At 48.6% G+C, this 62,926-nt stretch overlaps 1 protein-coding gene across 1 annotated transcript; it reads right to left on the bottom strand.

The window, feature by feature from the left end:
- On the bottom strand, nt 52,993-57,883 carry SOST (sclerostin). Its single transcript, XM_018065180.1, has 2 exons — nt 57,636-57,883; nt 52,993-54,990 (listed from the first exon to the last, which is right to left on the bottom strand). Exons 1-2 carry the CDS (start codon nt 57,850-57,852, stop codon nt 54,569-54,571), a joined length of 639 nt encoding a protein of 212 aa, XP_017920669.1. The 5' UTR covers nt 57,853-57,883; the 3' UTR covers nt 52,993-54,568.

Below are 62,926 nucleotides of genomic sequence, written 5' to 3' on the forward strand. Positions count from 1 at the left end.
GGGACTGCAATCATTCCCATTTCACAGATGAGGAAAGAATTGGCTCAGGTGGACAAGGAGCCTCGCAGTGAGATGTATGGACAGTTTGCAAAGTGCTGTCTCAGTCCTCAGTGTCCATTCTTCCCTTGGCCGCACACCAGAATCCCCTGGTGACCTGAAGTATATTGTCAGCTGGCTCCCACCTACAGAGAGTCTGGGTGCACAGTGGGACTTGGAAGTGTTTAAAGGGCCCACCCGTGATGCTATTGCACCATGAGGACTGAGAAGACCAGCCTCAGGGCCAAGTTCTGGTGTTAAAGGCAGAAAGGACTGCCATAGAATTTCATTGCTGTCCCTCTACCGTCCATTTTCTCACCTGTAAGATGCAAGATGTGGGTTTAAATATTTGGTTCCAGGACTTCCCTGGCAGTCCAGTGGTTAAGACACCACACTTCCATTGCATGGGGCATGTGTTTGATCAGGTCAGGGAACTAGGATACCGCATGCTTCGGGGTGCAGCCTAAAAAGAAAAACATTACCTTCATGCCCTGAGGATGGCATGAGAGTGGCATGTGGCCACAGTGCTCCAGTCCCCTTGGCCCTTCCTTCATGTCAGGCTTCCATTCAAGCTGGCCCTCCTGACCCCAGAGTGATGCTGTTATTTTGCTCCAGGAGCCAGAAAGCAGACCCGCGGTCACTCTGTAGTGCTGACCAGTGAGCGCCTTTAGCGGTCACAGTAGCCTGCAGTGATTTCTGCTGATGCCCCCCAGCATGTAAGGTGGCAGGAGGGGGACTCTGTCAGTCACCCCCATTTTGTTCATAAATTCACAGTGGGTTCCAGCATGGATGGTGGCACTCTCTTATCTACCCACCCCCTCTTGTGGCAGAAGGGATGAACAGAAATATCTCAAAAAGTTTAAGGTGCTGGGCAGAAAGGGGAAAATGGTGGGTGTATGTGTGAGGTATGTGTAGGGAAGGCAGCGAGAGTCTGTGACTGTACTGCTGGACAGTGGATATTCAACCAAGCCTGGGGAGGCTTCCTGGAGGAGGAGGTACTGGTAGAGGCTGAAGAAGTGAGGCCAGCTGTGGGGGTTTAGAGGGTGTTGTGAAGGGGACCCACTGCCAGCATCCCCACCCCGAAGAGGACTCCTTCTACTCCTCCCCTCGTTCTTTTCCCTCCAGGGGTTGCTCGCTCTGCAGGGGAACAGCTCGAATACCAGCAGGGAGGCGGGGAGGGTGAGTTAGAGCCAGCTGGGAAGAGCCAGGAGATACAGGTGGAAAGAGAAGATGGTTCCAGGCTGGGTGGGCCTGGATACCAGGCCTATGTGCACTTGAACTTGCTGGGGAGCCAGAGAAGCTTCCTGAATGGGGAAAGGGCAGGATGACAGTCCCGACTAGGGGGCGAGGGGGGAACTGAGTGGCAGCAGGTCACATGAGGACCCTACACAGATGCTCCTGTCAACGCGCTTTGTGGCTTGAGATATCATAACCGCCCAAGCCTCAGACTCAGGCTTATTTGTTTAAAGGGAGGTTATGGTGATTGGGAAGAACTGATTAGGTAAATAACATGAAAAGTGCTTTGGAAAGCATAAAGCACAGTGTGAGTTCTGTTGCTAGTGTTTGAGGGACTCATTGAGCTAGTCTCTGCTGGCTGAGAACCACTGCAGTCAAAAAGAAAGAAAAGAAAGATGTTTGTATCTTCTGCTCCTGGACTAAAATTCGTTGACATTGATCTAAAATAACCAATTCCATATGAACATTTTCTTTATTAGCTGCCATTTTATATATATAATATATATGTATGTATAACATACATATACATATTTGACTGCTCCAGGTTTCTTAGCTGGGGCATGTGGGACCTAGTTCCCTGACCAGGGATCAAACCCAGGCCCCCTGCATTGGGAGTGTAGAGTCTTACTCACTGGGCCAATAGGCAGTGCCTATTAGCTGCCATTTTATTTCCTAATCATGGACTCAATGGACGTAAGTTTGAGCAAACTCCGGGCTACAGGGAAGGACAGGGAAGCCTGGCGTGCTGCAGTCCATGAGGTCCCAAAGAGTCAGACATGACTTAGCAACTGAACAACAACAACAAATCAAATTTAAGGTGCAGGTAGATTTACTTTTGTAAATAGGACCCAATGGATTTAGTTTTGCCAGCAGCCTAAAAAGTTCCATCGGCTCAGACAGGAGTGAGACACCAGTTGGAGGTGCTGCAATGGACAAGGTCTTCTGACCAGCCCTCTGGCACCTGTTTCTCAGCTAGACTGCTGTAGAATTCCCTGAGCCTAAAAACCAAATTCCCCCTTCTCTCACCTTGAGGTTCTGTTTCTCTAAGTCTGGTATGAGACCCTGAAGCCTGTGTTTTAAAAACTTTACAATACAAGCAACTTATGCAGCTCAATTCCAGAAAAATAAACGACCCAATCAAAAAATGGGCCAAAGAACTAAATAGACATTTCTCCAAAGAAGACATACGAATGGCTAACAAACACATGAAAAGATGCTCGACATCACTCATTATTAGAGAAATGCAAATCAAAACCACAATGAGGTACCACTTCACACCAGTCAGAATGTCTGCGATCCAAAAATCTGCAAGCAATAAATGCTGGAGAGGGTGTGGAGAAAAGGGAACCCTCCTACACTGTTGGTGGGAATGCAAACTAGTACAGCCACTATGGAGAAGAGTGTGGAGATTCCTTAAAAAATTGCAAATAGAACTACCTTATGACCCAACAATCCCACTGCTGGGCATACACACCGAGGAAACTAGAATTGAAAGAGACACATGTACCCCAATGTTCATCGCAGCACTGTTTATAATAGCCAGGACATGGAAACAACCTAGATGTCCATCAGCAGATGAATGGATAAGAAAGCTGTGGTAAATATACACAATGGAGTATTACTCAGCCGTTAAAAAGAATTCATTTGAATCAGTTCTGATGAGATGGATGAAACTGGAGCCGATTATACAGAGTGAAGTAAGCCAGAAAGAAAAACACCAATACAGTATACTAACATATATATATGGAATTTAGGAAGATGGCAATGACGACCCTGTATGCAAGACAGGAAAAAAGACACAGATGTGTATAACGGACTTTTGGACTCAGAGGGAGAGGGAGAGGGTGGGATGATTTGGGAGAATGGCATTCTAACACATATACTATCATGTAAGAATTGAATCGCCAGTCTATGTCTGACGCAGGATACAGCATGCTTGGGGCTGGTGCATGGGGATGACCCAGAGAGATGTTATGGGGAGGGAGGTGGGAGGGGCGTTCATGTTTGGGAACGCATGTAAGAATTAAAGATTTTAAAATTTAAAAAATAAAAAATTAAATTGAGTAATAAAAAAACAAAACAAAACAAAATAAAAACTTTACAAAGATCTTAGATGACCATCCAAGTCTAATATTTATAATATTTCCCCTCATTCTTCATTGTCCTTTTAAACCACGCTGGAAATTGTCCTGCTGGCGTGCAGTTCTAAAACTGGCCACAAGATGTCGCTTTTCAGCTACAATTCCCCACCGTGTGACCCGGCAGGGAGGCAGGTGCCTTCTGCGGAGAAATGGTGGCCCTCCCCGAAGGACCAAGGCCTCGATGTCCTGGTTCCTTCTCAAAGTACAGCCTCTCCATGGATGTGAACTGTCCTCGCTGCCAGCCTGCCCTGCCTCAAACAAAGACTCTCAGCAGACAAGAGCTGGGAGCAACCAACCAAGCTATTACTAGTTTCTGTTGTGTTTGTTTGGGCTGGAGAAAGGAACGGCAACCCACTCAAGTATTCTTGCCTGGAGAATTCCATGAACAGAGAAGCCTGGCGGGCTGCAGTCCATGGGGTGGCAAAGAGTCGATCACGACCGAGTGACTAACACTTCACTTCACTTCATCGTGTTTGAGGCTTCCCTGGTGGTTCGCTGGTAAATAATCCACCTACCTGTGCAAGACTCTTGGGTTCGATCCCTGGGTCAGGACGGTTCCTCTGGAGAAGGGCATGGCAACCCATTCCAGTGTTCTTGCTTGGGAAATCCCAGGGACAGAGGAGCCTGGTAGGCTACAGTGCATGGAGTCGCAAAAGAGTCGGACACAATGACTAAACAAGAACAAAACTGTGTCGGAGCCACCAAAGACAGAAATGTTAGAGCTAAAAGGGACCTCAGAGCAGTGCAGTGGGTTTTGAACTTAGAAGATGTGGTCTTGACTAATATGCTTGGTTGTATATTGTTGTCCCTCTGCCTCAATTTCCTCTGTAAAATGGGATAAGAATGCACACTGTGTGTATAGTGGGTATGAGGACGAAAAGAACGGTGCACGTAAAGCTCATGGTCATGGCCTCCATCAGTGGACGCTTTGGTTGTCACTGTAGTTTTACATACGGGTTCCCTGAAGCTCCATGGAGGGAGGTGACTTGCCCAAGGTGACATAGCCAGGGCGCGCTGGGTCTGGGGGCTCCAGCTCAGAATTCCTGGTTCTCTTTCTACCACGACTCTCAGTCCTCTGATCCTTCCTTTAGGGAAAAGTCAAAACCCCAGGAGATCGTGATTCTTTGCACTCCATGGACTGTAGCCCTCCAGGTTCCTCTGTCCATGGGATTCTCCAGGCAAAAATACTGGAGCATGTAGCCATTCCCTCCTCCAGGGGATCTTCCTGACCCAGGGATCGAACCTGCGTCTCTTGCATCTCCTGCATTGGCAGGCGGGTTCTTTACCACTGAGCCACAGGGAAGCCCAGAGGGCGGCACGAAGGCTAATAAAAGACGGCTTTTGAGGGAGTTGAGTTCTACCTGAAGAGGGGGAACGCCTTGATCATGGCTTGAGGACAGAGTGGTGAGTTCCCCTCTGGCCTTTCTTTGGTTTGCGGATGAGAATGAATCTCCATCCCTGGGACCATGAGAAGCATAGTGGCTGCGCCATCCAGGAGTGCAGTGAGGATCAAACCAGAACATCAGAAAGACTTGTCAACATTCAGTGTGATCAGGGAGCCCCCAACCCTTCCCCTGCACCCCTCCCCCATCCTTAAGAGAGGTGGACCCTCTCAGGAGGCCATGAACCCAAGACGTGGCACCAAACTGGGATCCCAGAGACCTCAGCCTAAATCTGGTTCTACTGCAATTTGCTTTTTGTCAGATCACTTCCTTGTTTGTCAGCTGGGGGAGTTGAATGAAATTATTTGGGGGGTTTCCTTCTGGCTCTCATAATCTTTATGTGCTCACCATGCCCTCTTCAATTTAGTCCAAGAAAAGGTTAAGCCATGGCAGTCCCCTCCCAGTGGTGGCAGCCCCTCTCCCTCTTTGGGCAGGAAGGTCAGGGGTGAGGCCAATACAAGAGGCAGCCACTGTTGCCGGAAATGATAACACGGACTCCCTAGACTCACACTTGTCCCCTCTGTCCGAAACCTTGCCTGTGGCACCCTCATGAAGTCGTTGGCCAGGCGCAGGAGAGCGTCTCAGCCCTTCTCTGAAATGGATACACTGGTCGCACCCGCCCCAGGCTGGTCTCATTTGCCTTCTTCATTTTTAGACACATTCCAAACTTTTCAGCAAATTACAGTGTTTGCCAACTGGCCGTCTGGAGCCCAGGAGAGATGCTATTTATAGGGCACTGGGACGCCATCCCAGAGCAGCCTGTAAGAAATTGGGCCAGAGTGGCTGGGGGTGGCATCCTGCACCCTGGGGACAGGCTGGAGCTCTTGGAGCAGACTGGCAAAGCTGAGAAGCCTATGGTAAGACCCACCGGCACAAGTCCATACCAGGGCCCGGGGTCTGCCCACTGTGCCCTGCACATCCAAGGCTCTTTGGAGAGTCCTGAGAGCCTTGGAGAGACAGAGGTACTGCCATGAGTGCTGAGCAAAGTCAAGGTTAAATCTCGTTATGGATCCACTCTTGTTTGCGCTGATCGCTACCCCATTTCACTCCATTCACTCCCTCTCTCCTCCATCTCTCAGGGCCTGGGCATCAGCTCCATCTCCACCTGGGAGCGTCAGGTCACCTTGGTGAGCCTTGATTTTCCCCATCGGTGCAGAAGGTGGATCTGAGCTCCAAGGGTCATTCTAGCTATCCGTGTGAGACTCCAGCAGGTGTCTAGTACACAGCAGGTGCATAATAAATGTGTTGGTGTTCCCACCCTCTCCAGTACTGGGCATGAGGGCACACAGAGAAGAAATATGAATAAATGTGGTTGTTGTCCTTGAGAGGTGGGGCACAGTTCAGCTGGACATGCACAGGACAGAGCAGCCCTCATGTTTGTCCTGGACATTGCAATTCACAGAGGGATTTGTGGCACGTGCCACTCCCTGTGAAGTGTGGCCATGCCCTTTCTTGCTTTCCTTCTTTGGCTGCATCGGGTCTTAGTTGTGGCACGCGAGATCTTTGTTGCAGCGTACAGACTCCTTAGCTGCAGCACGTGGGGGCCATGCCCAGTCTCACGGGAAGCACTGCATGTCAGAGAGGGTGAGGCTTGGCAAGTGGGGAGGTAAGTGGGGAAGGGGCCGAGACCTCCTGGTGCCTTTTCAGGGCTCTGCTGTCCATTTTAACATGCTCTCTTGGAACTTCTGGATGCTGGATCTCCCCTCTGTGAGGCTCCCTGCTTTCCAATAAGAACTCAATTTTCTTACACTCTTTCTTCTCTCTTCTCACCCTTGGAAAACTCTTCCTGCTCCCAGAAAAGGATTTGGTTTGGTTGTTTGCACCATAGCTCATGCCCAAATTACTGTGGGGTCCCACGTGCTCAAGAAACTTGGTGTGGTGCTGGAGAAGACCCTTGAGAGTCCCTTGGGCAGCAGAGAGTTCAAACCTAAAGGAGATCCTAAAGGAGATCAACCCTGAATATTCACTGGAAGGACTGATGCTGAAGCTGAAGCTCCAGTACTTTGGTCACCTGATGCGGAGAGCCAACTAATCGGAAAGACCCTGATGCTGGGAAAGATTGAGGGCAGGAGGAGAAGGGAGTGACAGAGGATGAGTTGGTTGGATGGCATCACCGACTCAATGGAAATGAGTCTGAGCACACTCTGGGAGATGGTGAGGGACAGGGAAGCCTGGCGTGCTGCAGTCCATGGAGTCACAGAGTCAGATACGACTGAGCGACTGAACAACAACCCAGGCTCCATTTCCCACCGGGGAAATCGAGGCTGCCCTTCTCTGTTAGGAAGGGGTGTGGAAGGCAACTGTTAAAGACTTCTTTTTTGTTCCAGATAATCTGATATATTTTTTTTAACCACACCATGTGGCATGTGGAATCTTAGTTCCCTGACCAAAGATCAAACCCGTGCACCCTGCATTAGGAGCCTGGATCTTAACCACCAGAATGCCAGGGAAGTCAATGTCTGTTTTAAAGGGAAGCTTTAACTATTCTAACATAATAAGACTTTTTTCTTCTATCTTTTCTGTGTTTTCCATTTTTCCACGATGAGTATGCATTATTTACTTATTTTGCCAACAAACTTGACAACTTAATTAAGCTGAATGATATCAAAGACAAATTATAAAAATTAACTCAGAGAATAACATCTGAATAGCCTAATATCAATTAAGGAAATTGAATCAGTAACTAAAAACTTTGAAACAAAGTAAAAACATGCATTACTTTTACAATTAAAAAGGAAATTTTCATCTAAAGGAACAATCAGACTCAAGGCAAGATATGCTTAAGTGCCAAGCAGCCAAGTGGCAGGAGAAGCCACTTGGTCACCGAGGCTCTGAGTGGCCCCACCTGGAGGGAGGGGTGGGAAGGAAAAGATCAGGGAGGGTGGTGGGGGCCCCCTGGGGGGCTCCAGGGGCTGTAGGCTCCAAGAAGAAGGAGGTGGATTATGCTGGGTACCCCTCTGCTCCTCAGCACCCTGGACAGTGCCTTGCACGCAGTAGGCCCTCAGTAAATGCCTGTTGCGCTCAAGGCAAGGTGAAAACAGAGGTGAAAATGTGCTGGAGGTCAAGGCGGAGGAGAGGGTCCCATTAGGCTGGAGTGGAGGGTCTACCCAGGGAACGAAGATGACCTGAGACCCAACTGGAGAGCCTATTCAGTGCTGGTCCCAGCAGGGTTTCTCCATCTCCGGAGAGAGCAGCCACCCAAGGTGGGGGCTAAGGAGTGACATTTAGAAATTGGCATTTTATCAAAATGGAACTGGGGTGCTGAGCTGTGAACTTGAATGGACTCTGAGAGTGAGGAGGGGATCTACGGATCTCCTAGGTTTCAGACAGTCTCTGAGAGCCTCTCCCCTGGGGACGGCCTCAGTTTAGACCAAGTCTGGAGTGTGAGGCTGCCTTGGGGGACACAGCTAAGTAGGGAGCTCATGACAGAATGCCCAGGGTCCCAGAGAGAAGATGAGGCTGGAGAGCTGGGAGTCATTCCCACCTTGAGAGCTGACTGAGGGGAGCAGGAAGTGGAGGGGTGGGTGTCTGGAAGGCCCAGTGAAAGGCTGGGGGAGCGGAGAAGGCACTGGAGGTGTAAGAGGGGAGTAAACATAGGGAAGGGTCAGTGAGGCAAAGGGTAGGGAGAGCCTCACAGAAAATCGGGAAGATGAAGCTGGGAAAAGGCCCCCGGACACTGGCTGGATTGTGGCCTACAACGGTCCTTTCCTTGCAGGTCTCAAAGCAGGGGGCTCAGCCAGTGACTTTCAAAACCCCTCTGCCTTTGCACGTGTTCTCGAGCTCTTTCATCAGACAGCTTACTAGTTATACTAGATGATGAGAATAAAAGTCCACATCCTTCCCACAGGGTCTGGCCCCGGCACCCTTCCTGAGCTGTCTTGCGTCACCCCCACTCTGCCCTTCCGTTGCCTCCTGCTCCTCCAGCCTCAGACTTGCTCCTCCAGGAAGCTCATTCCTGCCTTGGGACCTACGCACTTGCCATTTCCTATGACTGAAATCCCCTCCCCTAGATAAAGCCACATGACTCATCCCCACTTCCTTCCCCGAGTCCCCTTATCAAAGAGCCTTCCCTGGCTGCCCTAGCTCCGCGGCATCCGCTGCCCTTTTCCTCTTCTTCAGCTTTCCTTTTCTTCCTGTCTCTATCATCCTCTGACATGGCGCATTTACATGTTGGCTGGTTTCTGTTGTTGCTGCCCATCTTAGTCAGCTATTACTGAAGCAATGCTGTGTAACAAACCACCCCAGTACTCAGGGGCTTAAAACAACAGCATTTCTTCTTCTTATTTGTGAGTTTGTGGGGCCGCTAGGCAGCGCAGCTCCAGGTTGTAGCTCCTGTGCAGATTCAAGTAATTCTTCATTGTCCTTGGACCAGTGGGACTTAGCATTTCCATGGCGGCAAATGGCAGGAACTTAAAAGCCAAGTTAAATGTCACAGGATATTAAAGGATGCTCACAGTGCTGTTGTTGTCCAGTTGCTTAGTCATGTCTGACTCTGCAACTCCATGGACTGCAGCACACCAGGCTTCTCTGTCCTTCACTATCTCCTGGAGCTTGCTCAAACTCACGTCCATTGTTTTGATGATGCCATCCAACCATTTCATCCTCTGTCACGCCCTTCTCCTTCTGCTCTCAGTCTTTCCCAGCATCTTTTCCAATGAGTCAGCTCTTCGCATCAGATGGCCAAAGTACTGGGGCTCCAGCTTCAGCATCAGTCCTTCCAGTGAATAGTCAGGGTTGATTTCCTTTAGGATTGACTAGTTTGATCTCCTTGCTGTCTGAGGGACTCTCAAGAGTATTCTCTAGTGCCACAGTTAGAAAGCATCAATTCTTTGGCACGCAGCTTTCTTTATGGTGCAACTCTCACATCCATACATGACTACCAGAAAAAACATAGCTTTGACTATATGGACATTTGTTGGCAAAGTGATGTCTCTGCTTTTTAATATGCTGTCTAGATTGGTCATAGCTTTTCTTCCAAGGAGCAAGCCGCTAACATTCTGCTGGCTAAAGAAACATCATGGCTAAGTCTAATATCAGCAAAGTGAGGAAATATATACCCCTCATAACAAGTATGTGGATGTATGGGTGTGGTGGGTGGAGGTGGCGGGAGGGGAGTGACTCTTTCCATAACCGTACTTCAAACTATCACATCCCCCAGGAACTTCCCTGGTGGTCCACTGGCTAAGACTCCAAGCTTCCAGTGCAGGGGGCCTGGGTTTGATCCCTGGTCAGGGAACTAGATCCTGGATGCCACAATAAAGATCCCACGCACCGCAACTAAGACCAGTGCAGCCAAATAAATAAATATGTTTTTAAAACTCCCAAACTGTCACATCTTTCAATAGAACATAAACAGGGGCTGGAGCTGGGGCCAAACCCAAGTTTTATCCCCAGCATTTAGAATAGTTCTCGGCATATAGCAAAGGTACAATAAACACTTGTTGAAGGAATGTATAAACGAGCCGCTTAGCATTCAGATGACAAGGCTGCACATCTCCTGCCAGCTCCTGTGCCTAAATGTTGGTTGTCTCCCCATCTCCCTAACACAGCTCCCCTCCCCACCACCAACCTGGGCCCAGGGATTGGTGCTGTCACAGGAGGCATGAGAGCCTCCTGTCTCCCTTAGGCTCCCAATACTTTTGAGAACCAGTATTCTCCTCCCCCAATGCACCTCCATCCTCCGGGATCCCCTGGAAGAAGCTTTCAGGGCTGCCCAAGCTTAGCCAGATCTTACATCTGGCCCCATTTGCCCTCCCAAGCTTGGCCTTGTTTTCTGATCATAGCTTCATTCCTCCTATATGACTGCCGGTCCTGGCCAGCCGTGAGGCAAGGGGCAAAGGGGATCTGTTTCCTGAGTCTTTGACTATTGAAGAGTTTGTTCAGTTGGATTGAAACAAAGAGCTGCTATAAAGGATGGTATTGCACAATCAGTGGAATTAGAAAATGGACTGGAAATTAGATCATAGTATTGTGTTGGTATTCAACTTCTCGAGATTGAGTATTTTCCTGAAGGGATGTAGGAAAATGTCCTTGGAGTATTTGAGGAGGGGACAGATCATGATCTCTGCAACTTACTCTTAAGTGGTTTAGCAAAATAAAAGACAAGAAGAATACCAGTGTATTTTATTATATTAGATATATGTATGCACAGCAAGAAAGAACAAAAGCAAATATGGGAAAATGCTAAGAATGGGAGAATTTAGGTGACAGGCATTTGGACGTTTTACAACATTCTTGCAACTTTTCTTTAGGACTGAACATTTTCAAAATAAGTTTGATAACAAAAACAAAAGCTGACAGGTGGAGCCTTTCAAATATTCTCGGAGGGAGCTGGTTCCCTCTTTTTTTTGTCCTGTCCTTTTCTCTCAAGCATCCCTACTCCCCACACAAGGGCCCAGAGTTTTGTTTACTAAACAACTGAGCAATGAGCTCTCACCCCCTGATTCCATCAATTATAAATGTGCTTGCAACTCACCACAGGACAATTTGTGATGGACTGTGGTTTGTGGCAAGAGTAGCATCATCCAAGTTCACCACAGCCTCGAGTAGAGGCGAGGGCTGGGGCCAGACTCAGGGGTGTGGGGGCGGCGCGGGCAACTGGGCAGCCCTGCCACCTTCCTGTTTGTCAGCTGAGAGAGGCTGAGGAGGGCAGTGTGCAAGTGGGTCGCTGCTCAGGCTGGCTACTGCTGCCAGGCCAGTCTGGGCAGGTCTGTGCCACCAGAGCCAGAGGCTTCTCCAGAACCTTCTGAGGTGTCCTGGCTCCTGGGAACCACAGAAACACTCCCTCCTTCATGTATCAATCCGTTTAATCTGCACAACAAACCTAGGAAGAGCTATTGTTATTATACCCATTTTGCTGATGAGGAAACTGAGGCATAGAGAAGTTAAGAAACTTCCTCAAAGTCATCGGTAAGTGACAAAACCAAGTTTTATTCTCTTAGCCATTATGCCATATTACTAAGTGGTTTCCATTAATAGATACTATGTATGTTTAACTGACACCTAATGATTCTAAGTCATGAGTAGCAACAATTTCACTGCTGCTACTCATGATTTATAATCAGGAGGGACTCACCTCCCGGTTGATAATGCCTTTTCCCGGGGTCAAAGCATCTATTAGCTCCTACTGTCACTTTATAAGGTAGAAATCCATGATCTGGCATACAAAGCCCTCTTTCCTATTGAATTTCCTATTTCTTCTTTCCCCTTTCTGGTAATAGCCTTTTCCCTCCCTTACAGGGAGTTTAAAGGAAGCTGACCCTGCTTTGCTATGCCATAGACCAATCACGTGACTGGGCTTGGCCAATCAGGTCACAGAATCCCCCAGCCATAGTGGCTGGTGTAGGGAGGGACACATGACCTGCCAGAGCCAATGAGGATCTATTCTGGGACTTCTCTCTGAACTCTAAGGAAAAGAAAACCTCTCCTAAAAATGGGGGGTCTGGGAGACTGAATGTGACCCAAGAACTCCCACAGCCACCATCCGTTTCAACCTCCAAACAGTTTTCACTCTTTTGAACTATTCCAAATCTTAGTTTTTCCCTACATTCTTCCTTTCACCAAAACTATCATGGCACTGAAGGGCTTACGTGGTTTCTCAGAGTTTCACCTTCTGGCTTCCCTGGTTACAGTGACAGTCTGAGCCCTGCTTGCTTTCTGCTGATGGTGGAGAAGGATTTAGCGCACCTGCCCTTCTTCCTCGGTTAGTTCTCAGACCGCAGTGCACTGCCTTGCTCTTCTCCCACACAGGTAACAAAAGAGAGAGTCAGATCATGGCCCTAAATATTCCAGAGGCTGGTGGTGAGGCAGAGAGAGTCCAAAATTGGGGCTAGAAGACTTTGGTTCGAGTTTAAACTTTGCAATTTATGAACAGAGTGTTATTATGCATGATAGTTAATCTCTCTGAGGCTCAGTTTTCCCATAAGCAAAATGGGTAGTGCCAAAAGTTAAAAGAGATGTGGTCTTTTGAAGTATTCTCTAAACTACAGGGCACTCTGCTTCCTGATTGTTGCCTCAACCAATAGAGTTGGGGTTCCCTTACTCTGGGTGTTTTTGAACTTCTGGTCATTGTGAGATGCGTGACTGAGCACAGGTCTTTGAACAGCCAGTTGAGGCTGTCTTCTGTGTTTCTGGAGCATTCCAGAAATTCCAGAATTCCAGCATTCCCAGCCAGTGCCAACCACATATGGACCCTGGATCAGAGTTTGCAGAATGAGTGAGTATGTGAGAATGTGTCAGAAAACAAATGTAGACACAGTCTTATTTTAGTTAACATTACTCCAAGGGGCCATTCCTGCTACAGTAATATTGCACAGAACCCAGAAATTCCAGCATGTGAGCTGAGATTATGTTTGTGACTTAAAGTGACCTTAGAATTCTCTCTTACCTAAGAGTGGACAGAAAAATCATGGGCCTGCAGGGTTTTCATTCAGAAAGAAGGGAGATTCTCTCATGAGAGAAAATTGAAAGGAAAATGAGGGACAAAAATCAAGTCGTGTTTTGATGATACTAGGAATTGGGCTTGTTCAGTGTGTCATTTACATCCGCCATTACAGAAGTTAGGAGGGCACCTGGGAGTCTAAAAATTATATTCATAAAAGCCTCTGAGGCCATGGGAGCATGAGGTGAGGGGGTCCCTTGGCTAAAATTGTGTCTGAAACCCCAAGAGTCTTCCCAGCCTCTCAGCCCCTGTCTCTAGGGACCGTGTCCTTCAATCTCACTGCTTCTCCCATGGACTGCTGGAAGTCTGAATTGGTCCCCCACCCCCCTCTCCCAGGCCCCAGCTGTGGGAAGGGAAGCCTCCAAGCAGTAGGCCAAGCCCTATTCCGTCTGGACCCCGATTCCCATCCATGGGGTGGTCTTGGCAATGGCCAGCCCGAGTGGTAATTACTGCCAAGGTACAGGGAGCTAAGGTGGATCCCCCAGGCCCCCACCTCCATGTGGGCAGTGAATGGCCCTGGCCCCGGATAAGACAGTGTCAGCAGGCGCCTGCCCAAACCCTGCTGGGTTCCCAGGCCCCTGGAGCCCTCTCGTAATAGGAGCCACTTGCCCCACAACCAGTGGGTGACCAGGTTTTTAATCTTGGAGGCCCCTTGCATCTCAGCTGGGAAGTGGGTTTGTCATTCGGGGGGGAGAGCCCGTCTGGGAATGCCAGAGGGCTTCTCAGCAGAAGGGGGTCGTCCTGAAGCATTATGTCTCCATTCCAGACCAGTCCCCGCCCCCCGCATCCCTCCAACCTCCTCCAAACCCAGAAGATGGCGCTGCACCTCCTCGGTGTCTCTGACACACCCAGCAAACGCCCGAATTCAAAATCAGGGCAGCTTATTTTGTACTAACTCTGATACATGTCAGATTGGGCTGCCTCTTAGCTAAATCCTCATTCTCCCATCCTTGAAACTCTCTCTGACCTTCTGCCTGTCAGCAATTGCCCTGTAAAGACCCTCTCCTGGGCCACTGAGAAGCTGCCTCTAGGCTGTCAGGAAAGGTGAGAAGAACACCAGGCCAAAACCTGCCTACTCTCTGCCACAACTTGCTGTGTGATCTTGGGCAAGTCACTTCCCCTCTCTGGGCCTAAGTTTTTAAAAGTAGGGGGACAGGGACTTTCCTGGTGATACAGTGGATAAGAATCCACCTGCCAATGCGGGAGACACTGGTTCGCTGCCTGGTCCAGGAAGATTCCACATGACATGGGCAACTAAAGCCTGGGTGCCACAACTACTGGAGCTGTGTTCTAGAGCCTGCACTCCATAACCAGAGAAGCCACAGCAATGAGAATCCCATGCACGGCAACGAAGAGTAGCCCCACTCGCTGCAACTAGAGAAAGCCCACGAGCAGCAACACAAACTCAGCTCAGCAAGAAGTAAATAAACAATTTTTTTAAAAATACGGGGACAGACTTGGAACTCCTTAAGTGTCCAGCATGCACCTTGTTCTCGACATGCATGATCCCACACAAGCCCTTGCAGTTACCTTGTGACACAGCCTTCTTGTTCTCAGTTTATAGGGGAATGGACGCTGCCTGGCAGAGATGAAGCAGTGGTCACAGGCCACACAGCTAGTTGGGCAGTGAGGGCCAGGATCTGAAGCCAGGTCTTTCAGACTCTACTGCCTGAGCACTTTTTCCTCCTCAGTGACCTCCAGGTGACACCTTCCAGCTGAGATTTTAGCACCTCGGGTCCTCACCACCTCTCTGTGGCCTTTGCAGTCTGACTACCTTGTTCCTTTTCACTAAGAAATTGCTCCCTCCATCTCATCTTTCCTAAATTTGGGGGGATATCCAAGCCACCCAGTGTTTCATCTCTAAGCCTCCATTTCCTAATCTGTAAACTCAGCTTTCTAGGGAGGGTTGATAACCTCAGATACCACCTCCTCAGTGAGGTTTTCCCTGACTATACGGTGTGAACGCAAGTCATCATTCTTGCAGGGGTCAGATTGTGTTATCTTTATTTGCTCCCCACCAGCTGTCTTCTCACTACAGTGGAAGTTACACAAGGGCAGCAGTGTGACCTGGTACTTTCACTGTTATATCCTGTGTGTTTGTGTTTATGTGCTCAGTTGTGTCTGACTCCCTGCAACTCCATGAACTGTAGCCTGCCAGGCTCCTCTGTCCATGGGCTTTTACAGGCAAGAATACTGGAGCAGGTTGCCATTTCCTATTCCAGGGGAATCTTCCTGTTCTAGGGATCGAACCCAAGTCTCTTGCATCTCCAGCATAGGCAGGTGGATTCTTTACCACTGCACCAACTGGGAAGACCTGTTATATCCTATATCAGCACCTAAACCATGCCTGGCACCTACAGAGCTCAGCATGTATGTGTTGAGTGGACAAATGAATGAATTTATAATAATGCAGCTACCAGTTCTGGAAGGTTTACTACGTGCCAGATGCCATGTCAGTCTTCACAACGACTCCATAAGGAAGGTCAATTATACCAATTTTACAGATCTTGAACCTGAGTCACTCAGAGGGTAAATAACTTGCCCCACATCCTATGGTCTGGCTTTGAACCTCTGCATGTCTGACTCTAGTGCTCATCAGGTTGCTTTGTCAGCTCAAAAGTGCCCTAAAACTCAAGTGACTTATATCAACAGAGGTTCCCTCAGCCTTGCTAAGACCTGGACCTCTGACATCTGTGGAGCCCTGTGTGTACCTGGCTCTCTCCTAGGCCTCTTCTCTTACCAGAGGAATAAGCACGGAGGCCCCACAGAAGTCCCGAGTATAGCCACCTGGATCTTTTTCCTCTCATGGGCAATGGTCCAAAATTGAAAACAAACACTTTAAAATAAAAGCCATATTAAAAAACAACCCCAAATTTCTGCCTTAAAATATGGTGAGCCAGGGGGCAATTAGCAATTATGCTGTATTTTATTATGAGAAGATGAAATTCTAATTGGACTGATTTGAATTCCACACACCTCCACAGATTGTTTTGGGAATTAAGGTATCAGTTGTATCGGTAATTATGGTTTACCATTAAATTACCCCCCCACAGAAAACTGTTAAATTGTCTGTGACAGGGTTTAAATTTAGCCCAGACCCATGTCCAATGAAGACTGCGCGAGTCAATACAAGCCACCCGGAAACCACTGGGTGCCCTATGCCAGGCGGTAATTAAGGGTTGAGGTTTCCAAAGTTTTACCTGAGACAGCAGGGACAAGCCCCGGGCTGCAGGACACTCACGTGGAGAGCTTGGCTGCCGCACTCCCCCACCCCCCAACCAGAGCAATGTTCTAGGAGCCTGCCAAGCTCTGCAGGGCCAATACCTGAGCATCCTGGAAAGCAATGTAGTTTCAGTTGATGGGTAATATCGATACTTTGGTGAGGTATACCAGCACAGAAGGAGCCCAGGGGCAGTGGAGGACAGTGTATGGCATAGCGACATTGCAATCAGACACTCTGGCATTGAGTCCCTGCTCTACCTTTTAGGGAGGAAACTCAGGATAGCCACTTCATCTCTTTGAGCCTCTGTTTCTTCATCTGTCTAATGGGTATATCTCCCCTGCCTCATGCATGGGTTATTATGGAGATTAACTGAGAATAGCATGGTGACAACAACCATCTATGGTCCCCTTGTGATGTGCCAGCCATGTGCGTTCATCTTTAATCTCTATGAAAAATCTATGAGTTGGATAAAAGTGCTGTGTTAGGAGGACTGTTTGACTGAAAGTCATTGACCTGGGATCCAGTGAACTTAAGCCAACTAGAAACTTATTGGAAGGGCAAAAGGGAGTTCATAGAATGGAGAGGGAAGTTAGAGAAGAGGCTCTGAGTAGTCAGACCCAGTGAGTGTCATGGGCCTCAGGACCTGGAATTGCTCATTACATTCTCCTGAGTGCCCTAGAGGAACCAAAAATCTCTGGTTGTCTCCCCCATCCCTGGGCTCCCATTCAAGACCCTGGTTGAGCTGTAGAGGACCCTTGGCTCTACAGGATGGGAGGCAGAAAGAGGAAGTTCCCAAAGGGCAGGCACCTGGGTCTCCTACTCCTCAAGACAATACAAAGAGTGTGAGGGCACACTGGGATGCTGGGGAATGGATACTGGGCACACTTCTTACCATCCGCATTTTACAGACATGGAAACCAGAGCTGTGAAGCCACTTGTTTAAGTTCACACAAACAGTGAGCAGAAGAGTGGAGACTTAGATCCATGGCTCTCCTAGGAAATGGCTTCCTCCCTTCAGTCCCCGGTTTGGACTTTTTCAGGGCAGGACTGGACGTTAGCGTCTTTATATAGTACTGTGAAGTCTCATGCAGATGTCAGCCTGGGTGAGAAAGCCTCAGGATGGAGGGGCTGCTACCCTCACCCAACTCATAAGACCAGCCTGTCAATGAAAGAAACTTCTCTGATCTTTCTATGTTCAAACACACAGCTGTCAGGAAGCATCGGGAAGAAAGAGATTTAGAGACTATCAGATGATCAGGACTTATTTTGTGGTGCAAAAGGGCTCTCCCCTCTCTTACCTCCAGTCCTTGACGTCTGCTATTTCTTCCACCTGAACTGATGTTTCCCCATCAGAATTTTACAATCTTACATGTTCTTGAAAGCTGGGCCCAAATTCTGCTTTATCTAAGAAATTTTCCTGATTCCTCAACCAGGGCAGACCTGTTCTTTTTCTGGCCCTTACAGATTTGCTCTCACAGCTCTGGCCATGCTCTACACAGAGGTAACAACACTGGATGTGCGTTAAATTGTACTGAGTCTGTTTCATATTCTGTTCTATAAATGAGGAAATTGGGGCACAAAGGTTAAGTCCACTTGCCTACAGTCATGATGCTATTAAATGAGGTGGCTGGTTTAGCACAAAACCAGCATGATAGATGCCCTCTGCATCTGTCCCTCTGTCTAGAAGTACCTTGAAAGGACCCAACCAAAGCAGGAGGCTGTATTTTCTCCTTTCAAGAATCCCCCCTCCCCACAAAAGATTTTGTGGGCAGTTCTTCTTCCTTGAATACAGAACTAAGAAGTGGTAATAGGAAAGTGACTTTTTAATACCATGATGCAAAGGAATGAATTCTGCTGGAGCCTCCTTGATGTGACCTGATTGAGCAAAGGGTAAGACAAGCCACAATCAATGAACTATGGAGGTCACTATCCATGGAACGGGAAGATGGAATAGACAGGGAATCCCACAAGTCCTTGTGGAAGATAATTACTAGCAGGACATGCGTGTGACTTCTGGCAGCTTCGGTGGTAGATACATGGGCTCTGCCATGTATCCTGGTTCTGCCAGTTTCCTAGCTGTGTGATCTTGAGCAAATCACTTAACTTTTCTGATCCTCAGTTTCTTCAAGCAAACATGATGATTCAAGGAGATAATAAATATGAAGTGAAAACGTGAAAGTGTTAGTCGCTCAGTTGTGTCTGACTCTTTGTGACCCCATGGACTGTAGCCTGCCAGGCTTCTCTGTCCATAGAATTCTCCAGGCAAGAATACTGGAGTGGGTAGCCATTCCCTTCTCTAGGAGATCTTCCCAACTCAGGGATCAAACTTGGGTTTTCTGCACTGCAGGCAGATTCTTTACTGTCTAAGCCACCAGGGAAAAACCAATAAATAGGAAGGGTCTTGTATAAAGATTGCCATTTACTAAGGTTTTGAGAAAGAGTAGCTATTTTTATTGTCATATCATTTGAGGCTTCCTCATCTCTGACACAGCCCCCAGCCCACCTGCGTGCCCTTTATTCCTAGGCAGCCATGATGACCTGAGCATGCTCTGACGTTGTCGTGCCTCCACGCTTTAACACATGCTGTTCCTTCCGCCTTGAATGCCCTTCCTTTTCTTCTCTCTGTCTTGAGTCTACCTACTGTATCTTAGACCCAGCTAGATGGTAGCTTCTCTGTGATGCTGTTGTAACAACTTGGCCAACCTACTGCTCCCTTGACCCTTAGCCCCTTTAGTTGAGCTCTGACCACAGTGCAGATTAAATGGGATGATGTCTGAGAAAGCCCGTGGACAGTCCCTGGCATGGAGTGGGTGCCCATAAATGACTAACAGATCTGGGATTGCTTTCCTACCAGCCTCCCTGCCTGGCTGGTGCCTGGCTTCCTCATGTCCATATTCTAGCACCAGAGTAACACTTGGCAGATTCTCAGTAACTTGAAGTGAAAGTTACTCAGTCGTGTCTGATTCTGTGTGACCCCAAGGACTATACAGTCCATGGAATTCTCCAGGCCAGAACACTGGACTGGGTAGCCTTTCCTTTCTCCAGGGGATCTTCCCAACCTAGGGGATCAAACCCAAGTCTCCCACATTGCAGGTGGATTCTTTACCAGCTGAGCCACAAGGGAAGCCCTTGTGACTTAGACACTTGTCATTTGGCGTGCTGCTCAGCATCCCACATTGGTGGGTGGAGTCTCTTATGGAGTAGGCCTGGTAGGGTGAATCGGGGATCCCACCCCAGAAGCTGAGGAGGCCACATCCCCCTACTTCTGTCTGGGGTTGAACATGTGACCCAGGTTTAGCCAGTCCAACCCCCTCTGACCCACCATCTTGCCCAGAATTCACACTTGGCAGTGATTTCCACAGTGGTGACAGGAGTGGCCAGTAGCGGTGGTATCTGGGCAGTACCCTCCTAACCCCAGTTCCTGAGGTGTGGTGCTGGCTTGTTTCCTCTGGCCTCCCTTGCCCATTCTCTCCTGGTATCCAGCCTTCCTGAGCCTCCCGTGCTCACTAATAATCTTCCAATCAACTCCTTTGTTGCTTCTTAGCCAGTATCAGTTTCTATCACTTGCAACCAAGACCAAGGTCAGGTTCAGAAGGAGATGGACACACACTGAAATGGGTCAATGTGCATTTTTGTGCATGCTCCAAGAGGCAGGCCCTGGGCTGGGGAGCACCATGTTCAAGTGATGCGTAAGACACGGGCAGCACCCCAGGGGTCCTGATGTCCCAGGGAGACAGAAGATGCACGAGACCGTGAACAAGGTGATGAACTGAAGCTGGGTTTCACTGGGCCTTTCAGACATTTGCGGGAGGGACGTTGAGTCCTCATCGGGTGGTGCCATCACAGAGTATAAAATGAGTTAGATTGTGAGAACTGGAGGCACTGGGACAATGTTCCAGATTAGGGACTTGAGCTGAAGGGACTAAAAACAGCTGAGCAAGATGGAGGGGGAGGGATGCCTGCTAACAGGCGGTGCTTGTGGGAAAACAGCCCACAGCAGGAAAGGACTGGCCTAGGAGTGAGCACCCAGGTCCCCTATTTACACCCATTTTCACCCAGCATGGACTAAAGGTGAGCCCATTGCCAGTCTGTGGAGTCCACCTGTCTGTGAGCTTCTGCTTTGCTGAGGATCATCAGAGAAGGAGCCGTGGTAGGATCCCATGAGGTACCAGCACCGTGATCTCCAGGCAGCTGGAGTAATAATGGTTTCCCTCTGTCCTTTCAGGCAGGGCAGCCCATGAGCGTGAACTTCACCTGAGGAGATGGGGATCAGAGGCACAGCTGGATCTTGGCACCCTGGGATGGAGAAATGTAATTCTGAGTGTGACACCCTCTGGGATAATGTGGTGACTTTCCAGCGGTCCTTCAGGAAGCAGGCCCTGAAGACAGGAGCTGTGGACCTTCAGGGTCTGAGCAAAGCACAGTTACCTGGATCTGGGCTCTCCCTGGCAGGTACCAGTGTATCCCGGGAGTTTTCTGACACCCTGTCCTGCCCTCTCCCTCCATCATGTGTTCAGACCTGTGTCACTTCCAAGCCTCTGCCTCACTGTCACCTCAGGGTCCCTCCCTCCTGCCAGGACTACCTTTTGTCCACTTCTCCATGGTGCAGCCATGGGAGGAAGACGTGGGAGCATAAACAATACTTTGTCAAGGACTTTAGGGTTTAAAAGACAGTAACGATATGGCTGATCCTGTCATAAAAGTTGGGACCTGCGTTCTCTGAGTGGCTTGTCCCAAGAATACATGGGTTACTACAGAGGAGAAGAAATCAGGTCTGTCTTCCCTTTGTCCACCTGGCCCCTACAAGTGCTTTCTTCTCACAGTGTTGCCAGGAATGTAACTAAACAGTGCAAGGATGTCAGGTGGGGTAACACCAAAAGCGACTGGGAGAAATGACTTCAGTAAATCAGAGAGTTGGGGTGGAGACAACATGTTTTGTCTTCCCCTCTTCGTCTTTGTAAACACAGAAGATTCCACCATCACTGAACCCAGCAAGGACCTGGATGGACCGTGAGATAGGAGGTTTCCCCTAAAAACTCCTGCTGTGCACCCCCTCCCACCCCAGACTGTCACAGTGGCGTTAGCTCTGCAGCACAGAAAACAAAGATGCCAAGAAGCCAAAAGTGCAAACAGCTCCCATCTCATGATAAAGCTGGCTCAGCAAATCATGCTGATTCAGGGTCGAAACTGGGCCAGTTCCCAGGTGGCCCTGGCAGGAAGAACTCTGAGGATGAACACTGAGGTGCGGGCTTGGGAGTGACAGCTCTGAACAACCGACAGAGAGAACAAAACAGGAGAGAAGGTCCAAAATCCAGGAAGCCTGCCTTTCCTGAAATTACCGACACTTGAGTGAGGCTCTCCTACCCCTCACTCCTCACCTGTACTTCTACCCCACCCCTACCTGCAGCTGCCCCTAGGGACCTGCTTCCTGACCCCCAAGGTCATGTCCTTTGTAAGTGGCTAAGGAAGCACAGTGTACACCTTTGGTGAGCTCCTTCTTTTGAACTTGTAAATCATCAGACACAACCTTTTTGGAAATCAATTTGGCAATAACATCAAGTGACATAAAAATGTTCATCGCCTTTGGCCCAATAATCTTCCTCCTGGGAATTAAGCCTAAGGAAATAACTCACCAGGAAGCGAGAACAATTCTGTATCTACAGAGACATTTACTGTGACGTTATTTATGATGGAGAAAATTGGCGCCAACATAGGGGGATGGTGCTATAAATTATGTCGCATCCATCCAATGAAATATTCTGCTACCAGTAAGGATGGTACACTGGAAGATTGTGTAACCACAAGAAGCAGTGTTTAGAAATGAAAAGCAGGTGGGGAAAGGAGCATAGAATTGTATACATGCCATGATTATTCCAAAGCTGACAAGTGTATATGTAGGGGTGAAGATTCTCCCCAAGCTAGAGACATTACAATAGCTGTTGAGGGATTTCCCCGGTGGCTAAGACTCGGTGCTCTCAATGCAGAGGGCCCTGATTTCATCCCTGGTCAGGGAACTAGATCTCAAAGAAGGCAACTAAGAGTTCTCTCGCTGCAACCAAAGATCCCGCATGCTCAGCTAAGACCAGTGCAGCCAAATAAATAAGTAAATACTAAATAAATTAATATTTTATTCAGTTTTAATAGCTGTTGTGGTGCATGTAGGGGAGGGGACGGCAGGTGTAATGGTACTTCCATTGCCCTCTTCCATGTATGTAGAGTCCTACTGAGAAGTCATTTTTGGAAAAATTGTAATTTGTCACTTTGGATTTTGGCTTTCTTTCTTGCCTCATGGGAGGTAGTTGAAGGACCCCATCTCAGACCAAGACTTGTTTCCCGGCCCTCCTTTCTCCATCCCCCTTTCCTCCCCCAAAGGAAGATTTTGTAGCCGCCCCCACCACCCCAAGTCTCCGTTTGCAGAGTCTCCCACTTTGCTCTGAGCTGTCGGTGGCAGACAGAGCCTCGAGGCACTTTTTCATGATCATAATTCAAATTACCCGTTTAAGTCGGTCAAATGAAAAAATAGCCGCTCCGCCCGCACGCGGGCCCTGGCGGGGGCGCAGGGAGCGCCGGGGCGGCTGCAGCGCGCTCCCCGCGGCGGCCCGGCCCTGAGCTCATTTCCTGGGGCGCGCGCGCCGGGCTATTTCAGCCTGGCGCTGTGCAAACAGGACAATTTACTGCGGCCAAAAGGCGCCCAAATTACAATCGTATCACAGACAAATATCCGCCACGCCAGGCCTCCAGAAGCCGGGAGGGGCCTCTCGCCCAGCGCGGGGGCCGGGGAGGTGGGGGGTGGCGCGGGGTCAAGTGGGTCCGCAGGGCTCAGCCTGGCCGGACCGCGGTCCCTACTGCGCCCCGGTAGCATTCGCCAGCAAGTGTGCCCCCTCTCTGGCAGGAGGAAAGGAGACCCGGAGAGATCGTTTCTAGCTGGGCTCTAGTACAGAAAACCTTGCCTCTTGTGTGTGTGTTGGGGGTCGGGGGAGTGTTCTCCCTGATTTAGGGCAGCTTTTCTTTGGCTGCTTCTCTGCGCTTAGGATGAAAGCATCCTTCCCCCCAGCCACACGAAGGTTCAAAATCGTATCTCCAGGGCTTTCTTGGTAATAATGCAGTGGTTATGGCTCTGCGCTTCCACTGCAGGGGGCACATATTCAATCCCTGGATAGGGAAGTAAGATCCCGGATGCCACACAGCACAGCCCCCAAAACAAAACGAAACTCCAAAATCGTTATCTCCTTGTTCAGTACCTTTCTAATACCCTTGGAGAAAAGTTCCAAATCTCTATCGTGACGGTCAAAGAGCATCCCTGCCCCCTGCCCAGTTCACCTATGCAGTTAGCAACCCCCATCCCCTCCCCCACCACACACACAGCAGGCTTTTCCACAATTCTATGCCTTGTCATTTGCCTTTCCACTCTGCCAAATGTTTCCTGTTTTCTCTGCCAGGTGAACTCTTGCACATTCTTCAAGATCCAGCTCATAGGTCACCTCCTCCAGGAAGTTTTCCTTGCCCTCCAGGCAGAGTCAGCCCCTTTCCCTTGCTAGCTGTGTAGAAGTATATGCTACTTCTCCCAGCCTGTAATTATCTGCTTGCTGGCCCGGGCTCCACTGTCCTGTTGTTCACAGATATTCCCTCCTCCTCCCTGGAGAAGGAAACTACTTCCCTGACTCACTGGCCTCACTCAGGCTTGACCATGTGACTTTCCCTGGGCTGTGAAGTGGAACTCATGAGTCAGTGAGGAACAGAAGCTTCCAAGGCTAAGTATGGTTCACCATGCTCTCTTTTCCCTTTGCTGCAAAGGATGGCAATGCCCCATCCAGAAACCGCGCTGCCAGCCTGGCACTGGAGTAAAGGAAAGTGGAACTGACTCATGACATACATGAAGCGTGAGAGAGAAATGAACTTGACTGTGATGCATGAGGCCTCTGGGACCGTGGAATCATGTGTTACTGCAGCATAAACCAGCTGATCTTGGCTTCTCCAACCTTTGCCTCTCTGCCCCCGCCCTACCAGCACAAAATCAGGAATCTCATCTTACTCACATTACAGGCCAGACCTTCAGCCCATGTTCTTTGAGTGGCTGATAATATTAATAGGTAAGGTTTGCTGAGCACTGATTGGGTGCTCGACACCGTGCTGTCCTCTTGCCAAATGTCACCCCATTTCATCCTTTCAATGGCACTAGGTAACTACTCTTACACAGAATTTGCAAAAGAGAAAAGGGGTGGGACTTCCCTGGAGGTCTCGTGGTTAAGAGTCAGTACTTTCTGATGTGAATGAACCTAGAGTCTGTCACACAGAGTGAAGTAAGTCAGTAAGAGAAAAACAAATATCGCATATTAATGCATATATGTGGAATCGAGAAAAATGATACTGACAAAACCTCTATGCAGGGCAGAGATAGAGATACAGACTTAGAGAGGAGACTTGTGGACAGAGAGTGGGAAGAGGAGGGTGGGGCGAATGAATAGGGGAGTAGCACCGACACATATGCACTACCATGTGTGAAATAGACAGTCAGTGGGAAGCCGCTGCACATAGCACAGCTCAGCACAGGGAACTCAGCTTGCTGCTCTGTGATGACCTAGAGGGGTGAGATGGGGGTGGGGGTGGGAGCGGGAGGGAGGTTCAAGAGGAAGGAGATACATGTTTACATATAGTTGATTTATGATGCTGTGCAGCAGAAACTAACACAACAGTGTACAGAAAGCAATTATACTGCAATTAAAAAAAAGAAAAATGCTGCAAAAAAAAAAAAGGACTTCCAATGCAGGGGGCACCCATTCAATCCTTGGTCAAGGAACCAAGAGCCCTCGTGCCACGGGGCACAGTGGGATCTAAGAGTCTAAGGTGCACGATTTAATCCACTGTGGGGTTCCAGTTTGCAGCCCCAGTGGGAACCAATACCCAGGACACATTCCGTTCTCTCTCCTTCCCATGGGTACCACACCATACAATCCTTTGCTGAGATGTGACAGGGGAAACACAATCATTGATGCAAACCCCCTGCTAGCTGCTGCAAAGTCCTGGCAGAAAGACAAGACTGGCCTCAGAACAAGAGGAGAACAACGTGGGGCAGCCAGGCGGCAGCTGCCCCCTGAGATGGATGGGCATAACTTTAATTTATGGATGCAACTTGTTTGGAGAGTGCCTCTCCTGCCCTGTTGGCTGCCGCTACCCTCTACCCCTCCTCTTTGGCTAATAATGAATGACAAGCAGTGGACATTATTAATTAAACTGCCCCCAGTATCCAGTATAAAACCCAAGGCCACATGCAGAGCAGGCATTCAAAGTATTTTTGCTGCCCCCGCTCAGGGCACAGGCCACAGACTCGTTCCTGCCCTGGCTAGAGCAGGCCCTGGAGGCCGCAGGCTCTCACAACAGGACTTCCTAGGAACTCTCTGGGCTCTGCTTGGTCAAATAGAAATCAGCAAGACAGGCTACACAGTAATTAAACTCTTGGCATTCTTTTGACAGAAATTATTTCTCTTGGGATATTCCCACAGGCCACTGAAGGACTGTCTGGGGCCTGCAAGTTCCCAGCTGATTACCAAGGGATTTTTGAAGTTGGCCTTGACCGGGGATCAAAAGGGGATGGGGAGTTCAGGCTGTGAATATGGGGTAGGTAATGCTTATAATTAAATTTATCCTCTGGTCATTCAACTCAAAGCACCAGCTCCTGCTTTGCCACGACCAAGATAAAAAAGAGGCCTTCAAGGCCCATTTATTTATATTCCTATTGTTTGTTCACTGATGTTTCCTTAGCACCTAAGAACCTGGCATATAGTAGGTGTTCAATAAATACTTGTTGGCTGATCAGCCAGTGATTTGTTGATGCCAAGTCCTCACAAAAGCAGCAATCAGGAGCAATTCATGATGAAGGTCCTAGAGCCAGTGGCTTCTGTGTTTGAAGCCACAAGATTATAAACGTGTTGAAGATGAAGCTTATGTCTTATTCAATTGGCTGTCCCCAGAAAGAGGCATGACTCCCGGCCCAGGACTTGCACGCAGTGGTTTCTTTCTTTTTTTAAAATTTTATTGAAGTATAGCTGATTTACAACACTGTGTTTAATTTCTGCTATACAGCAAAGTGACTCAGTTATATATATTCTTTTTCATATTCTTTTCCATTACGGCAGGATATTAAAGCTAGTTCCCTGTGCTATATAGTGGGACCTTGTTTATCCATTCTATGTATAATAGTTCTTATCTGCTCATCTCAAACTCCTAGTCCTTCCCTCCCCCATACCCCCTCTCCCTTGGCAGCCACAAGCCTGTTCTCTATATCTGTAAGTTTGTTTTTGTTTTGTAAATATGTTTGTGTCCACATTTAAAGTTCCTATATAAGTGCTATCATATGGTCTTGGTCTTTCTTGTTTTTTTGAGGAACCTCCATATCATTTTCATAGTGGCACACAGTGGTTTCTTAACAGGATCTGTTGGCTGAAGGACTCACATTCCAGATCTGGTTGGGCAAAAGCCTGCTAGACATGCCCTGTGTTTCTCTGGGTAGTTCCTTGAGCTGTAGCAGCAGTGGCAGCTACAAAGTCAAGAAGCCTGGGAGGTCAGACCCATAGCGAATGTGATAGTTGGAAAGGCCCGAGACCTCAACCAGCTCCTGATTGAAGAGAAAGAAGGAATGAACTAGCTATAATTAGGGGGAAGGATGCTTCTAAAAAACACAACTTTATTTTCCTTTATCTCTCTTTGACAGCCCATCCCATCTGGTAGCAGCAAATTTAATTTACTCATAATCAATTTCAGCTGAACTCAGAAATTTCAGATTTAGGTTTACCTATTCAGGATTTTCTCATCTGTCTCCCCAGAGTTGCTCCTTAGTTCCAAGGGCTTCTGCGGCCTGGGACAGGGAGCTGGAGGACAGAGGGTGCTGAGCCATGGCCTTCGGTCACTCCACCTCATTGGTGTCCGCTATATCCACATCCTTTTTTCAGTGACCATCAGTCCATGAACTCAGCCTCCTCCTCACACTGCCCACAAGACTCTCCAGGACCACTGCCTTGCCCAGCATCTCCCATGGCCTCCTTGGGACCTTGGGAAAGCCAGGTGACCCCTTATTACCCTCAGGGCCCAGGAGGCTCCCATTGCCTCTGGATGCCATGATAAAGCAGGGTTCCCAACAGACATTGGATGCACAAGTCCCCTCTGCTCTGGTAGTTTCCAAGCTGGTTGGTGCCCACACTCCATTTTGACCTTTGTCCATGTGGTGAGCTGTGGCTGCACATAAAAGGGAGGGTCACCAGCAGCAAAGAAGGGAAGAAGTTTGATCCTGTAGCCCTTTATATCCTGAATGTCACATGGGGAAATGGAAGATTTAAAAAGTGGAAAAGACTCACACTGATTCCCTGTAATGTGAGTGAGTAGTGGTATCAGGCGAAGATCCTGGGACTTGGTAAACCACTTCTGAACCCTCCTCCTGAACCAAGCCCCATCCCAGGTTCTATCACTAGCTACTGCAATTGATGGGATATACAAAATAGTCTTAAAACATGGCCGCAAATTCTTTGACGCACTTCCTCTTGCCATGTCTCCTTTCCTTGAATATTGGCAAGCTTGTGATTGCTTCAGCCGAGAGTACAGAGAAGCAATGCTATGTAACTCCCAAGTCTAGGTCATCACAAGCCATCAGCTTCTGGCTTGTTAACTGGGGAAGGGAACCCTTGTGTTTGCAGCCCTGAGACTTTGTGTAAGTTCAGTTATCCCAAGGCCACCATGTTGTGAGGAAGCCCAAACGATATGAAGAGGCCTCATGTAGACACTCTCACTGTTATCGCTGAATCATCCTAGTCCAGGCACCAGACGTGTGAGAGAAGCCCCCAGATGACTTCAGACCTCAGACTTTCGAGCCGCCTCCAGCCATCTGAGTCTTCCCAACTAAGGCCACTGGCATTGTAGAGCCAAGACAAGCCACCCCATTGGGCTGGAACCCAGTTCCTAACCCTCTGAATCTGTGAGCCTAATAAAATGGGTGTTGTTTTATGCCACCAAGTTTGGAAGCTTTTGTATGCAGCCATAGATAACTAGAACAGTATAGGATCCCCTAGTCTCTGATGTCTATGCCTCTGCCACCCATTAAGCCAGCCTGCAAAAAGGCCACTAAGAAGACCAGTGAGTGTGTGGTGGCCACCCTTGTTCCAGGGAACTTCAGTGAATGAAGTTGTTACTGTGTATGGCTGGTAACAAAGGAATGTATATTCTAGACGGAGTATATATTCTGGAGAAGAGACCCTGGCAGTGTCTTAGGGAAGTAAAGGAAAGGAATAATGACTCACTGACAACAAACTCCATTCCTGGTCCAGCCCATCCTCATATCATTTACTCAACAAGGGACAAGTGCGAAGTGCTAGGTCCCAGTGGGCTCTACAACGTGAACATAGACTTGGAGCCACACAGTTCTCATATCCAGCAAGAGACAAACATTAAACAATTATTTAACGCATGCCCTTTGAGTGAGAAGTGTGGGGTGTCCTGAGAGTTGGGCAGAGATTTGTTTCATCCTCATAAAATCCTTCTGAAGTGGCTATTATCATTTCTGTTTTGCAAAGGGAGGCTGAGGCTCAGAGAGGTTAAGGGACCTTCGTTAGGCTACTCAGCAAAGGAGCTATCAGACTGAAGGGAAGCCTGACTAAACCCCTCAAGTGCAGCCAGAAAAGCACAGCCACAGGTGACCAAGGCAACTGGCTAAGTGGGAGAGATCTGGGCCCGTGCCCTCAGGAACTGAGGCAACCCCTAAAGGAACAGCAATAACGCTGGGAAGGCAGGGTTGCCTCTGAAGCCAGCAGAGTCACTCCCATCTTCCCAACAGGAGGTAGTCTTCTACCGTGAAGGATGGACAGGGGCTCTTATATCACCTTCAAGTTCCTGGGCAGCCACACTCATCACCTTTTAAATGGGGCAGGAATGGCCAGCTGAGGTATCACCATCCAGAGGCAACAACTGGGACCACTAAGCCATGTCTTATTATCAAGAGACCAGGAGCCAAGGGAGAAGCACGGGGAGATGACACAGAACACCCAGAGTCTCCTGGAGATACCATGTGGACTCAGTCATGTCCTATTCTTTGAAACCCCATGGATCGTAGCCTGCCAGGCTCCTGTTCATGGGGTTCTCCAGGTGAGAAAACTGGAGTGGGTTGCCATTTCCTCCTCCAGGGGATCTTCTAGACCCAGGGATCAAACCCATGTCTCTTGCGTCACCTACATTTGTAGGTGGATTCTTTACCACGGCACCACCCAGGAAGCCTGGAGATGCTATAAAGAAGTGAGTTCCATTCTCTGGGGTATGGAAGAAGCATCTGGAGAACAAATAAAATGCTTGGCTCCCTATCCCTGCCCTTGCCGCTACTGAGAGGTTTGATTTCAGTAGGCCTGGAGGGAAGCCCAGGCATCTAGATTTAAGTTCCTCCTGGTGTTCTGATGCACAGCACACATACCCCAGCATTTGGGGACCACTGCCTTGGAGAATACTCTCCTGTGCCCTCGGCAGACAGAAGAGAAACCTGAAGCCAGAGAAGGGATTATCAGCACAGGCTTAAGGCTTCCCTCCGCTGGAGAGGGCAGATGGGAGAGTCTTGTATGGACATTTAGCCTCTGCCTCTGCTCCTGCCCCAACTCCAGCTTTGTCAGATTTCAGGGGGAATCCTGTCTTCCTCCTTTCATTGAAAGGGGAGCTTAAGCTCATGGGCAGGGGGCTCAGATTGGCTGGGTGTGAGTCCCAACTCTGCTACTTACCAGCAGTGGGACCCAGTAGCTTTGAAAAATAATCAGCAGACTATTTTTGAAATATATTCTGAGATGAATTTTTAATAAAGCCCTTAGAATACTCAAAGAACAGGGAGAACTAGGACACTCAAAGATGCATGCAGGTGATTAAGCAAATAAATCATTAGATAAATTGGTTTCAGGAGAATGATCCCCCTCTATTCATGATATTGGACAAATTACTGATCCATTCCAAACTTCAATTTCCCCACGTGTAAAATGAGATTAAGAAAACCTATTTCACAGTTTTGTTGTAAAAACATTGTAAGGAGATAAATGCCAGGTAAATAGTAAACGTTCAATAAATTCCACTTCCCTCCCTTCCTGAGCTTTGGGACCACACAGAGGCCACCCCTGCCCTTGACTTTGGCTTTAAGGAGCCTGTGGTCACAGAGAGGATTTCTCACTGGAAGTACATGCGTTCCAAATTGACACCTAACTGTATGTTTTCTGGTGTAAACTATACGTCAACTCTAACTTTAGCCTGGGGGAGCGTTATTATTTGTTTCCCTTTCATGAAAGCTGTAATAGAGGGAGAGAAAACCCTGCCTCATACATTCCAGTTTCTAAAATACACAGTTTTCTGGGATATTATTTAAGTCTATTTTAGCTCTGGAGTCTCACCATCTCAGTGGGGTGCTTATTTAAGATTTGGGTGGGCTCTGGAAAGGCCTGGAATGTCTCAAAGGTGGGGAAGAGATTCTTCTTCCCATTCACTGACTAGAAGAGTCTGGGGTCTCTGCAAGTTCTAGAAGATTCTGGAAGCTTCCCTAACATCAGCTGAGAGGTCCCAGCAGAGGGGCTGAACTGACACCGATTCCTTCTTCTCGTGGCCTGAAACTTTGACATGACCTGGGCTTCTTCCTGTCTTTTCCAACTTCTGCTTTGGCTGGAGGCTCCAGCTTCCTCCCATTCTTATGATGGACATACGCTGGGCCTCCAGGAGGATAAACACCATCGGCCAAATGGTCAGTGTCTACCTCCCTCTACCTATTTCCTGCCCTCCAGTGCTGTTCTTGGGTCAAGATCATCCCTGGCACTCAATGGCAGGTCCCTAAGAAGGTCCCGCCCTGCTAAACATCCTCCCTAGAGGACTATTCTTCCTGAGCCTGTGGCCAGTGCTGTCCTTAGCAGTGGAGGGTGGAATGGGGCAGCATGCTGGGGTTCTTCCCACTTGTTCTGATTACAAGTTGTAAACTCCTGTTCTGGAATGCCACACTAGGGTTCTCCAACTTCAGCATGCAGAAGAATCAAGTGTGCTTTTATTTTATTTATTTGGCTGTGCCACCAGCTAATGGTGGGATCTTAGTTCCCCAACCAGGGACTAAACATAGGCCATGGCAGAGAAAGTGCTACATCCTAACCACTGAACCACCAGGGGAAGTGTACTCTCAAAAGCACCCCAAGGGATTCTGGTGCAAGTAGGTATTTGGAGAAACACTGGTTGATAAAGTTGCTAGAAAGATGTGCCAAGTTTCTGGGTGTCTTTGAATTGTTCAAAGTGAAAAACAAGTAGGCACCCTTTACAAAGGCAGACTGGAGGATAGAAGAGCTGTTCCCAAGGAGGGTGGGCATCTGAGCTCCTTAATAGTAGCAGCCAGGGACTTGCCTGAAGATCCCATGGTTAGGATTCCAAATGTCCACTGCAGGGGCTGCAGGTTCGATCCATGGTCAGGGAACTAAGATCCCACATGCTGCACGGTTTGAGGGGGCCTCCCCCCAGCAAAAAGAAAACAAAAAAGCAGCTAACTCAGAACAGCACTGAGGGCCGGGCACTGTTCTATGTGCTTGTGAACCACAGCCCCATGATGAAGGTGCTGCTCTTGTCCTCATTGTATATGTGAGGAAACAGGCACAGAGAGGTTGAGAGCTGTACACAAGGGGACACAGCTCCCTGGGGGCCCACAGACACCAGCAGTCTGGCCTCAGAATCCCTGCTCTTCCCCACACTCCAGAACCAACTCAGGAGCAAGTGCCTCTACTTCAAGAAGGGCCATTCGGACCCTGCAGGAGGGTGAGAGGGCGAGGGCAAGCGGAGCCCGGGGAACATTTCAAGACTAAGAGATGTAGTTGGCAGAGTAGTTCCCCTCCTTCAGAGGTCCACATCCTAATGCCTAGAACCTGTGAATATGTTACCTTCCATAGCGAAAGGGACTTACAGATGTGAGGAAGGATCTAGAAATGTGGAGAGCATCCTGGGTTATCCAGGGAGCCCAAAGTGACCACAAGGTCCTTCAGTGTGTGGAAGAGGGAAGCAGAAGGGTGAGAGTCAAGGGTTGCAGTGTGAGAAATCTCAGAGAGCCATTGCCGGCTTTGAAGAGGGAAGGGGCCACGAGCCAAGGAACATAGGCCACCTCTAGAAGCTGCAAAGGGCAAGAAAAGTGTTCACCTGCAGATAGGAATACAGCCTTGCTGGCATCTTTTAAAATTTTTATTTAATTTTTTTTAATTAATTGATTCAATTTATTTATTTATTTTTGGCAGTGCATGGGCTTTCTCTAGTTGTGGTGTGCAGGCTTCTCATTGCAGCAGTTTCTGTTGTTGCGGAGCACAGGCTCAGTAGTCGTGGCACACAGGCTTAGTTGCTCCAAAGCATGTGAAATCTTCCCAGACCAGGAATGGAACCCAGGTCCCTGCACTGGCAGGCGGATTCTTAACCACTGGACCACCAGGGAAGTTCCCCTGCTGGTATCCTGATCCACTGTGGACTTCTGACCTCCAGAACTGTAAGGGTATGGATTGTGTTATTTTACGCCACTAACTTTGTTACAACAGCCTTGGGAAACTAATAACAGGAAGAAAAGGAGCTGTTAAGAGAGATTTAGCACTTTGCTTTGAACAGTGGCTGAAAATAGACAATAAAACAGGAAGATGATACCCTAGAGTGGAAAGAGGGAGAGACAGTCTCCCCCAAGACTGGAAAAGAGTGGGGCTTCCTAACAACTCTGAGGAGTTTGTTTTATAATGCCTTTCAAGAGAGAGTAGAAATAAATCAAATTTCTGTGCTGTGTCTTCATATAGAATATTTCTTGCGGAAGATATAATGAGTCATTTGTATGTTTTATGAACACTTGCTTCTCTTGGTCTTCCAAATATCTGTTGGAAACTTGGGGTTCAAATCTCATTTAAAAGCTGACATCATTTACCTGGCACATTCTTTAAAATGTACACAAAATACCTAGGAAGACTTCATCATGACAGTTAACGACCAGCAATTGCTAATATGCAATGAGTGTTTGCTCTTTGCCAGATGCTGTTCCAGGCACTTTATGTATATTGTTTCATTTTAGTTTTTAAAATGAAGGTTTATGAGAAGAAGAATGACAGGATGAGTAACTGGGATTCTGGAAGAATAATCCAGCAGCAATGGAGACTGGCTACAGTCCCTGACTCCAAGGGCCCCTGGGCCATTCAGTTTCAGCCATGACCTGTAATCCTGGGCACCAAAGATGAGAAAGAGCAGCCAGAGAGCACCCCTCATATATTGGTAGGATTGAAGCTATCTCAAAGTAGGCAGCCAAGGAGCTGCAGAAAATATTCACTTCTGGGAACAAAAGGTCAGTTGGTTCTTCCCGGTTCACCCTCTGCAGACAATCAAGCATCTGGAGCCCCTTTTCTAAAGCTTCCTGTGCTCTCCAGCTTTTCTTTCCAGCAATAAACACTGGGAAATTGTATTTCGACATTTCTTGAACACCCCTGGTGCTGCGTGCTGTTTCTCTCTGGATCTGATTTAGCCTTCACTGAAGCCCTACCTGGGGTGATGACTTAATCCCTGGGCTGCCTGGCTGGAGCCATGAAGTTCAGATGGATTTTGCAAGACAAAAACCTAAATCTATTTTGTGGTCGCCGATACACATTCTGACTTTACCACATCCGCGGTCATTCCAACCACAAACACAAAAGGTGCTATAAATTCTTTTCGATGCGGTATTTGATTGTCTCTGGTATTATTCCCTTCTTGATAAGTCAGCCAGTCAAAACAGCCAGTTCAGGTCAGTCACTAATCCCAAGAGCCCCATTGTGGTGTCCTTGACGGTGTTCCGTCTTAATTGTTAGCAGCAGTTTTTGTGTTTTTTCTCTCGTGAGCTCTGTTTTCTCATTGACTTTGATGAGGGAAAAAAGTTGAGAGAGATATTATTGAAAGAGTTTAATTGCACTCAAAGAAGCAGCAGTCTCTTTTTTAAAAAATACTTTTATCAAATAATGGGCTTTAGAGAAAAGAACACAAAGTACCTATAATTTCATAATGTTTTGGTGTTTTCTTTCAGTCTTTTTTTCTCTGCACACACAGATGCTGAAACTTAACTGGGATTATCTGTTATATGGTTTTATCCTTGGTTCCAGCAAGTAGCTTGAACTACTACTACTTTTCGTTTTTTTTGGCTGTGCCAAGTGGCATGGGAGATGGTTCCCTGACCAGGGATTAAACATGGGCCTCCACAGTGAAAGCAATGAATCCTAACCACTAGGCCACCAGGGAATTCCCTACATGGCTGTAAATTTTGTAGACATTCTTTTTTTTTCTTTTGTGTAATTGAAATTTAATAGAACATTGACACAAGTGCAGAATTTAACTAAAAAGCAAAGCTTAGGAAGTTTTACAGACACTTCCACAGAAACACAAATCTCTATTGGGGAGGTGTGAAACTGCTTTCCACAGTGATTGCGTTCATCCTTTTACATTCCAACCAGCAATGTGTGAGAGTCTTAATTCCCCCACATCCTTGACAATACTTATTATTATCCAGCATAGCATCACCTGGGAGTTTGCTAGAAAATCTTTGGCCCCATTCCTGATGCAATGAATCAGAATCTCTGGGGCTGGGGTCTAGGAATCTGTTTCACCAACTCTCCAGGTGATTCTTTGATCACCAAAATTTGAAAGGCAGTGAACTTTTCCTATAAAGAGTCAGAGAGATCATCGACGAAATCAGAGTAAATATTTTGGGTTTTGTGGGCCTAGAGACAAAAATCAGGAATGTTATGTGTGTACTTTCGTAACAAGAGAGTAAGCAAATTTTCCACAAATTTTTATTGACAAAATTTAAAATATAATCATAATATTCTGGAACAATTTTTTGTAATACAAGTTTACTAATGAGAAGAATGGATTTTGAGGGGATAACTTTCACTGAATTGGAATTCATCAAATCAATTTCAGATGTTCATCTGTATAAACCATTCTTAGCTCACAGGCTGTTAAAACAGAAAAAAAAGCTAAAAATAGGCAAAGGCTCAGATCTAGCCTGTGACCATACTTTGCCAACCCATCCTAGCACATGGTAATCTCCAGTGTGTTAGTAGTTTGGCTAGTATTGCTTGCTTTCATCCTAGTTTTAATTTTTCTAATTAATTAATTTATTTATTTTTGGCCGCACTGTGTCTTCATTGCTGCACACAGGCTTCCTCTAGTTGCAGAGAGTAGCAGCTACTCTAGTTGTTGTACTCGGGCTACTCATTGCAGCGGCTTCTATTGTTGCAGAGTGCAGGCTTCAGTAGCTATGGCTCGGGGGCTCTAGAAGATGGGATCAGTAGCTGTGGCCCACCGGCTTAGTTGCTCCAAGGCATGTGGGGTCTTTCTAGACCAGGGATCAAACCGGTATCCCCTGAATTGCAAGGTAGATTCTTCACCACTGGACCACTAGGGAAGACTCCCTAGTTTTAATTTATATATATATATATATATACTTATATATATATATATATATATTTGGCTGTGCCAGCTCTTAGTTACAGTATGTGGGATCTTTAGTTGCAGGTTGGAAACTCTTAGTTGTGGCATGTGGAATCTAGTTCCCTGACCAGGGATTGAACCTGGTCCCCCTACATTGGGACCACAGAGTCTTAGCCACTGGACCACCAGGAAAGTCCTTCTAGTTTTCTTTGAACAGTTACCTCTCTCTTGTTTCGTGGAATTCTGATGCGACTGTTGCCCCAGCTAAAGCACTGACTTGTACCCCAGGAATTTGAATATGGAAGAAGTCATCAGTGGGGGAGAGCAGTGGCCACAGAAGCCTTCTGATGGCAGGGCCCTGAATTAATTCCTGCCACGAGGATCACACTGCAACATCAAGGCCTTGTGGGATTTCTGAGAATAAAACCCCATCTGCCCCTGCTCTAAGACCTTTGAAGAGTGTACCATATCCATTTTATCGATTTCGTTTAGCAACATCTACTAATGACCTTTAAATCCTGTGCAAATGTATTTGAAGTGGCCCCAGGGGTTACAAATCCAGATGTTCTCTCTCCAGCAACAGCATGCTGCCCCACTGCCTTTGGGATTTTCCATTCTGCTTGCTATTAAAAATTTATTAATTGCATATTAATATGTGTCGGGACAGGGACATTTTTCTCGGTCTGTTTGAGTCATGGGATTGTAAACTGGTACCTGTCAGCTGGAAAGCAATCAGGCAATCTGTTAGGGAACCACTGAAATGTCCCTCTCCTGGAAAAAAAAATAATCCTAAATAGAGAAAAGCCCACCTGGGCAAAGATGTTCAGTGTCCAAGGTGGGCACGACCACCTGCCTTACATTCCCTCTGTCCTCTGAGTGGAGGACCCTCAACATAATCAGACTCTCTGATTATGGTGGATTCTCAAGGTATCATTGTAATGATCTATGATGTTAAAAGACTCTCTCTCTGGGAATTCCCTGGTGGTCCAGTGGTTAAGACTTCATCTTTCAATGCAGTGGGTGCAGGTTTGATCCCTGGTCGGTAAACTAAGATCCCATATACCTCCTGACCAAAAACCCAAAACATAAGACAGAAGCAATATTGTAACAAATTCGATAGTGACTTAAAAACAATTTTTTTTTTTAACAAAGAATAAGACTCACTCTCCAGTAGGGATGACAACAGAGAGGGGAAAGAGGCTGACAGGGTCAGAGAACCCCATCCATCATATTTATAATAATGAAAATATTATAAACCATCAGGTGTTCCAAATGCTGACTTGCGCAGCCAAAGGTGTAACCCAGGAGAGCATCCCGGGATCTGAGCCTGATGGGGGAGGTGCTCAGTCAAAAAGGCATGAGATCTGAGGATGGATGCTATATTCAGCCTGAGAAGGTAGGTCAAAGGCCAGTTCTAGAGAAGCATTTTGAATTACCTTATTTTTTTAAAACTGTGTATGAGCATGGGGGCTGTCTGGAGAGTGGTTGTTGCAGGTCTAATTTCTCAGTGAGTCTCAAATTTAGACTTCTGCTATTATTTTCAAATGCAGTTGCATGCTTAGTCCCAGAGAGCAACTGTGACAAGACTAAAAGAGGACATTTGTCACTTGGCCTTGATCCTGTCTTCCACCCTTGGACAGTCAGTACCACCTGTGATGCCTTATGGATTTGTACATTCCCTGTGAGTTTCATGACAGTGTCCCAGCATATTATTATCTGATAAAAGTATCAATCTGTTCAGTGTAAACATTAAAATAGTTGGCAATCTTTATAATCCTCTTGTGTCATAGCTTCTGTTTATAATATACTAGCAGTCTCACTCCAGTACTCTTGCCACACCCATGGGTGGAGGAACCTGGTAGGCTGTAGTCCATGGGGTCACGAAGTCAGACACGACTGAGCAACTTCACTTTCACTTTTCACTTTCAGGCATTGGAGAAGGAAATGGCAACCCACTCCAGTGTTCTTTCCTGGAGAATCCCAGGGTTGGGGGAGCCTGGTGGGCTGCCGTCTATGGTGTCTCATGGAGTCGGACACGACTGAAGCGACTTAGCAGCAGCAGCAGCAGTCTCAAATGGATGGGAATTCAGGTTTTTCCAATCTTTGAGATGGCATCCTCTGAGCTGTCAGTTCTGAGGGGTGAGTATGACAACAACTGGGAGATAAAGGGAAGAGTCTCTAGCAGTGAGAATTCAGGAAGAGGTCAGAAGGTAAGGGACCAGATTGAGAGGACCAGGGTTTGAGGCTGGAAACAGATAGGACATTGTGACTAAAGGATGAATCAGAGGACAATAGTCAATTTTTAAGGAAACCATTGCCCACCATCCTAGTGGTCTTGGCAGCCATTGGAGTAATGGTTATGAAGACTATGCATTGGGACTTTGCTGGTGGTCCAGTGGCTAAGACTCCATGTTCCCTATGCATGGGGCCCAGATTTGATCCTAGGTCAGGGAACTGAATCCCGCATGCTGCAACTAAGTGTTCGCACGCCGCAGCTAAATATCCCGCATGTTGCAACTAAGACTCGGCTCAGCCAAATAAATAAATTTTTTTTTTAAAAAGAAGACTCTGCAACAGCATGGAAAATGCTTACGCTGTCATGAAGAATACATAACTTTATGGACCTGCAGTCATACACACATATACACAAGAAGCAAGACTAAGGAATTACACTTGAACGCAGGCTGTGCTTGTGTTGACTGGGAGGAGTGGGGTTATTTGCCCTGTGTTTAATTTAATTTATTTATTTGCTGCGTCAGGTCTTAGTTGCATGATCTTTTGTTGTGATTCACCCACTCTCTAGTTGTCCCACAGCATGTGCGATCTTAGTTCCCTGACCAGGGATTGAACCAGTGTCCCCTGCACTGGAAGGTGGATTTTTAACCGCTGGGACCATCAGGGAAGTCCCTGCTCTGTATTTTAAATAAAATAATGGCCCAAGTTGGGAGATAACTGAGTCAGCATCCCATCCAGCAGCCCCGGAAGAAGCCAAGGACACGCCAAATTCCCACCACCTGGCTGAGAAGGTCTGGAAGGGCAGAGAGTCTCCTCCCCTTCTCCTGGGGCCCTGAGTCACTTTCTTTGAAGGACCAGGCAGATGTTGAAGCTGGCAAGGCCCGGCTCTGTGGGAGCCAGCATGCTCTGGCTCCTGCCCTGCTGCCAGCTCCTTCACTGTCAATCTTCTGCAGCCTTGAAGCTGGCTGCCTCCACCCGGCACATGTCCACATGCCCAGCCAACTGGGCCCAAGGTGCCTCCGGGATACCAGATCTTTATCCCTGATGTGATAGGGAAAGAATTTACTTCCTGTTCCAGCACCCTGGGAGACCCACAGGGGAGGTCCTCAGATCCTGTGCTGCTGAGGCATGTGCTCTGGGCCCCACCCCTGGGCCTGAGTCCACCCACCATCCCCTCAGCTTTTCTCCACTGATGCCTTCTCGGAATGTCTCAGCATGGGTTCCAAAGTCGGCAAGAAGATTTTCTTGAGGTCAAGATGTTGTTGGGCGTCTGTGCCCAGGCTGGGCCCCTGGCAGGGCTCCATACAGAATTTACATGTGTCCCCACCACCTTCTCCTTGGTGCTCCCATCTCCAACCCTTTAGGAAACATGGGAACTTTTAAATCCCGTAGTCTGGTGTCAATGCTTTCAATGAAAGCTGAATGTGACCTGTAGGGACTTAGAAATATTTTGACAGTAAGTAGCTTTCCTGGTGGCTCTGATGGTAAAGAATCTGCCTGCAATGCAGGAGACCCAGGTTTGATCCCTGGGGCAGGAAGATCCCCTGGAAAAGGGAAGGGCAATCTACTCCAGTATCCTTGCCTGGAGAATCTTATGGACAGAGGAGACTGGCAGGCTACAGTCCATGGGGTCACAAAGTTTTGGACACGATTGAGTGACTAACACATGCATTGTTAATAAAATCTGTAAAAGTCCTTTATTTTTCTGTTACAAGAAATAGAACTTTATAAAAAATTCAAACTTCTTTTTAAAAAAGAGCTCAGGAATGTCCCTGGCAGTCCAGTGGTTAAGACACTATGCTTCCACTGTAGGGGGCACAGGTTCAATTCCTGGTTGGGGAACTAAGATCCAACATGTGTTGCAGAGTGTGGCCTAAAAGGAGGAAAAACAAAAAAGCTCAGCCCAAATAGAAAGAGTCAACCTCATGGGGTAGGACTGCCGACATCAGAATCACTCACCATATTTGCTACAAAATGCAGGTTCCTGGGCCCGACTCCAGAGCTACCCAGTCAGAACTCAAGGAGGTGAGGACTGGGAACCTGAATTTTGAACAAGCTCCCCAGGTTACTCTGAAGCACAGCAACACAAACTAGTGGCTGAGTGGCTTCTGTGCTGGAGTGCCCGGCTTCTCCCTGGAGCTCCCCAACACCCTACCCTGTGCTGGACACAGGTTTACACTGCAGGCTCCTTATTCTTTAGATATTCAGTGACCTGGGGATGAGAAAGACACTGCAGGCAATGGGAGGTGAAGCATGGGTTTGTCCCAATGTCCTCAGGGAGCCCAGAGGAGAGCAGGAATCTCAGAGAGGAAAAACTTCTCAGGGATCTTCAGATCCTGAAATCTATGTACAGTGAACCAGCTCAAGAAGTGAGCAAGCATGGGCTTTGCAGATCAAGGGCACAGCAGGGGCAGACAGGATGGGGAAATGTAAATAGGGGCCAGGGCACCGAGGGGAGGTAAAGGAGAGGAAGCTGGAGAGATGAGGGGCAGATCCTTATGCTGGCTTATATTTAGGCAACTTGGTTAGTCTGGGAATGAATGACACTTCCCAGAATCCCTTTCTCCATATAGGTCTGGGATAGAGTAGGTCAAAAGGGGAAATTTTGTGAGATTTGGAAAAGTGCAGTGAAGCTGCACTGACTCTCAGCACTGTGACTGTCAGAAATGAGAAGGACAGGGACCGGAGGTGTCCTCTGGTCAGGTGGAGGGGAGGGAGAGCTGGAGAGGAGATGGGAGCTGGCTGTGCAGGAATTGGAATATTTCTGCAAAGTCTGGACCAAATGATTTCTCAGGGCCTTTATTACCCAGGATTTCAGTGACACTTCTTTAAATTAATTTTTGCTAATGTATAGTTGCTTTACAAAGTTGTGTTAGCTTCTGCTGTACAGCAAAGGGAATCATTTATACGTATGCAAGCATCCTCTTTTTTAGATTCCCTTCCCATTAAAGTGTCCAGGTGTCCTCTGGTCCCTGTCCCAACGCTGGTCTTGTGAAGCCACGGCTCCCACTAACATCCACACTAGCTTGCATCACAACCCCTTTGGCCACTGGACATGCTTGGTTTCCCAAGTTTCCCTGCAAGCCCAAACTTGTCAGCCACTCAAACTTGACACAGTCTTGGTGGCAAGACTGGTGAGTGATATTTTCTCTGATTGTCCAATTCCCCTTTCAGAACATCATTTCCCCAGCTCCTCCCACTGTGGGGTCTCAGGCCTATAATAAACCCCTTATTCCCATATATGCTGCTTCCTTGGCTGGATCCTGATCAATACAATCTTTATCATGAGTCCCTTTTTAGGAACAAAAAAAAGAAAAAATCTCCATAAGCATCTCCCCCAACACACACACACACACACACACACACACACACACACACACACACAGAGCTCATCTGGGGTAGACCTCTTAATACCCAGGGCTAGAGAAGCAGTGGACCCTCTCACACTCAGATGATAGGAGAGCTGTGCCCTCCTCAGGCCACCTGCCAGGAGGAGGGGGAGATGGGTCCAGCCCCTCGGCTCCAAGTCTTATTTACAGGTCTCAGAGGGCTGTCCCTTGGTTTATTTTCCTGGAACGCAGTCATTCTGCTTGAAGACAAGAGCAGACGACAGGATGCCTGGGCCTCCTCCTTTCCCGTTCTGGGAGATCAGAGCCTCCTGGCTGGGCTCCTGAGGCAAACCTGGGTCAATGTTATATCCTTCCAGTTTGACTGCTCCTGCACCTCCAAGTCACAGAATTTTCAAATCAGGGTCTTCTCTTCAGCCCTGAGCAAGATAACCTGCCCCTGTCCTCATGAAGCTTTAAGTCTAACAGAGAAAATAAGCAGTAAATTGGCCATAAAAGGACACTATGCCAAGGACACAAGAAGGGAAAGTACGATCTGCCCTGAGAATTCAGAGGAGGGTCCTGGTCCAGGGTGGGAAACTCGGCGGCGGGAGAACTTCTAGGAGAAAGTGATGTAAGCTGAGGCAAGAGTAGCAGGTGATACAGGAAAACGCTTGTAGGTGAGTGACCAACTATGTAAAGACCAGAGGTGTGAGAGGGTGTGGGTCCTGTGGGAACTGAGAGGGGCCCAGCGAGGCACCTGGGAGGTTGCCGGGCTGTGGGAAGAGAAGGAGCTGGAACTGGGAGATCTGATCAGTCTGGCCCAGGGCCTGCTGAGATGAGGGCTCACCATCATGAGTGGTAAGTAGAGGAGGGGCAGGATCAGATTCCAAGCCTTTGAATAACTGACTTGGAGGAAGTTAAGGCCAGAGGCCTGGAAAACCTTGGAGGTGGGGACAAGGGAGAGGGTGGCTAAAACAAGGGGTGGTACTGGAGAGAAATGAATGGATTCAAGGGCCATTAGGCCTAGAGAAGGAGGTAGAAACCACATACATGGTGGTCGTGGGTCGGATGGAGGGAATGAGGGGGTGGGGACGTCCCAGGTGTCAGGCTGCAGCTCCCGAGGGGCTGGAGGTGCCCAGCTGGTCAGCCAAGCGAAAGCTACAGAGTGAAGGAGCCCCACGCTGACTTCAGAGGGTACTCCTGGGTCTTCCCCAGACAGCACTCAGGACCAGGAGAACCATGAAATGGATTCTATGAATGGTATTGGTTTAAAATGAAGTCTGATGAAGGAGTGAGTACTGGGAACAGGGAAGGGAAATACAGTGATTACGGGGAGGAAAGAATCTTGTGCTAAAGAAACAAAGGATGAGAAATAGAAAAGCTTAAAACATTTTTCCAGGTCTGGGTCTCTTACCCGCTCTCGGGGAGGAGGGCTGTGTGAGCTGATAGCAGCTCGGCTGTGACTGCGATCCGGTATTTAAACAATGCCTGCAATAGTCCTCTTAACATGGGTGGTAGAGGGTGTGTGCTGGCGGCCCCCTTGCCCCTTGCCAGTTCATTCATTTGCAAACATTTTCTGAGCCCTGCTGTGTGCCAGGCTCCCGGTCTCAGCATAGGACACTGCGGGGAGCAGACCAAATCAGCCCCTCCCTGATAGAGCTTACAACTGGGCAGCCAAAGGAGACGCGGCGTGACACTAATGCAAAATGACACATTGTGAGAAGGGTTGGGAAAGAGACCAGTAGAGTCCTGTTCCAGATGGGGAGGCCAGGGCAGGCCTCGGAGGAGGTGGCATCTGAGCTGAGACTGGAGTGCAGAGAATTCAGGAAGAACATTCCAGGCAGAGGGAAAAGCACTGTCATAAGCTACAAGCAGGTGCTTTTGAGGAATTCAGTGTGGGTGGAGTGGGGAGCCAGGTGGAGGTGAGGGAGAGCTGGAGAGGAGATGGGAGCTGGCTGTGCAGGAACTGAAATATTTCTGCAAAGTCTGGACCAAATGATTTCTCAGGGCCTTTATTACCCAGGATTTCAGTGACATTTCTTTAAATTAATTTTTGCTGATGTGTAGTTGCTTTACAATGTTGTGTTAGCTTCTGCTGTACAGCAAAGGGAATCAGTTATACGTATACAAGCATCCTCTCTTTTTTAGATTCGCTTCCCATTAAAGTCACTGCAGAGTCAGTGACATTTTAGAGAACCATCCTGACCCCATTGGTCATAAAAGGCTTAGGAGTCTGTTTCCAACTCCATCTCTTCTTTTAAGACAAAGATACCCAAGCTATCATGAAGAGGTGACCCGGAAAACAACCCTTGGTGCCCTACAAACGGCCCAGAAACATTTTTAGAAAATGTTCCCCTTTAGATCCAATTTCTCCTAGCCAAATTGAACAGGGAAAAATAAGTCCCTCCAAATAGCGATCACCAGCCAGCCAAGAGAGTCATTATCTTAAATTGAAGCTGGTTTCTAAGAAAAAGGGGGAAAAATACCCCAAATGCCACTCGGCCAAAACCTCACACCCCACCCACCCTCAGTGCATACGTGGGGACCGGTGGCCCCAGCATTCTCTTTGCAAAGACAGGGCTCCACACCAACCTCTGTGTGAAGGAAGGAAACAGGCAGAGGAAGGCAGGCCAGAGATTAGAGAAGCTGACAGATGTAAATAGCCTCAGAGGAGCCACGCTGTCCCGGCGTTCCTCCCCAGGGAGCCTTTTGTACCAAGGAATCTGGTTGCCTGAACGAAAAATGATATCATTTATTTCTTTAGTCAGAGCTGAGCTGTTTTCTTCAGACATAGAAATAACCTCACACCACAACACCAAATTGTTGGCCAAGTGATAGAGGTGTCTGTAATTTGCATGCTTGATAATTTCCTGGATAAACAACCATGGCCTTGGTTTTCTTGGGAGGGGCCTCGCTGCCCCCAACAACATTGCAAAGCTACGGAACTTGAATGAAGGAAATGCTTTTGGAAAGGTTGTCCTAGAGCTCTTGCCTGCTGCTCAGCTGGAAGGATGCTGGAGTTTTCATTGCTGCTCAGATCGTGCCCTACTGTCCAAATATCCATTAATTCAATAAACAAGTATTAAGCATCAACTCCGGCCAAGCCTGTGCAAAGGCACTGGGGCTACAAATGTGCAAGACTGGGACCCTGCCCTCCATAGACTCCCATGTGATAGAAGAGGTAGCCAGGTTCAGCCCTTGTGATGTTCTGTGATGAGGTGTGTACATGGCATGGTGGTCTGCCCCCATAAGGAGGCAGCATTTGAGACTTGAGGGTCAAGAGGACTTTCTAAACCAGAGACGTAGAAGGAGAGTGTCCTAGGCACACTTACCAGCATGGGTGAAAGCCAGTTTTCTAGGAAAGGGGTTTATAGTGGATGCTGCCACATGAGTGTGCCCCTTGATGGGAAAAATCTTGTCCAGTTTTGAGAAGTAAGAACAAATCTTTCGGAAAGGAATTAATTTCTAGATTCCTACTTCCTCTTCAGATCTCCATCGCCTGATCCAGGGTCTCAGAATAAACATGTATACTTCTACACATGTATATATGTCTGGGTTAGAGCCACGGCAGGAAAGAATAATCAATGTGTACACGTCTGCATTTTCCCAAGCCAAGCTAGTCCTTGCTTCCAATCCTGGCTGAATTTTGTGGGCATCCACTAAAAGCTGAGGACTTTCTTATATATGAATTCATAACATATGTGTGTCCTAGAAAGAAGGCATCTATCCAGTGCCCACAACTTTAATCAAACCTATCTCATGCTTTAAGAATAAAGGCTTGAATAGTTAATTAATAATTATTTATTAATTAATTAAGAATTAATTTAAAAAGAATTTTTTGTGGACCATTTAAAAAATCTTTATTGAATTTGTTACAATATTGTTTCTGTTTTCTGTGTTTTGACTTTTTGGCCGCTAGGCATGAGGGATCTTAGCCTTCCCGACCAGGGACTGAACCCATAACCTCTGCACTGAAAGGTGAAGTCTAACTGCTGGACTGCCAGGGAGGTCCCCTGTGTGAATGCGCTCAGTCACTCAGTCATGTCCAGCTCTTTGTGACTCCATAGACTCTAGCCAGCCAGGCTTCTCTGTCCTTGGAATTTTCCAGGCAAGAATACCAGAGTGGGTTGCCATTTCCTACTCCAGGGGAATCTTCCCGGCCCAGGGATCGAGCGAGCCCACATCTCTTGATCTCTTGTATTGGCAGGCAGATTCTTTACCACTGCTCCACCTGGAAAGCTCAAACTGCTGGACCACCAGAGAATTCTCTACATATGCAAATTATTCTTGACTGGGAGTCACTTGGTTTTTAATATACAGAGACAGGAGAACACACAAAGAGAGAGTCTCTCTTTTTTATACACACACAAACACACACACACACACCTCATCCTACTATAATTATAATTACCATGCTGGCTTCCAGATCAGGGGTTAGCAGGCTTGGCATGGAGACGCCTGAAAGGCACCCAAGGCAATTAGTGGTGTCGCTTCTCCACCCCCTCCATACCTTCAGGGCCTTTGCACTTGCCGTTCCCCTCCAGGCACGCACATCCCCCCTGCCCCACCCCATCCTTGTGTGGCTCACTCCCGCACTGCATTTGGGTTTCATCTCAAATACCACCTCCTCAGAGAGGCCTGGCCTGGCCACCTCCAGGGTGCTCTGTTTACTCACCAGCTTTATTTTTCTTTACTGAACTTTTCACTCCTGGGCATCATGCTATGTGTTTCCTTGTTCTCTAACATCCACCTCCCAGACAGCAGGGAGCTTTGAGAGGCTCCGTGGTGGCGACCTTGTGCCCATAGCCTAGGGTGATGCCTGGTATGCTGCCAGCACCCAGTCAGTTTCAGTGGAATGAATGATTGATTATTTCTCTTCTCCTTCCCATGTCCATCTTCTCCTTTCTCCTACTTCCTCTCCTGCCCCCATCTCTCCTGCCTCCGCCTTCAAACTGCTGGCAGGATCAGCCCTCAAGAAGGTGTCAAGCAAGTGAGGGTTTGTGGTCTGGGCTCCTCTTTTTCCATCTCTCTTTCCTACTGTCCCTCCTGGACTCTAGTCCCTCCAGTAGTCTCCCACCTGCAGTTGCCCACTGCCAGCTCTGGCCTTCTCGATGGGCAGAACCCAAGCTCAGGCAACCCAGGCAATTGGAGGGAAATTGGGAACTGGGGCTGAGGGAGGTTGTAAGAAAGTCAGGATTTAGTCTCCAGAGCAGCACTGCCAGGCTGGTGGAGAACAGACTATCGCTTGGGGCACCTGCGATTCAGCTCCTTGCCTTTCGCCCGGGAGTCAGTGCCACTTTTATGGGGACTCAGCCCCTCCCCCTTGCCAGTGGATGCCCCCTCTCTTCTGCCATGATAGACAGTATCTACCCCTGCCCCACCCTTCTCTCCTTCCTGGCTTCTGCTTCCGTATGTAATAATCATAACTAGAGAGAGCCCACTGTGTGCCAGGTCCCATGCCAGCATCACCACCGCTCCCCTCGCAGCTCCTCTGGCTTCCACTGCCTCTCCTCTCTGCGTCCTCGCAGCCTTCACAGCTCAGACGGAGCCCACCCCTGCCTTGTTTCCTCAAGCCCCCCACCCCATCTTGACTCTGCTACTCTGCTGGCAAGTGGTCACATACTCCACAGTGGTACCTGTGCCCTCGTTTTCCACTTGACCCTGAGCAAGGTTAGAAACTGCTTGAGGGTAAGAGCTGTGTCTTATCCTCAGAAACCCAATATGAAATAATCTGGTCAAGCCTCTCCCTCCTCCCACCATCATCCATACATCCCAGTCCATTCCATCCACCCCATCGTGCATGTGTGTAAGTCGCTCAGTCGTGCCTGACTCTTTGTTACTCTATAGACTTTAGCCCACCAGGCTCCTGTCCATAGGGATTCTCCAGGCAAGAATACTGAAGTGGAAGACTATGGAAGACAGTATGGAAATTCCTTAAAAAAACTAGGAATAAAACCACCATACAACCCAGCAATCCCACTCCTAGGCATATACCCTGAGGAAACCAAGATTGTATCCCATTGTTCGTTGCAACACTGGTTACAATACCCAGAATATGGAAGCAACCTAGATGTCCATCGACAGATGAATGGATACAGAAGTTGTGGTACATATACACAATGGAATATTACTCAACCATAAAAAAGAGTGCATTTGAGTCAGTTCTAATGAGGTGGATAAACATAGAACCTATTATACAGAATGAAGTAAGTCAGAAAGAGAAAGATAAATATCGTATACTAATGCATATATACAGAATCTAGAAAAATGGTACTGAAGAATTTATTTGCAGGGCAGCAATGGAGAAACAGACATAGAGAATAGACTTATGGACATGGGGAGAGGGGAAGAAAGGGTGAGATATGGAGAGAGTAACATGGAAACTTACGTTACAGTATGCAAAAAAGATAGCCAACGGGAATTTGCTGTATGTCTCAGGAAACTCAAACAATGGCTCTGTGTCAGCCTAGAGGGGTGGGATGAGGAGGGAGATGGGAGGGAGGTTCAAAAGGGAGGGGATATATATACATATATATACTTATGGCTGATTCATGTTGAGATTTAACAGAAAACAACAAAATTCTGTAAAGCAATTATCCTTCAATTAAAAAAAAAATACTGGAGTGGGTTGCCATGCCCTCCTCCATGCCAGGGTCCAGCCCCGGTGGATCCAGGGTAATTCCAAGGGGAGACAGAGTAGGCGTCCTAGGAAAAAACTTATTTAATTACAGATATAGAGAGAGATTAGAAACAGATAGTGTAGTAGGAAATATTAGAGGAGAAAAAGGGGCTGAATAACTTGGTTTACGTGGGATACCAATAAAATTCCAAGACAAGGAATTTGCACCATCTACGCTGGGCCACCAGCGCCACTTGAATATCGGAAGGTGCCCCTCCTTGGGCTCCTTCTCGCGTAGAACTTAAAAGCCAGGGCAAGTAAGTATACATGGTGGGCACCCACGCTCCAGATGGGAATTCAGCCAGAAAAACGGGGAGCAAGAAAGAAATGACACGGGGGAATCAGTCTTTCCAGAAACTGATCCCATTTTTTTATTTTTCAGGTTTGCTTATATACTTTTTGTTATACATAGGGATGAATACAGAGTCACGTGGGGGTCAGCAGATCTGACCCTTGTCACAATCAGGTGCTTCATATAAAATTATACAAAGGTCTTAGGGGTTTTACATCATCTTCTGGCCATGAGGTCTGCTGACATTTTATGGCCCTTTCTGATAACGGTCAGTCAACCAGAAAACTTATTTTTTCCAGGGGTGATTTTTTTCTTAAACCAAGCACCACCCTCCAAATAAAGTTGCATTCCTATAGGGTGAGGGTGTAGTGGGTTACAATCAAGAAAAGAATTTACTTAGCCTAAGGTTTAACATGATTAATCTTAAAGGTTAATACTTATTTTTCCTATATGCTGAAGTGAAGTGAAGCCGCTCAGTCGTGTCCGACTCTTTGCGACCCCATGGACTGTATCCTACCAGGCTCCTCTATTCATGGGATTTTCCAGGCAATAGTCCTGGAGTGGATTGCCATTTCCTTCTCCAGGGGATCTTCCCAACCCAGGGATCGAACCCGGGTCTCCCGCATTGTAGATAGACGCTTTACCGTCTGAGCCATTGTATGAGGACCGCTAGTTATATTCATTATAAGGGCAGGGAATATGGAGATTTAGCAGCAAATACTGGCTCAACAAATGAAAAACCCTTCACCAATATAATTTCTAATCAATCTACTATATTATACTAATAATTTTCTAACTTCTCAAAAGAGTCTGTATTTAGAAAGTTTTAAAGCATCTCGTGCCTATCATGGTTGGGAGGCTGTAAACAATCACATGTGGCCAGACGAACCCACGCAGGCAGGCTAGAGAACCTTCAGAGGAGTTTGTAAGTTGAAACACTCTTGTCACGCCCAAGAATTTTTATTAACTGGAGCTGCAAGTTAACTCCTTCTCTGAGAGAAATGGTGATGGGGGAGAGCCCCCCATAAAGTCAGAGGTATAGGTGAGAGCATAAAACAGACTCTGGTTTTGGGGGTAGATGCTCGGGAACAGGGGGTTTCCTGAGGCTCGATCTCACCTTTGCGTAATGCCGAGCCTCCTTCCTCATGACCTTTGCCATGGGTGGAGTTCCTCACACTGGCTCCTGGCACCTCCAGGGGATCTTCCAGACCCAGGGATCAAATCCGCATGCTCTTAGGTCTCTTGCATTGGCAGACAGATTCTTTACCACTAGCACCACCCGGGAAGCCCACCTGATCTCATGAGGAAAGAAATCCTATAGAAACTGAACAACGACTATGCAACCATGATGCATATGAGGCACCTACTGCATGCTGGGTACTGGGGGTGCCCTGGGGAGCAGCCCAGGCAGAGGACCAGCATTTAGAAATGGGTAGCCCCAGCCACTCCACAGAAAGTTGTGTCTCTTAATAGCAGGGGAGCCAGATAGTTTATTGTCCAAATCAGGACATTTTTGAGACTAAAAGGGGGAGCTATTAATAATTACATTAAGCCCATAGGTATCCTGGACAAACCAGGCACATGATTGCATTAAGAGCAACAGTCCCCCTGCCTTCTGCCCCTCTGGCCGCTAAAGGCACTTCGGCTACTGGTCAAAGCTGCCAGATCTGACACCCTCCGCCTGCCCTTGGATGAGGGAGAACACAGAGGATGCGCTCCAGGAAGGGAGAGGGGTGAGCAGGAAGGACTACAGGCCTCAGAGCTCAGTGATCAGGGACTAGGGCAAGCCTGAGTCTGGGATCAGGTAGGAGGGGTATGGGTTACAGCACCAGCCTCCAGCTGCCACGTCTGGGAGCTCAGCTCACATGCAGGTGGCTTTTGCAGGTTCTCCACCTTCCCCAGCTGCCCAAGTCCTGCCTGCTTCAAGGAAAACGGTTTCCTGTGACTTCTTTGAGTTTCTTCTGCTCTACCTCCTTGTGCAAAGATGGTCTGGTCTGTGCTTGTGATATAGGTAGAGCAAGAAATGTATGTGTCTGAGAGACAGAGACAGAGAAACCTATTAATATTTCCCTCTGTCCCTCTGTCTGTCCGACTCTCAGACTACTAATACAAGCCCCACGTCTGGCTGCACCCCCAGAACATAACACTCCCACAGCACAACACTGCCCTGCCAACTGAGCCTGTTGTCTGTTCTGTTTCTGATTGGCGCCAGGCTCGCAGACCCCATGTAGGTAGAATATAACTTTCCATAAATAACCCTTAACCCGACCTACAATTTAGCCTTTGGGTTTTTTTCCCCTCGTGGTAATGGGATTATAGCCTGGGTCGTCTCTCCTAAATCTTTGGGTCCCAGAAGCAGACCCTAGGTGTTAACTCGGGGTTAAGGGGTTGGTTTGAATCCTCTGTTCCCCCACACTGCCTCGCACATGACAAGGACTCAGTACACATTAAGGAATTGAGTCTCCTCTGCCCATGAACCTTCAGCCTCAGTGTCTTGGCTGGGGCCGTGCCCTCTGCCTAGAATGTCCATGCTCCCTTCTTTACCTGCTGCTGCTGCTGCTAAGTCACTTCAGTCGTGTCTGACTCTGTGCGACCCCATAGACGGCAGCCCACCAGGCTCCCCTGTCCCTGGGATTTTCCAGTCAAGAACACTGGAGTGGGTTGCCACTTCCTTCTTCAATGCAGGAAAGTAAAAAGTGAAAGTGATGTCGCTCAGTCGCTCAGTCATGTCCGACTCTTCGCGTGCGACCCCATGGACTGCAGCCTACCAGGCTCCTCCGTCCATAGGATTTTCCAGGCAAGAGTACTGGAATGGGGTGTCATTGCCTTCTCTCCCTTCTCTACCTGGTAAACTGCTAATCCACCTCTTTGAAACCCTCCCTAAGCTTGATCCCTTATTCCCACCCACCACAGAGCAAATTACTGCCATCCTTGGTCCCTGTAACACTTTGTACAGAACAGTATGACCTGATTATTTGCCCACGTGACCACCAGTCTCTGAGCAGCTCGAGTGGGTGTCAGGGTAAGGATCTGAGCCTACGGCTGGCTATGGGCAAACCATTTAACCCCTTGGTGCCTCCATGTCTTCATGTTCAAACACCAACCTGGCTCCAGAGCCCATTGCTCACCCAACTGTGCCACATCGCCTCTGGGGGGCTGGATGATGTAGCCATTTCCTACCTGAGCTCGTGTTCTGGGCCCTGGGACTCTCCTCATGATGCATAGATTCTCTGCAGGGTCTCACTGAGGTCTCCTTGGGGCCTGGAGGCAGCAACATCCACTGACACCTATCAAAGGCTTGCGGATGATGAGAATGGGTTTAGGAGGGCTTATTGGGAGTTAAGGGGGAAAATCACAGGGAAGATCTTGGGGTGGGGTTACCCCAAGATGGGCTGGATTCAGACCTTTGCAAAGGGTTATCTTATGGCAAAGAGAGAGCATTTCTTGAGCCTCTGTTAGCGCCTAGCACTATGAAGTGAGACAAGAGTTTTGAAAAAAGCACAAGTCACGGTCCTTGCCTGTGAAGAGTTCACATTTTCATCACGGAGGCATTAGATTCACATTTGGGAAAAAGCTTGACTGAGCTCCTGTGAGCTGGTCCTGACACTTGACTTTGTGTCTATTCTGGTACTAAACATGGCTTGACTGGGTGGGACAGGTGACCCATGAAGGAATGCTAAATGGAAGACATAGAATCAAAAGTCAAAGCAGTAACAGGGACAAAGGGGCCGGACATCTGGGGAGAGGGGATCAGCGGGAGTTGGAATATTTCTGGAAGGTTCAGGGAAGAGGTGACAAGGAACATGAACCCCAAAGAAGGAGCAGGAGTCGTTGGGGGGTGGTAAATGAGGGCAGTAGACTCTGGGGCCACTTGGGAGTCATTAGGGAGTTTGGGAGAGTGGGGGATGGGGATCAAGCAGTCTTCCATGTCAGACTGAGAAGCCTGAACTTGATCCTGGATAGGAGGAGCTGTTGAAGGATTTAAAATGTTTTTATTTATTTGGCTGCACTAGGTCTTAGTTGCGGCACGTGGGATCTTTGATCTTCAATGTGTCACTTGGGATCTTTCGTTATGGAATGCGAACTCTAAGTTGTAGCATGTGGGATCTAGTTCCCTGACCAGGGACTGAACCCAGTTACCTTGCATTGGGAGCAGAAGTCTTAACCACTGGACCACCAGGGAAGTCCCGAGGAGTTTTTGAACAGAGGTATGACATGAGGAGAACAGTGTTTTTGGAAGACAGTGTGGGGGCCAGGCTGTGCGGAAGGGAGACTAGGCTGAGGTTAATACAATGGCCGAGGTAAAGGGATGAAGTCTAGGTTTGGAAAGGAAGAGATGAACGTGACCTTTCAAAGGAAGGATGTAATTGCCACAAGGGCCGCCATAACACTGTCAAAGGCGCCTCCCAGGTTTGAGCTCTAGTGACCAGGAGAAGAATGTTAACGTTGACAGAAATGACCACATGTGGTTGACAAAACAAGACCACATCCTCTCCGCAACAATTCGTTGTTTTTATTAACAATGCTTCTGGATTCTGAAAGAACAGACTGGTATTTCATAAAGCAATATTAACGTTGTCATTCTCTACAAGAAAAACTTTTGCATAAATAACTTAAGTGAGAAAATAAATATGTAACTTAACTTTTTAGGAAAAAAAAAACAAAAACTGCTACTTTCATTCTTGTGGACAAATTCCACTTGAAAAGACTGCAGAAACAACCAGCTGGGCAGGCTTTCACGCGGCATGTGCTTCCGTTTAAAAAAAAAATTTTTTTTAAGCAATTAAAAACTGCATAGAAAGTAAGTGGTGCCTGGAAATGATTTTCCAAAAGATTTTTGGATGGCAGCTATTAAGCTTTGCGGTTTCTCAGCATATATACAGCACTTGTAATTTTTTCCCCAATAATATTATTTTAATGTAAGCTATGCCATCACACATAACAGCAATAAGAAGCTCTTTTCCAAACAGAAATGTTTCCTTGAGTGGTAGGCAGGAGGAGGGTCTTGAAAGGGGCCCTCTGGTCTCTGAACCAATGGTGTCTGCTTCCTTGGGCCACAAGCCCAGTGTGCTGTGACCTTGGGCTTCTCTACAGAAGGTGATCTTAAATAAAATATGGCCTTGATGGGTATGGGTTGGGGGGGTGGCCGTGGTGCTCTTTGAGTACAGAGAGTAATCTCTGTGCCTCCCACCACCCTTGGGACCTTCCTCTCTGTTCCAATGGATGATGCTATTTCTGTGTCCTTTGTGATGGAAAGTGGAGGTAGCGAAACATCTGGGATCCCAGGCTGGGATACACCACAGCTTCTCCCACGAGTCTGTCAGCCATAAATAGACTCTTTTCCTTTTTTCATCTTTGGCTGTCAGATCAGAGGATTACAACTCCGAATTCTGGAAGTGACCCCATCAATGATTCAATCCAAACTCTCCTCTGCCCATTCAAAGGGCACCCGAGTCCATGGAATCACGTGACAGCAGATCGCTCCAGATGCTTATCCCACCCCCACTTCCATTTTACAAAGAGGAACTCGAAGTCCAGGAAGACAAGAGCGTAATATCCGAGATCACCTGGCACGCTGGGGGCAGGGGCAGGACTAGAAACCCCATTTAGGGACCCAGTCTTGTGTTCTGGGCACAACAAGGCACTCAAGGCTCTTCTGCCTGGCAGAGAGGTGGGGAAGGGGGAATCGTATCGAACGCTCTTAACCAGTTCCTGGGCTTCCCTCCACTGCTCCCTTAAAACTCCAGGGCAATGAAATGCTTCCTTTTCCGCCTCCTCTCAAGTGGGACCATCAAAAGTAGGCGGCCCCGGCGGGGCGGGTCTGCGTGGCTCAGTGTCTGTGACTCTCAGCGCCCTCGCCTGCCCCCGGGACCCCCTCGGCACGGGCGGGAGGTGGGATGGTTGCTGACCCCGGGATCCACAAGGCCTGCAGCCGGGAAGGTCTCAGCACCCCGCCCCGGCCCCGGGTTGCAGGTATTAAAAATTAAACCCAACCGATCAAACCGCGCGCAGGGGGCGGAAACCTGGGGCGCCCGGGTTGGGGGCCGCCCATGGGGCGGCGGGCCAGCTCTAATAGGCGTTCTCCAGCTCGCCCCGGTTGGCTTTGGTGCTCCGGGCGCGGGGCCGCAGCTTCCGGCCCGTTTGCGGCCGCGCGGCCTCGGGCCCGAAGTCCTTGAGCTCGGACTGGTTGTGGAAACGAGTGAGGCGCTTGCACTTGCACGAGGCTACCAGGCGCACCTTGCGTGCGCGCGGCGCCGCACCGCCGGGACACAACAGCTGCACCCGCTGCGCGCGGTAGCGGTCGGGGATGCAGCGGAAGTCGGGCCCGCTCGGGCGCCACCACTTGCCACGGCCGATGGCGTTGGGAAGCAGGCGCGCCGGGCCGCACTGGCCGGAGCACACCAGCTCGGTGACCGGCTTGGCGCTGCGGCACGGCCCGTCGGTCACGTAGCGGGTGAAGTGCAGCTCCCGGCAGCTGTACTCGGAGGCGTCTGCGGAGAGAGGCGCGCGTGAGGACGGCCACCCGGCCCGGCTCCCCCCAAACCACCCCTGCCCGCCCCAGACCTGCCTCTCCCCAGACGCTTTTGCCCCTGGGGGTCTATTATGGGAAGGGCCCAGATACTCTGGAGCTGGTGGAAAGATCACTGGTCCACCTTCTCGCTCTAAAACTTTGGAGCCAAGTGACTGCTTTGGTTCGAATATCAGTTCCATGACTGTGTGACCTTGGACAACTTGCTTAACCTCTGTGTGCTTCCTATCTGTAAAATGGGTTGTCTTGAAGATTCAGTGAGCCAATCCTTTACATATGTAATTCAGGGGATGCTGCTTGGAACATAGTAAGAGCTGGAAGTGTTGGTGCTATTACAGTTATCATTCCTCTCCAAGGGGGTCCTCTTCGCCAGACTTAAGTCACATCTGTCCCACAGGGCCCCTGGCCTCAGCAGGGTAGTTATTAGCCACACCTTCTGAATGGCTCTGACTTCTCCCAAATTCCTTTTCTAGCTGGTTGGGAGGAGTGACAGGGTGCAGAGGGGATGGAGAAAGGAGTAGGGGTTAATTGACGGTAATAAATCAGAGCAGCTACTGAGGAGGAGAGGGATGGAAGGAGAGGTGGAGAGGAGACTGAAGTCCTTCGACTTGAAAGGAGCCGATGGCAGCACCTCCAACCCCCTCATTATCACTGAGGCCCGGAGAAGGAAAAGCTCCTTCCGGAAAGGCAGAGCTGGTCTCCTGACTCTGCGCCTCTGAGGCCCCTGCACCTCCAGGCTCCCGCAAAGTGGAAGTTGTGTGCCTGGGCACCATGGGATGTTGAGTGGAGGAGTGAGGGGGGCCAAAGGGCTGCCTTTTACAACTTTTACTACTGTTCCTTCCCTATCAGGGGGCTAAGATCTGACTGAAAACCTAAAGCTTCAGTTGCCACAAACACTTATTAAGTACCTGGTGTGTACCCGGCACTGTGCTGGGCGCTGGGCGCATCTCTTCTGTGCTATTCTGTGGACACCCAATGGTGGCATAGACCTGCTCCCTGGGCGGGGGAAGATTGGGCTCTAAGGTCTGGCTTGATGCCTGAAGACACCTTGATCATGTCTCCTACTATGGACTTAGACTGGTAGGAGCTTTTTTAAACAGCTAGTCCTCATGTGAGCACCTGTCCATCCCCAAGGGTCTCATAGGGACAGTTTCAATGTGACACAAAGGGATGAAAAATAGTCCTATGACCAAAACCAGAGAGGAGACAGACAAGGCCAGCCCCCCACGCCCCTACCTTGTAGAATAAGCACAGCAGCAGGGGGTGTGGGGGGTTGCCTTCCTCCCCCAGCTGGCCTTTTGTTTCTGGTCTGGTTTGGCACCCTTGCCCCTGCTCCTAGGCCCGCAGGGGTGGTGTGTGGGGGTGGCATGTTTGCCCAGGGAAGGAGGCTTGGGGCTTTCCAAGAATAGTACCCCTAGGTCAGGTGCTTCCTCTGCACAGGGTGACTCCGGAGCACGTGGCTTCCTCTGCGCCTGTGGCATTCATGGGAACCCAGAGAGGTGGACGTCTTGGGTTCTTTACAGCCCATCTCTTGAGTTTACTTGATCTTCCCTGGGCAGGAGCAGGGGAGAGGCACGGCTCCTCTGGCGTGCTCTCTGCAGAGCCCCCATTCCCAGCTGGTTGGGAGGCAGGGCAGGATGGGATCCCAGGGCCAGGGCTGTGGACTCCTCTCCCACCTGGACTGCGGCCAGAGGGCCTTCCTCTGAAGCATCATTCCGGCCCCCCGCCCCCAGCCATTCCTGCCATCTGCAGAGCCAGCTGTGCATGCTGCCCCTCAGGCTTCTCTGTGCAGACCCAGCCAGGGACCCAGGTGGGGTCTCTGCCCTTTCACTAGGGTCAGGCTCCCTCCCAGGAAGGAGGCAAGGCTAGGTCTAGGGTGGGGACTCAGGACAGAGGGTGCCACCTGTGTCCACGCCCGGCCCCAAGGATGCTGCTTCCCCTCCAGGGCCCCCAATCAGGTAGCTGCAGCGCCCATTCCTTCAAGGGCCAGCTCACTGGGTAGATCATGGGTGGTGGGGGCTGAAGGGGTGCCCCTCTGGCATCCCTTTCTCACTGCTTTGCCAGGATTCGTTGTGACTTTTGGCCTCCGACATCCCCTATGTAGTCCCCTTCCAGCGCTGTCTTGTAATTGGATCAAACTGGCTTCAAATCTCAGCTGGCTTAACAAGCCACTTCATCTCTGAAGCCTCCTTGGGAGGAGGACCTTGGGAGTTCCCTGGGGTACGGTCCGGGCATAGTCCATGTAGCGACTGCATCTAGCGGGTGCTCACAGACGCGAAGCTCCCTTGCCTTGTCCCCTCCCCAGTGGGGTTAGCAGTTGGACCCTACTCCTCTCTTCTCAGGAGGGGATTCTTTGAAATCTCCTTTCTGAGCCCCTGAGCCTGTCCCAGTGCTGCACCCACCGCCGCAGCCTCCCTCCTGCTCTGGGCTTTCACCCCCAGGACCCTGTCAGCCCCATGCCCTCGCACTTGAGTTCTAAGGATACAGCTGACACGGCATCTTTCCCTGGCCTCCTGGCAAAGTTGTCTGTCCACTGGTGCTGGTAACAGTCCCAAAAAGAACCTTCCCAGGACCCTTATGCTAAAAATACTCTCCTGCGTCACATACCTTTGGTCTCAAAGGGGTGGTGGGGAGGTCTCCCTCCGTTCTCCGCCCGGTTCATGGTCTTGTTGTTCTGCTCTGGCAGAGGCTCGGGGTACTCGCCCAGCTCAGGGATGATTTCCGTGGCATCATTCTTGAAGGCCTGCCACCCCTGGCCCTCCACCACGCGGAAGGCTGCATGCACCAGCAGGCAGACGAGACACAGGGCAAGAGAGAGCTGCATAGTGCCAGCTGGAGGAGGGCACTCGGCCTTCCTAGTAGCACAGGCTCCAGTCCCCAGCCTGGACACGTTTGCCTTTTTAAAGCCCCCTCTGCCTCATGCCAGCCAATGAGGACAGGCTGGGGCAGGGCTGGTCCCATGCTTCCCTCAGCCCAGGAGGAGGGAACGGGGTGTGCTCCAGGCAAGCCCTCCCCAAAGACTCCTCCTTGAGCTCAGAAATCTCCCAAATTGCTGCTGGTGCTCCCAGGTGACCAATGGTGAGGGGGGCGTGTGAGGCAAGCCTGCTCTCAGCGCCTCCCACGTGCAGGCGGCTGCAGTTTTCGGATATCAAAACGAGCTCCAGCTCCTCATCTCTACCTCCCTGGGCCCCTCGGGCTTTCTCAAAACAAACTCGGCACTAGCTTAATGAAGCAAACTACGGCTCTGAGTCCTCTGCAGGTCTTAGCCCTGCTGATCCCATCTCTCAGGCCAAGTTCATTTGTCACCCCACCAAAATAAAACGGTGGTGTCTATTGGCCCCCACGGACCCAGGCAGAGGCAGAAGGCAGCTTTTTAAGAACTCTCATCGGTCTACATGTGGCTCAGCATCAATTATCCTGACCAAGAAGGCCCCTCTTGTCATCATCCCTCTGGAAGGCAAGAGGGAAATCTGGAGGGTCACAGCAGGGGCTTCTACTTCCGAGGGGGCAGGGATTCTGGTTTCCAGGCCAGGGTGAGAGGTCAACAGGCTCTGGTGATGGAGACAAGGAGGAAACCTCGGCTCAGGCTCCCTGGAGATCTTGTGCTTGGTGACAGGCACTTCTTGGCAGGCTGATGTGCCAAAGGCAGTTATTTCCCGGGCCACGCTGTGGGTAGAAGTGGAGAGCACAAAATCCCTTTTCTTAGCAAAAGTGGAAGCCAGCATTTTTAGTGCTGACATTTTTTTTTCTTGTTTCCCAGACCATTACATTTTTCAAAACCCGCTTTGAGTCCTGTGTGGAAAACCTTATTGGTGCAGAGCATGGGATGGATGCATTCGGTGAAGCAGTACCAGGTCCAGCTAGCCACAGAGAGCTCAGAAGGAATTGCTACCTTTCCCTGGTGGCTCAGATAGTAAAGAATCTGCCCGCAATGCTGGTGACCTGGGTTCGATCTCTGGGTTGGGAAGATCCCCTGGAGGAAGGTATGGCAACCCACTCCAGTATTCTTGCCTGGAGAGTCCCATGGACAGAGGAGCCTGGCAGGCTACAGTCCATAACGTTGCAAAGAGTTGGACATGACTGAGCGATTGAGCACACACACACACCCTGGGAAAGAAAGAGGGCCCAGGGAGGGGGAGGAAGATTCACACCTGAGGTGCAGGAAAAGAAAGGTGCACCCGCGGAAGCGTTCGTGGCAGACGGATTGTTTGAGGAGGCACACTCGCTCCAGGCCTCGAAGGAGGCTGGGAAGTGGACTGTGGTATTTGGTATTTTCACTGGGCAATGAATCAGCACACCCCACCTGCACACCCCACACTCTGCCACCTGCCTCGACTTGTAAGTCACTGTGTCCATCTGCGGCCGTCTGTCCCTCCTTTCCATCATCCATCACTCGACACATAAATGCAGCTGGTCTGACAGTTTTACAAGCCAGACAGAAGCCCCTGCAGGAAGGGCCCCCTCTGATACCTGCTTCCTAAGTCAGTTTCCTTCAGGGCAGACGAAAACAGCTGTGGCCATTGTTGCGGGTGATCTATCTCTCCCAACAGAGCTGGCCGTGTTGTGAGAAGGGGGCCCTTCGAACCCTCTCCCCTTGTCTGTGACCTTCCAGCCTCCTTTTCCCTGACTCTGGAATGTGGACCGTTAACCCTATTGTGGCTAGACTTCTTGCCCTGGAGTTCTGAGAGGGCATTTCTGATGTCTGGATTCCTTGAACTGGAGGGACTTGATGCTGGAGCCCCACCTGCTGTTGGGGTCTGCAGCTCATTCCTAGGAAACGGAGACCGAGGGGACCATCCTTGTAACACTTCTGCCATCTGCTGGAGACGGAAGGAGGAGCCAGAGATCAGAGGATGGCGAGGCTCGGGATTTCATCATTTGAAACAGAAGTAATGTTTTAGAGAGAGTGAGAGGGAGAGAGAAGGAGGAGAAGGAAGAGAAGAGGGATCCAGTGGACTTGAACCTGTAAATTAGCTCCATTCTTTTGAATTACTCTCTGCCAAGGTATAGCCATGCTTTTCACAGAATGGCTCAGCAAGAACCTGCTGTGAGGCCATCTGCTTTTTCACTGAACACTGATTCAGTTTTATATTTATTCAGTCCACAGACCTGTCATTGTTCAGAGCTAGACATTACTCCCCAGAGTTAAACCCTCAGGGTTTTAGCTGACTTCTGTTGTTGGTAGTTTAGGTTATTTCCGATGTTCCTCTATCCTCAGCAGGGATGCTATGAACATCCTTGGACAAAGTCATATATTGAGTTAAACTTTTTATTTTGGAGTCATGGTAAATTCACATGCACTTGTAAGAATATAGAGAAAATTTCCTGTTCCCTCCGCCCATTTTCTCTTGATGATAACATCTTGCAAAAGCCAGGATAATGACATTGATACAGTTTACCAGTCTTATTCAGATTTCCCCAGTTTTACTTATATGTGTGTGTGTTAGTTCTATGCAACTTTATCATGTATTGATTTAAGTAACAACCATTATGGTGAAGACAAAGAACAACTCTGACTACAAAGATGCCCTTTTATAATCATGCCCTCCTCCTTCACTTCTAACCCTATGGCACCACGAATCTATTCCCCATTTCTACAGTTTTGTCATTTCAGGTATATAAATGGAATCAGTCAGGATGTAACCTTTTAGGACTGGATTTTTCCACTGAGCCTCATTCCCTAGAGACTCATCTGAGCTGTTGCATGTATCAACAGTCTGGCCCTCTTTATTGCTGAGTAGTCAATCCTAAAGGGAATCAGTCCTGAATATTCATTGGAAGGATTGATGCTGATGCTGAAACTCCAATACTTTGGACACCTGATGAGAAGAACTGACTCATTGGAAAAGACCCTGATGCTGGGAAAGACTGAAGGCAGGAGGAGAAGGGGACAACAGAGGATAAGGTGGTTGGATGGCATCACCGATTTGATGGACATGAGTCTGAGCAAGCTCTGGGAGTTAGTGATGGACAGGGAAGCCTGGTATGCTGCCGTCCATGGGGTTGCAAAGAGTCAGACACGACCGAGCAACTGAACTGACTGATTCCATTAAGTATTTTTTGACCTGTAGGGTTATTTCTGAAGTGAATGCTGCGTCTGAGAGCGTAAACAGTCCCCAGACTCAACAGTGACATACAAATGGGCATGTGTCTAGCTTGCTAGCGCTGCTGAAACAAAGTACCAGAGACGGAGTGGCTTAAACAATGGAAATTTATTGTCTCATAGTTTCTGGAGGCCGAAGACTAAGATCAAAGCATTAGCAAGGTTGGTTCCTCCAAGGGATTCAAAGAAGAGTCTGTTCTGTGCCTATCCCCTCATTTCTGGGGGCTCACTGGCAATCTTTGACATTTCTTGGTTTTGCAGAAGCTTTGCCCCAATCTCTGTCTTCATCTTCACATGCTGTTCTCCCCGTGTGCGAGCGTATGTCCTAATTCCCCCTTTTTATAAGGGCATCAGTCATGTTAGATTATCACCCACCCTGATGACCTCATCTCAACTAATTACATCTGCAACAACCCTACTTCCAAATAAGGTCACATTCTGAGGTCCTTGGATTCAACATATGAATTTTGGATTCATAGTCAATCAACAATTCAATCTATAACAGCATGTTTTTCCACAAGGCTGCCAACCCCTGAGTGTGGGCTGTTAAATTTTTTAAATTGAATTTATTTATTTGGCCACATCACGCATGTGAGATCTTAGTTCCCTGACCGGGGATTGAACCTGTGCCCCTTCAGTGGAAGGGCGGAGTCTTAACCATCAGACCGTCAGGGAAGTCCCTTAAATTGAATTTAATAATTTAAATTCAATTATTAGTAGTTGAATTTCTAGCAAGGCTGTTTTTCTACATGATGACTTACTGGTTTGTGTTTCTACCAAGCTGCCTATTCTTAAGTTCACTTCTCAAACATTTAATGAAGCAAGTCCTCAGGCACAATGAACTGATATATACTCCCCACCCAGGAGCTCCAGTATCAGAGAAGGAATAAATTCTTCATCCACATAACCCCAATACCAAGTAGAAAGTGATTGGTGCCACTAAGGGAAGGTCCAGATACGTTCTTTTAAAAGGACAGTGTTTGGGGCCTTTAGAGAAAAGAACAACCTCTTCTTGCGAGGGTGGATCTGGGGAGATGTGGCGTTTGGACCAGACTTTGAAGGACAGTCCAAATTTGGAAAGTAAGTTATGCTCGTCTGACTCCTCAGGCTTGTAGAATGTTTAATCTGAAGGTGTTGGCAAAGCTTAGTTAGTTTCAGTCTCTACTTGGTTCCCAAGCCCCCTGTCTCTAATTCATGGAAACTGAGGACTCTTAGTGACTGCATTTTTATTTTTAAAAATCTTTTTTCCTTATCTGTGTTTCTCTAGTCTTTAAAAAAAAATATTTATTTTGATTTATTTGGTTGATCTGGGTCTTAGTTGTGGCACGTGGGACCTTTGATCTCTGTTCCTGGTTGTGGGATCTTTAATTGCGGCATGCGAACTCTAAGTTGCAGCATGTGGGATCTAGTTCCTCGACCAGGGATCAAACCTGGGCCTGCTGCATTGGGAGCGTGGAGTCTTACACACCGAGAAGTCCCTTGGCTGCATTTTAAAACAGATTTTGCTGCCACAGATCAGTGGTAAAAATGGAGGATCTGGACTTGGAGGGCAATCTCTTTTTATAGACAGTGTCTGCCCTGAGGGAAGTCCAAATCACCCTGTCTTTATTCACAGTTGAGAAATCATTCTCTGTAGAGGGCAGGGTCTCAGGACAGGTGGAAATCTGTTGGTTCAGCTGCTCCTGAGGGATGGCACTAAAGAGCCCTCCTGCTTAGAACAGGCCAATGGCTCCCCAGGCCCAACATGACTAAACCTCCACTTCCTTCTGCCTGGCAGACCAGGCTGTTTAAGGTG

This window comes from Capra hircus, chromosome 19 (assembly GCF_001704415.2).
Source record: "Capra hircus breed San Clemente chromosome 19, ASM170441v1, whole genome shotgun sequence".
Lineage (NCBI taxonomy): Eukaryota > Metazoa > Chordata > Mammalia > Artiodactyla > Bovidae > Capra > Capra hircus.

What these genes read in the sequence shown, in the direction of transcription:
- SOST (XM_018065180.1), bottom strand. Translation starts at nt 57,852, where the DNA reads ATGCAGCTCTCTCTTGCCCTGTGTCTCGTCTGCCTGCTGGTGCATGCA. An exon ending in CCACCCCTTTGAGACCAAAG is followed by an intron (nt 54,991 to 57,635) that starts GTATGTGACGCA and finishes CTCTCTCCGCAG; the next exon opens with ACGCCTCCGAGTACAGCTGC.